Source organism: Mustela nigripes, chromosome 14 (genome assembly GCF_022355385.1).
Source record: "Mustela nigripes isolate SB6536 chromosome 14, MUSNIG.SB6536, whole genome shotgun sequence".
Taxonomy (NCBI): Eukaryota; Metazoa; Chordata; class Mammalia; order Carnivora; family Mustelidae; genus Mustela; species Mustela nigripes.
In genome coordinates, this window is record NC_081570.1 from 50,068,970 (window position 1) to 50,141,058 (window position 72,089).

The window sequence follows — 72,089 nt, forward strand, 5'->3', positions numbered from 1 at the left end:
CTTACCCATCCTCTCCCTGTAGACCATAGTTAGGGTTGGGATCATGTCTGGATGCCAACTCCTAAAGTAAATTATTCAAAGCAGAAGGTTATTTAATCTCAAATTAATTTATATTCCTTTTAACCCATTCTAGTGTTCCCATTTCAGTGGGAATATCCTTTGAACTCCTATTACGTTCCAGGGACAGTTCTAAGAACCGAGGCTACACCAATATCCAAGAGAAAGTTCTGCCCTCACCAAACTTACATTCTTGTAGGGGAAACAAAAGGAGAAAAAATAAATGCATGTCATTTCGGCTGGCATTAGGGCTGTAAAGAGAAATGGAGAGAGATAAGGACTCAGAGAGTGACCAGTGGAAGACCGACTGGGGTAGTACTTGAGGAGGACAGTCAGGGGGATTAATTGAGGTGAGACTCAAACCAATGAGGAAGCCAGCCTTGCAAAGACCTGGGGGAAAGCATTCCAGGCAAAGGAAAGAGCCAGCATGAAAATCTTGAGGTGGGATCCAATTTGGCATATTTGAAGCATGACAAGAAACCATTAAGAATCAGCAGAAAAGTGACATGTTCTCATTTACTTTTATTGCTTTGGCTGCCATGTGCAGAATATATTATTATGTATAAAAGGGCAAGAGCAGAAGGGGTACACAGTAGGTCAATACATAGTTGAGAATTAATAAACAATAAATTCGTGTCTTTGGATACCTTTCTAAAGACTTGCTGTAGTCAGAGCAATTTGTGTCATGTCTCCGGCAACTTCACTCCAGCACTTGGACTCAATCACAAATCACAGAAAGAAGACACATCATTTCCCCTGTTTCTAATGTCGTGATCATAAAGGGATTTCACTCATTCAAATAAATAATCAAATGTTGAAGTTTGACTGAAAACTTCAGAACCTTGCACTTTCATAATCACACCCTCTTAAATATCAAATGAGCTCATATGATTAAAAGGTCCAAACGCCACATACTTTCTAAAGTGTTCTGGTAAGACAACATTTTCCTTTGGCATAGGCAGCCCCAAAAGCTCTAACTTTAATCATTTGTCAAGTTTTAATCTCCTCATGGTTGGCATGTTCTGATAACATTGATGGGATAAAACAACATTCTGTTGTATGTGTAGTGATTGCTTGCAATTAACCTTAATTTGGGCTGAAAGTGGCAACATTTCTGCCTTACAGCAATAGCTCCAAATGTATTAGATTAGTATCTCCAAAGAACTTCGTATTAAAAATCAACAAAAATGCAATCTGCCACATTGCAGCCTTCTCTTACGTAAGGACAGTCTTTTTTTTTTTTTTTCTTAAAGATTTTACTTATTTGACAGAGAGATCACAAGCAGGCAGAGAGGCAGACAGAGAGAGACGGAGAAGCAGGCTGCCCGCTGAGCAGAGAGCCCGATGCGGGGCTCAATCCCAGGACCCTGAGATCACGACCCAAGCCGAAGGCAGTGGCCCAACCCACTGAGCCACCCAGGCGCCCCACATAAGGACAGTCTTAAACGCAGTGAAGGTACCAGTAAGACTACTCTTTTAAGGGGCACCTGGATGGCTCAGTTGGTTGAGCGTCTGCCTTGAACTCAGGTCACGATTTCAGGGTTCTGGGATCGAGCCCCCGAGTTGGGCTCCCTGCTCAGTGGAGAGTCTGTTTCTCCCTCTCTGTCTCCCTCTGCCCATCTCCTACCCCTGTTCATGTACCCTCACAAATAAATAAATAAAATCTTTTAAAAGAGACTACTTTCTTGAGAAAGGAGACATTTTTAGCCCTTATTACTCAGAGTGGAATATGTAACAATAGTGATAATAGAAATAAGAAAAACATAGGTAAACAGTGTCCCAAACATACCTTACCTTCCTCCAGAAAAGGAACTTTCGAGTCCCCCGTCATTTCACTCTTAAGTACAGCCACACTACATAGCCCAAGAATGAGGAAGCCCTAACGAATTCCAGATGGACCCCCCCAATCCACAATGCCTAATGCATTCATTCCTTTAAAGCATATTCAATAAATAATGACTGTTACCTATGTCATTTTAATCTCTCAACATCATCTAATTGATATTATGATCCCTACTTATATGAAGACAGAAGGGCTTAGAACCATTATGTGCTCAGTCATGAAACAAATGACCAAGACAGGACACAGACTCAGGCCTGATTCCACAGTCCTGCTTTGATGCTTTTCCCAGCAAACTGTACTGATTGGATGTCAGACCTGTGATATCATGTGTTGGATCTACCTTCTTCTTTTAAATGTATTATCTACTCCTTAAAGTCTGAATCATATCAGAGGTTAGGGTAAGTGTATCTGCAGGAAGGAGGGGGAAGAAGAGAACAAGATTTTTGGGGTTCTTTGTTCTAATTTACACAAACTACCACTTACTGTGTCAAATATATGCATGCAAATAATGCACATTTATTGCAGAAAAGTTAGAAAATTCAGATAAACAAACAAAAAATCCACCCTGACCACATAAAAAACACCTGTAATCCCACCATCTATACATTTCTGTCATCATCTGACCTCAGCAGGACTAAGCAGAGCATGCCAGTATGATCCAACCTAGCACCTCTCTCCTTGTTATACAAACATTATCAGACTTTTAGTTCAGAAAGTGCTGCAAATGTCAGATAAGGCAGCAGTAGGAAAATCTTTGGGTTTTGGAAAATCATTCCTTCATCATAGTCTCATTTCGGTATTCATAGAGTATGTTGGCATCTGCATGATGCGAAGTTGGGAAGTTTAAATAATTTTTTTTTTTAATGGTAAACTATCATTTAAGTAAAAAGGCTCAGTGCAGGCTGGTAGTTTCCATACTGAAAACATTAAACAACATATTAAGAAAAATCTCTTATTACGGTCATTAGTGTCTCAGAGACTTGGACAGTTGTAACTATCACATCGTAGGCAGGATAGCAGGTATAGACCTGGGTTTCAATCCTGGGTTCAAAGTTTATTTCGTGACCTTGAGAAAGTCATTCTGCTTTTATGGGACTCAATTTACTTATCTGGAAAGTGGGGATGATGATATTAACTTTTTTCTAAAGAGTTAACAGAAATGTTGTGAGAACTTAACCATTTAAAATATAAAATGAGCTTAGCATAACATCTTGCACATGGAGAGTGGTAAAAGGACCTTTTATCAAGCTAAAATCTTCTTGAAATTTTAAGATTTTAAGCTTTAATATTTTTATATCTCTCATAAAAATATCTATTTTCTAAGAAGGTAAATGGCATTTGGTCTCCATCAGACAATGACTAGCCTTAAGAGCATTGCTACATTTACTAAGAATTAAGATAGTGGGCTCTAGAAAGATAATGGGGGAGCACCTGACAGGCTCAGTTGATAAAGCAACCAGCTCTTGATCTCAAGGTTGAGTTTGAGTCCACGCTGGATACAGAGATTACTTTAAAAAGAGAAAGAGAATGGCATCCGGGTGGCTCAGCTGGTTAAGTGTCCAACTCTTGATTTCAGCTCAGGTCATGATCTTGGGGTTGTGGGATCGAGCCCCACATCGAGCTCTGTGCTCAGCAGAGTCTGCCTGGGATTCTGTTTCCTTCTGCCCCTCCCTCTTCTCACACATTCTCTCTCAAATAATAAACCTTTAAAAAAGGAAGGGTGGGGCGCCCAGGTGGCTCAGTTGGTTGAGCGGCTGCCTTCGGCTCAGGTCATGATTCCGGGGTCCTGGGATCGAGGCCCACATCGGGCTCCCTGCTCAGCAGAGAGCCTGCTTCTCTTTCTCCCCCTCTCCCTGCCACTCTGCTTACTTGTGCTCTCTCTCTAGCTCTCTGTCAAATAAACAAATAAAATATTTAAATTTAAAAAAAAAAAGGAAGGGGGGTTGGGTAATAGGAATAAGTGTTACCAGGCTCATCAACTCAGCTACAAATGAATTAATCCAGGACTCATTTGGGTATTCTGTGCTGTTCAGTATTCTTTTTTTATTGCTAATCATCCTAATTAGTAGCTTTTCTCATTTTCTGAATCTACCTATCTTCCTTTTCCTGTCAGTAGGGAGAATAAAGACCACTGAGATTGAGCTTCCTACTTCCTTAAAAAAATAATAATAATGTCAAAAAGTGAGTGTCCACACTCAGCTTGTAACAGAGCAAATGGATAAATGGAGTAATCATGCTACAGCCTATTATTATAGGCTGTATAATAGCCTCGATGTTGTACTTATGGTTAGAAATGTATATGACTGGAACACCAGGGATTTTCCAGATTCTTCACTTAAGGTGCCAGTCAACTGTGGCCACAATGTTTCTGAGTTACTCTCTGTACTAAGCAGTCACCTGCATAGGTTCCTTTTTGTGTGGATGGTAACCATGCAAATCTTGGATCCCTGGCGATATTTAGAGTCACATGATAGTGTGGCCCCAATTTCTCAATTTCAGCCATTATGCAGTTATTCAAGGGATACAACACTGAGTATACTAAGTCGAGTTTGGGTTTAATAGGAAAGTTGATAAAGTTAGTATCAACCAGTATGTAGTCTGGTGGGTCCAGCTACATATTATATTGGAAGAATAAGCAGGAAGGATGTTGGGAGACCTCTCTTTCCTTGTGCACTAGGATCTTTCTTTTCTTTCTTTTTTAATCTATTCCTCTCTTTAAGTCTCCCAACTCTGAGATTAAGTATTCACTTCATGGTCACAACCTTTGCCGTCTGTTTCCCCATGTTCACATTGCACCTGTTTCTTCCGGGGTCACCTCCTACTTACTCCTTCTTAAAAAGCCTCTATCTTGAAGCTTTCTGGAGGGCATTAGATAATTCAACTATTCAGTATCCTGTATCAAACTAATTGATTTACCATCATTCCCCAATACTTCTCCATTACCTTGGTTAACTAGGACTGTATATAGGTATCAAGAACTTTAATATATGATTTTTTTTTTACTAAGAATGGCAATTCTAGAGAAAAAGAATCATAAATGTGTGTTGCTGATTTATTGGAATAACTTAAATACCAAAGAATACATAAAGGAATTGCATAAATAATGATACAGATATGGACTATTCTGCAGCCTTTAAAAATAATGTTATAAGCTATTAAAAATGTTGTAAAAGAATATTTACTGAAATAGAAAAATCTTTACGTGAAGAAGCAGGCTACAAAAGAGCATGGATAATATATCATTTTCATGAAGAAACTAAACTAATGCATGGAAAAACTATGAGGACATATATAAAAACAAGATCATCATAGTTATCTTTGAACTGTGGAATGAGTTTTTTTCTTTGTACTCCTTTGGTGTTTTCCCAAAATTTTCTGTGTTATACTTGTATTAATTTTGCAAATAGAAAAAAGCAAAATGGATGCTGACTTAATGGGAGAAAGGAAGAGGGAAGGTGCCAGAACCCTGGGGAATATCTACATTTAAGGTATTTGAATGAAGAAGGGGAACTGACATCTTAGACTTGTACATTTTAAGAACTGGTTTTTCTTTCTGCTAGTTCTTGCTGTCTGCCAGTATTATATACTTAACCTACCGTTAAGTATCAAGCTTAAAATAATGGGAAAAGTCACACTTTTTTTTTTTTTAATAAAACAAAACATACCCACAAACTAGTATTTCTTATAGTTCTAGGAATCCCATGAACAGATACTGGGCATACACAAAACACAATCTCTGAAGTCCTAAAGAGGTCTTTTATTTTAATACAGTGTAGGTAAGAAATCCTCCTGGGTAGAGAGGTACTTTTGGAAATTGTATTAATTCTTTCAGGTTAAAGTAGTATCATTTGTAAATATTTCTATTTAAATACTGTTTCCGTAGCATTGAAAGAACCCATTCCATCCCATCGTAGAGGGTTTTGGAGTAACCCAAGGAATGATCGAGCTAATCCATCTCACAATTTTGGCTCCTGCTCTAAAAGCAGAGTTATCGTATAAAACGTCTCATACAGCAAAATATGACTCATACTCACAGAAACTACTAACAAACAGCCAAAATAAAATAGCTCTCCATGAAAGTCAAATGAAACAAAATAAAAATAAAAACTGCATTTACATACACTAAATGCACTTACATAAAAAATAAATAGAGTAAGATACAGATATTCCATTTGTTAAAGAATGACATGTATCAGGCAACAGAGAATTAAGCAAAGTGGAAAACCTGATGTGTTTTTGTTATGTAAATTTAGGAAATTATAGAGAAAATAGAATCTATGAGTTTAAGAATGTATTGTGAAGAGACTTTATTTCTAGATTCTCTCTACAACCCTTTCAGAGAACAGCTAAGATGAATAAATACTTTGAGAAGCACCTGCTTTGAAACAAGACTTTCCCACTGGCCACGTTAATAAATGAACAATCATGCAGGAGTCAAGATGACTTTTTAAGACTGGATTGCAGGTATTTCTTATATAATTGAACTTCCATGGCTGTAGAAATGTACCGACTTTGAAATCTGGGCTTTGGGGATCCAGAGGTTAAAATCCAAAGCACTGTTTGCAACCAAAAGGAACTAGGAAATACTCAAAAAATGGACATCGACTAGCTAGCTTAACTGCAGCCAGAAATACTATCACCGTGAAAAGTCAGCCCCCAGGGACCATTAGCTCCTGACGGGCAGGCCTGTATATTTGTGTTTCGATCACTGCTGTGCCCCAGCATCTAGAATAGTGCCTCCCACATAGTAGACACTCAGCATTTTAATCAACAAATGAATCAAAGAGATCATTCCTGGTGTACATCAGGAGTCAATCCAAATTCATTTCATGTATCAATACCGCATAATCTCCCACCAACTGCGGAAGCTGCTACTGAATGACTAACCTGTTAGGAAACTAACTGTACTATAACCGTATATGTCTGAGTAAAATGAGTGATAAAAAATGATGGTTTTTACTCCTGAGGAGCCAGGACCCAAGTAATTGTGAAATCGTTATGCCTGTTACTGAAGAAAACATGACAGTGTTATGAGGACATAATGTTTCTGGTATTTCCGTCTTCTTACAGCCCTCCCCAAGTTACTGGGACTGCTTCCTTCAGACACTGGGGCATCATGTAAGGCACTTGTGCCAGTATCTGCCTGGCAGCGCTCACAGATGGAAGATATTCATCCTATGTTTGGTGTCCCCACCTTGTCCATCCAGCTTCCAATACAATGGCGCTGAGCTAGAAGAATCAGCAGTTGCCCTTCCAAGAGCTAGTGCATCACTCCCACAGCAAAAAGGAGCCAGTTCACACTTGGGAGGCCTGCATCAGTGCCAGAGTATCCATGTTGCCTCAGGGTTTCAGACTCCCCAGTGATCTTTCGCACCACAGATACCAAGGCAGATTTGGATCTAAAAGCTGCAGAAAAACAGGTGGGTTCTCACACCCCACAGCGGCCCCGAGCAACATAGTAAATGGTGTTTGTTCACACTGTGGGTGAACTGCTTTGAAGGGTCAAAATGCAGAAGACAGCTACATTCAACATTTAGGGTTTTCTTGATAATAAAGCACTAAAAAAATGTGAATAAGTCATACTTTTATTTTTCAGAGCAAAATTGACAAGGGGCAACTTGCCTTTGGAAAAGGCATTAAAGAGTATTGGGGTAATAAGCTATCTATCTCATAGAGACAGTAGCCTAAGACTCAATTATCACACAGCTCTCAAAGAAAGTCCAATTAAATAAAATGTTTCTAAGTAAAACAACCAAAAAATATATATATCAACAACAAAAAGTTATATAGAATCCATAAAGTGGTATTTGAAGAAGAAAAAGGAAAATCTGGAAATCCACATACTGAGGGTGCTCTACTGACATCAAAGAAGCCGAAATCCCTAAAACAGAAAAAAGAAATACGTTAAAACACAATATTTTAAGAGTCAAATGAGGTTATTGTAGATGAACACTTTAACACTTCATTTACTCATAGGACATTTTTTTCTTTCTCTTTGAGTACTTCTATATATACTATAGGAAATCATGTGAATGCCAGTGCAGAGATGTGCCTTCTCAATGAGCCCCTCAAGTTTTAAATATCAAATCTGAGTCTGGAATCCCAATTAAAAGTTTATATAATAGACTACAGAGAAAGAAACTGCTTTCCAAATTGCATTTGCTTAATTTTTCCACTTATGGTTTAAAAACAATCTGTATACTTTTGAAAGAGACACAACAATTTACAGCATGAAAATAGGACTATGTGAAACTGTACACACTTTCTCATAAAGTTGGACTATCAACTTCCAAAATGAAGATGCTTATGACAGAGTTGGTGGGGGGATGAGGTGGGGTGGGTGGTGCACAACCACGAGGGGAAGGCACCAAAAAACCTGGAAACCACCGGGAAGGCACCAAAAACTCAGCTTTGTACTGAGTAGTTATATCTTAATCTCAACTTACGCAGGTCTCAATTTATTCCCTGGTAAGAAGAGGCAGATGGATCTCCAAGCTTCATTTAAATCCAAAGACTCTGAGAGTTTATAAGAAAAGATCTGAAAAACTTTTTGGACAATCAGTTGAATAAATTCCTCAGATTCTGACAGGGTCTGTCACTGTTCAACTCTCACAAAAATAACTATAAGGTAGATACCATATTTTTACTGTGAGAAAAGAAAAACAATCTACCTTTGTGGCAAAACTATACTTCATACCCTATTGATACACTACAACATAGAAAATAAATGTCTGTTCCTTTCTTGGTCTCTCGAAGCACCTTCTGAGACAGAATCACCTGAAAACCCTTAGGACTAGGACTATGGCCAAAACATCTAGCCTATCTTGAGGTGCCTGAATGGCTCAGTTGGTTGGGGGTCCGGCTCTTGGTCTCAGCTCAGATCATTATCTCATGAGTCGTGGGATTTAGCCCCTTGGCAGGCTTCATGCTTGGTGGGGAGTCTATTTGAGGATTCTGTCCCTCTGCTACTCATCCCACTTGTACTGGTCTCCATTCTCAATCTCTCTCTCTCTAAATAAATCTTTAAAAAAAAAAAAAAAAAAAAGCCTAGCTGTCTTTCTCTCTGCCTTCTCTGAGAGCTGCGAAATATCACCTAACAAGTACCCTGTACCCTACATGTCATACAGGAATTCTCAACTGCAGAGGAGATTGTGCTAGGGAATCATTTTCCTGATAAGTCTATCAAAATCCTGAGAAAAATCTAGCATTATTGGAAGATTATTAGAATAGACAATGCACAGCCCTGGAAATAAAAAACCTTATAGTAGCAGAGTCCTAGAGAACCAGAGAGTTGAACCAGGAAGACTGATGATATTTCTGACTCACCCAAGTGTATTACCTATTTAAAGCTGTGACCACTTAATAATTCTCATAGGCACGGCCAAACTTTAGGTTAGCGTAAATACTTAAGAGCAGTTCAGGGCTGGGACACCTGCGTTGCTCAGTCAGTTAAGTGATTGCGTTTGGCTCAGGTCATGATCCCAGAGTCCTGGGATCGAGTTCCGAATTGGGCTCCCTACTCAGTGGGGGGGCCTGTTTCTCCCTCTGCCTGCTCTGCCTGCCACTCTCTCTGACCAGAAAAAGAAAAAAAAAAGATTAGTTCAATGTTAAGACTCAATCAACCTTCAGGTTTAGGGAAAAAGAGAAGGAAGAGGTTTAAGGATCATACTGACCCCAGAAAAACAGGAGAGCAGCAAAGACATGTTGTACTGAACTCTCTCTATAACACATACCTCCCTCATAACCATCATGTAATATTATGAAATATCTTTTTGCATTGGATGCTATCTTTTTGTTATGAACTCTGTCTTCTAACCACAATCTCTGCAAAGAAAGACTGAATCAGGACCTACAGGAGCAATGAGGGTACCTAAAAATGCTTCACAGAAGACTAGAGATGTTTCAGGCAAATGGAGACCTATGTTTCTAGATAAGCAAAATGAGAGGTTTATGACATTAGATAACTTCCTTAAATTTCCTGTGGCTCTCACATTTTCATAATTTTATACAGATAATACACCATAATAAAGATTATTCATGCATATGACTTACTGTTTCTTTTTTAAAATATTTAGGGGTATAGCTGTGTTTTTCTAAATGTCTCATTAGTAATACTCAGTCTTATAAGTCTGGTTCCATAATAATCTATAATGTAGCTACTTCCATCTGAAGGTCCAACGATCTAGAAGAAAAAATTTTCAAAATTACCATTTTACAAAAGACATTTTCACAATACTGTATGTTCACTCTGCTAGGCTGCTACTAAATTACTTCAACAGCACCAAAATACAAGTTAAACAAACTCAAGTAAAAAAAGCATCTTAGGGGGCCCTGGGTGGCTCAGTGGGTTAAGCCGCTGCCTTCAGCTCAGGTCATGATCCCAGGGTCCTGGGATCGAGTCCCGCATCAGGCTCTCTGCTCAGCGGGGAGCCTGCTTCCTCCTCTCTCTCTCTGCCTGCCTCTCTGCCTACTTGTGATCTCTCTCTGTCAAATAAATAAATAAATTCTTTAAAAAAAAAAAAAAGCATCTTAGGGGCTCATGCAGCTGAGAAGGATATTGGGAAGGATCACTGCATCAAAAGAGCCACAGGAACCAAAGCCTCAAGGACTGAAATTCCATGCCCCCTGAGGCCCTTGGTCTGGCCTCTGGGCCTTTTAGCTCTTCTGCCTTCATTCTGCAGATAGGCACTCCCACTTGCTTGCCAACAGCTCCAGAGTCACATCTGCAAAGCTCAGCAGCTCATCGTAGAAAGAAAGTATAATCTTTTTCCTCAGTGTTTGTATACCAATTCCGGGGAAGGACTGATTTGGGTTTTATGCCTACTGCTGGACAAATTACTAGAGCCAAGGGAACAGGATTAATGTGATTGGCTATGCCAGTCCCTGTGGGAGGTGAGGCAGTGTGACTGACCCTCCTTCCAGAATCACATGGAATGGAAGAGATAGAAAAAAACAAAACAGGCTCATTACAGCCATCGTGTCCCCTTAATCACACTTTGAAAATCCAGTTAACATGATCTCCACAAATTAAGATAGCAATCTTCAAACTGTAGCCTAACAGGCACACAAAGATTTACTAAGGTGTATGTAAGCCCAGACAGTTTTAAGGAAATCAGCTTTGAGATCCTTAATTCCCATCAATACTCTTTGTAAAAGCGATACCCCTGATACCAAGCAATGGTGGAAGCATCATGCTAGTTCCCCTTCCCGCTTCCCTCTCCCTGTGGTCCTTTCTCCAGGAGAAACTTGATGACAGTAAACCACACCTGCCATCAAACCAGGTATTATGATGGCACATTGCCTCTAATGTGCCAAGTCAAGAGATTATCAGGAAATCTCCCTTAAGTCATTTTTTAAGACTTAATTTATTTATTTGAGAGTGAGAGAAAGCATAAGCAGGGGGTGTAGCAGAGGGAGAGGGAGAAGAAGCAGGCTCCCCACTGAGCAGGGAGCCCAACACGGGACTTGATCCCAGGACCCTAGGATCATGACCTGAGCTGAAGGCAGCAGTTTAACGGACTGAGCCACCCAGGCACCTCAGGAAATCTCCTTTAATCAAGACTCCAAAAAATATGCTCGCTCTGCCTTATCTTGTTCAAAGATGCATTCCCAGTTACATTTAACCTTTTTTTTGCTTAAAAATAATTTGCTAAATAATTTTTATAATCTGTAATATGTTTATGCTGTTTTGATCAATTGTGTATCAACAATTATAATGACAATCCAGTAATTACAGAAAATTTTATCTTTTAATGTTAGTGAATCATGAAAATCATGGTAATGAAACTAATCTGTAGAAGATTTTTCAAGCATAAAAATATATTACATTAGGATAAAATTCTGTGGGAGAATGGAACTAGAAATACAAATTCACGGAGAAAAAGAAACTATGTAAAAATCACAATGGTTAGTGAAGGCTTCATTCATGTCTTTTTTAAATGAATGATATTTAAATTTCTATGGTATTTATATCCTGTTGGATACATTTTTAAATTGATATAACAGTTTTATTTAAATATGTCAATATTTGCAAACCGGAAATTATATCCTTTGCAACTATTTAAACTTATGATGGAAAACTTAAATGTCAACTTAAAAACGTGTGGAGGGTAGGGATTTTTTAAAAAATTCTTTCAGGGGCTATATAACCAGAGTTTGAAGAACACTGTTGTAGCACATGCTTTGCTTAAAAAATAAGTTTGGGGGGTGCCTGGGTGGCTCAGTCCTTAAGCATCTGCCTTCGGCTCAGGTCATGATCTCAGGGTCCTTGGATCAAGCCCCACAGCAGGTTCCCTGCTCAGCAGGAATCCTGCTTCTCCCTCTCCTTCTCCCCCTGCTTGTGTTCCCCCACTTGCTCTCTCTCTCTCTCTGTCAAAAGAATAAATAAAATTTTTTAAAATAAATAAATTAAATAAAAATAAGCTTGGTATTTTAAACTATTTGACAAATAGACTGGACTACAACACTCCAGGAACTGTTCTAGGCATTACACATGTAACAGTGAATGAGATACAATCTCTGCCCGCAAAGAGCTTATACTAGTGAACTATAAATATTAATAGTCAAATAACACAAAGCACTTTTGTGCTAAATACCATGCTGGGTACTGTTGTGCACTTTGACTTATTTGCCGAAGATGAAACTAATTTGGTTTATGGTTAAATTGGTTTATGAATGTTATTTAAGAATTTAAAAAAACCTTGGGGCACCTGGGAGGTCAGTGGGTTAAATGTCCGACTCTTGATTATGGCTCTGGTCCTGGTCTCAGGGTTGTGGGATCAATCCCCACATCAGGCTCCATGCTCAGCTGGAGTCGGCTTGAAATTCTCTCCCTCCCTCTCCTTCTGCTCCCCACTCCCTGCTCTTTCACTCTCAAATAAATCTTATTTTTTTTAAGTGAAGGAAAAAAAAAAAGAAATTTAATAAAACTTTTTCAGTGGTCAAGGTCCCAAAGGAAACTACTCTCGGCATTAAGCCGAAAAGGAGAACAATGAGTGACTACAAGTCACACTATGTTTTGAGACTGTACGAGGGGAACAAAGAAAAAATAAAGCCCATGGGGTGCCTGGGTGGCTCAGTGGATTAAGTGTCTGCCTTTGGCTCAGGTCATGATCCCAGGACGCCTCCTGCATTGGGCTCCCTGCTCAGCAGGGAGTCAGCTTCTCTCTCTCTCTCTCTGTTCCTTCCCCAGCTCATGCTCTCTCTCTCTCATTCTTTCTCTGAAAAAAATAAATCTTCAAAAAACAAAAAAGAAAAAAAAAAGTAAAAGTAAAGCCCAGCCTGTAGAAACAAATCAAATCATATGGCAAAAAGAAACACTGCCTAATTAGGAATATGTGCATAGTTTGGAACCAGGCCTTTTGTCCCATTCTTTTTTTCTTCCTTCGCCATCTCCCCTAACAACCACTCTTAGTCTTGTTGAAAAAAAATATTCAAGGTTGGAAATAAGAAAAATACATGATTATGTGACCTTTTCATGTCATGCATTTCTAATAAACCTACCTGAGGCTCACTTGCCTCTCTTGGGAAATGTAAAACTAACTAAAAACCAATTAGGACCCACATGTTTTACAATCTTGTAAAGTTATTCGTTAACATGTAGAAAAAAAAAACAAGGTGTTGTTTTTGTGTTTTTGTTTTGTTTCCTCTGTTCTGTAGAGAAGATAGCCCCAAAGGATACAGTTGCATTACCTGGGAATACATGATCCAACTCTGTATCTAACTTAGCCATTTTCATACCGCTCCCCTCCCCTCAAACTCTGTGACTGTGGCTCCTCAACAACCAGTTCTAGCAAGGGAATTCCACTCCTCCTTCCAGAGACTGGTTCTGCCTGGGCACGGAATCTAATTCTGGCCAACGACCAATGATGCAAGTTCACTGTTAGCATATTTGCCCTTAAGAAGGTATGTGTATGTCGGGCGGTGGAGAGGGTCAGGGAATGGATTCTTTCTGCCTCTGGAAGTCACTATATAATGAAGTGACCCAAACCAAAGGACCTGAAAATGGCAAAGAGAAAGAAGGAAAGAGATAGGGAGAAATAGGAGGGAAGCAAGGGAAGAGATTGGGAGGGATGCTCCACTATGTCTTTTAGCTCTAAATTAACAAATCTTAAAATTACCTTATCTCTAGATTCTTGGTATGATAATAGTAAACTACCATATTATTAAAGCAAATTTAGGGGCACCTGGGTGGCTCAGTCATTAAGTGCTGTCTTTGGCTCGGGTCATGATCCCAGGGTCCTGGGATCAAGCCCCACATCAGGTTCCCTGGTCAGTGGGAAGCCTGCTTCTTCCTCTCCCACTCTCCCTGCTTGTGTTCCCTCTCTCACTGTCTTTCTGTCAAATAAATATACAAAAATCTTTAAAAAAAAAAAAAAAAGCAAATGTAAATTGAGGTTTCTGTTACCTATGGCCAAAAACACCTCATTATGCATTAGTTTTCAGTGTCCCCTCCACACACTGCCAGATCACTAAAGCACAGCTCTTGTTGATATTCTCTGCTAAAACAATTTAAACAGCTGCCTCCAAAACAACCAAATTCAGTCACTGTGGGAAAGCTCTAGAGGAAAGGAAAACTGGAAGAGAAAGCTGTCAGTAACTAGCTAGAGGAGGGAGCCTCTCTGGATCTCAGGTTTTGTATCCCATATAAAGAGGAATAGAATAAGCTGATCTATACAGTACTTTTAAAGTTCTGTATCTTGTATGACTATGACATTTTTTTTTTTAAGATTTTATTTATTGGGCGCCTGGGTGGCTCAGTGGGTTAAGCCACTGCCTTCGGCTCAGGTCATGATCTCAGGGTCCTGGGATCGAGTCCCACATCAGGCTCTCTGCTCGGCAGGGAGCCTGTTTCCTCCTCTCTCTCTCTCTGCCTGCCTCCTGCCTACTTGTGATCTCTCTCTGTCAAATAAATAAATAAAATCTTAAAAAAAAAAAAGATTTTATTTATTTATTTGACAGAGAGAAAAAAAGAAGAAGAAGAAGAAATTGTTCATCCTACTTAATGTTTAAGAAAACTATCTGTTGTAAAATGTTCAATTATTCAAATCCATATTCCCTGACCAAAATTTTTTTAAAAATTCATTTTTAAGGATCTCATATAGACTTATGTACATGTACCCATTATAAATTCCTTTATTATATGTATATTATTCAATTATTAATTGTGAAAGTCTAAGTCTTTAAAAATATCCCATGCTGAGAAATTTTTTACTCAGTTAAATATGCCTATATCCATTTGTTCATTGACAACAAGAGTATGGAACCTAAAATTACAAGTTGGTTTCTCTGTGGAAGAAATAGCCTAAAGCCAAATACTACAGCATGAAGTATTTCCATCTGATAAGCTGGGGCAGATTTCCAAAATCTGTGGATCCATTTCATGGACCAAGAGGTTGCTACAGTCTTCATCTTCCAAAGGGGAAATAGAAAGGCCACTACACTGTAGGAAGCTGTTTTATACAATCGGCATCAAGGTCTTTGTGTGAGAAGTCTTAAAAACCACAAGAAAGCAACATCATATCCCTCTATATTAGTTTCCTATTGGCTACTATAGCAAGTTACCAAAAAACGTAGTGGATTAAAACAGTAGAAATTTACTCTCTTACAGACCTAAGGCCAGAAGTCTAAAATCAAGGTTATCTGCAACAGCCCCATATCCTACAGAGACTCTCAGAGGAGACAGACTCTGTTCTAAAACTCTTCTAGCCTTTGACAGCAATAAGTAGTCTTTGGCATTCTGTAGCTTATGGTCATATAACTCCAATCTCTGTCTTTGTCTTCACAATGCCTTCTTTGCTGTGTCAATCTTTTCCTCTTCTGTCTCCTATAAGGACATTTATTATTAGATTTAGGGCCCACCTGGATAATCCAGGTTGGTCTCTTCATATCAGGATCCCTAACTTAATCACATCTGCAAAGACCCCATTTTCAAATAAGGTAATATACCCAGGTTCCTGGGATTTAATATGGGTATCTTTTGTACTACCACACTTTCTCTCCTAAGGAAATGGTGGTGGTCTGGAGGCACTGGGTGGAATTTAAATTCTTCTTTTATTTGTTTCTGATTCTCTTTACCATGAAATTTTATTTGCAGCTTAAATGTAAAAAAATCTTGAACTGTTTACTTTAAGAGGTAAGTTCCTCTATGGCTGCAAAGTCTATAGCTTAAAGTTCCTCTATGGCTGCTAAAGTCTATACACTTAATTTGGTATATGAGCTGGATACTTATTTATTTTTTAAAAAACATGTTCTTTGAATATCTATTTATATGTAGATAGATAGATAGATAGACCTTTTTTTTTGACAGAGAAAGAGATCACAAGTAGGCAGAGAGATAGGAGGAAGCAGACTCCCTGCTGAGCAGAGAGCCTGATGCGGAACTCGATCCCAGGACCCCAAGATCATGACCTGAGCTGAAGGCAGAGGCTTAACTCACTGAGCCACCCAGGAGCTCCTGAATATATATTTTTAATTTATCCAAATATTATTGTTGTGGACCTTGTTCAGTTTTAAACTATTCTCACAGCATGCTATAATTTTAAGACATTTCCATGTAGTATATGTTCATCTAGGTAAGTGCTTCTAATTGCAGCCGAGTGTTAGAGGATGCATCCATTCTCCTATTAGTGTATAAATCTAAGGTTGATTCCAACTTCCTGTTACACAAACAGGCTGTAATGGACAAAATCTTTGCACATAACCCCTTGTGGACAGCAGTATAATTTTTTTCAGAGTAAATGCCCAGAAGTATTTACTAGTTATTTGGGTGATTCTATGAATCACCTATTAGTTTACTATACTCATTTAACTGTTAGGATCTATCTTTTCTGGTTGATTAGCATAAATTATTTGTATATTCCACATATCAATTCTTGTTGCTAGTAAACTTTTATTCAGTCTGTTCAGTGATACGTTGGTCTATGCGTATAGTATCTTTTTTAAAATAGAATTTTTTAATTTTAAGGTAATCAAATTCACTATTTTTTTTCTTTATTATTTACATCTTATGGATCTTGTTTAAAAAGACTTAACCAATCTAAGGTCTCTTCCATTAGCTGTATATGAAAGTTTATCTTGCAGGCCTGGGTGGCTCAGTCAGTTAAGCATCTGCTTTCACCTCAGGTGATGATCCCGGGTTCCTAGGATCAAGCCCCACATGGGTCTCCCTGCTCAGTGGGAAGCCTGCTTCTCCTCTCCCTCTGTCACTCTCTTGTTCAAATAAATATATAAAATATTTTTTAAAAAAAGAAGTTGGGGCGCCTGGGTGGCTCAGTGCGTTAAAGCCTCTGCCTTCAGCTCTGTTTATCATCTCAGGGTCCTGGGATCGAGTCCAGCATCGGGCTCTCTGCTCAGCAGGGAGCCTGCTTCCTCCTCTCTCTCTTTCTGCCTATTTGTAAAATAAATAAAATACTAAAAAAAAAAGTTTCTGTTCTCCTAAGTATATACCCAAAAGAACTGAACAGGGGTTTTATTTATTTTTTTTTTAAGATTTTATTTATTCGTTTGACAGAAAGAGAGATCACAAGCAGGCACAGAGAGAAAGGAAGGAAGAGAGCTCTCCACTAAGCAGAGAGCCCCATGCGGGGCTCGATCCCAGGACCCCGAGATCATGACCTGAGCCGAAGGCAGAGGTTTTAACCCACTGAGCCACCCAGGTGCCCCTGAACAGGGGTTGTAAATAGATATGTATACACAAATATTCATAGCAGAATGATTCACAATAGCCTGAACATGGAAACAATCCAAGTGTCCATCAACAGATGGACAGATAAACAAAATGTGGTATATACATACAACAGAATACTTACTCTTCAGCCATAAAAGGGAACAAAGTTCTAATACATGCCACAGTATCAATGAACCTTGAACACATTATTTAAAATAAAATAAGCCTGACATAAAAGGACAAATATACAATTCTATTTATATGAAATACCTAGAATAGGCAAATCCAGAGACAGAAAATAGATCAGAGGATACCAGGGACTGGGAGGTGTGGGAAATAGGGAGTTATTGCTTAGTGTGTACAGAGTTTCTGTTTGCAGTGATGAAAAATTTTTGGAAATAGATCGTGGTGACAGTTGTGCAACATTTTGAATGTCATTAATGCTACTGAACTGTATATTTAAAAAAGGATAAAATAACAAATTTTATATTTTACATATATATATACATTTTTTACCACACCAGAAGAGAGCTTACTTTATGTAAACTTTATTAATATTGTAGGTTTTTTTGCAATTTTATAAACCTTTGATTTTGTTGGTGGAAAATGTATTTTTGCTTGAACATATTTCTGTAACATTTAATAAATTAATTAAAGAAAAAAATGTGGTTACTAGTACTTTTTTTATTTTTTTAAGATTTTTTAAAAAAAATTTCTTTATTTGACAGAGATCACAAGTAGGCAGAGATGCAGGCAGAGAGGAGGAAGCAGGCTCCCTGCTGAGCAGAGAGCCCAATGCAGGGCTGGATCCAAGGACCATGGAATCATGAGCTGAGCCGAAGGCAGAGGCTTTAACCCACTGAGCCACCCAGACGCCCCTAGTAAGTACTTTAATACCTAACCTTTAACAATAGCTATCTATGCTCCCTCATTAATGTCTTTGCATTGTCACTGAAGTCATACTGGCTTAGGTAACTCATATTATCTTACAAATTTAAAATGTTATGAATGAATTAAGGAGGAAAAGAAAAACTAAGAATACCTTATATACCTCTATCAATGCACCCTTTTATGCAATCTAATCTACTTTTGAGTTTCTCCATATGAAGAATCCAAATACTAACACTGGCAAGATTAAATCATCTCCTAAAGACCTATTAACCTGGTGAAAAAAGTAAAGTGACTCAACTGTTTGCAATTAGAGGACAATGATGCAACCTGTGTCCATTCCAGTTCTCCCAAAAATATATATACTTTTAAAAGTCAAACTACATTTTTGTGTTCATAGTTGACTTCTCTGTGTGGTTAATTTTAATCTGAGGCCATTAAAACCCTCTTATTAGTCACATTTAAATTAAACACCAAAATTCCTATAAGGTGCCAGAAGTTATATATGCAGACCCCTGACTTCATTTGATTCAAAACCTGGTTAGTATTAATCCTAAATAACCAATATAAACATCATTCCTTAATAAATGAATAAGATTTGCAGCCATCAAAAGAAATGAAATCTGCCACTTGCCAGGATGTGGATGAACTAGAGGGTATTATGCTTAGCAAAGTAAGTCAATCAGAGAAAGACAATTATCATATAATCTCCCTGATATGAGGAAGTTGAGAGGCAACGTGGGAGGTTTGGGGGGTAGGAAAAGAATAAATGAAACAAGGTGGGATTAGGAGGAAGACAAACCATAAGAGACTCTTAATCTCACAAAACAAACTGAGGGCTGCTGAGGGGAGGAGGGTAGGGCGAGGGTGGTGGGGTTATGGACATTGGGGTAGGTATGTGCTATGAAGTGTGTAAACCTGGCAATTCACAGACCTGTACCCCTGGGGCTAATAATGCATTATATGTTAATTTAAAAATTAAAAAAAAATTTTTTTAAAGAAATGAATAAGATTCATACACGGTATCTCCTGAAGAAAACCCAGCTTTGGGATTAGTCTCAAAACCAGTTTAAGATACTCTCTGTTTTTTGAACATTCCTTTAATTCACTGAATAAATATCTGCCCACAATAAAAGTGAACTAAGCGAGGGGCCCCTGGGTGGCTGAGTTGGTTAAGCAAACTGCCTTCAGCTCAGGTCATGATCCCGGAGTACCAGGATTGAGTCCTGCTGCGGACTCCCAGCTCCACGGGGAGTCTGCTTCTCCTCTCTCATGCTCTCTTTCACTGTTTCCCTCTCAAATAAATAAAATCTTAAAAAAAAAAAAAAAAGGAAAATAAAAGTGAACTAAGTGAAATCTACCTAATTAAGATCACATAACAGAGCAAAGGCTACACAAATTATCAGTCTCTTTAGTTATCCAGTTTATTTCCCCAACTAATCACACCAGGATTAAATAAGTAATACAGAGAGGGCTATTTGAAAGATTTGATATCTAAAATGTCTACTGGTTTTTATATACTGCTATCATACATCTTGTGAACTATCAAGGACTTAGATCAATTCTTCTAGTAACTGATTGAGGGTGATTACAGATTTAGTCCTTCCTTTGATCAATAGTATATGTATGTCACAGAGCAAGGGAATAGGCTATATTTTGGGATAAAACAAACTAGCTTACACAGAAGTGAACCTACAACTTGATCCTTGCTCATGCTCTAGACTGAAAAGCCTAGGCTTCTAAAATTTTTAGTAAAATTCAAAGAATTTAAACAAGATAAAAATCAAGATAACATTTTTATTTTTATTTTTATTTTAAGCCAGCAGTTCCCAAGGGAACATTTTATTTCTGATAATAAATGGAATCTTATTATCACAACACTTTGGGGATAGACTATACGTTCCTCTAGGGCAGAACTTCAACTTATTATACCTAATAGGTCTCCCTAAACCCATTTTCACTGATGGCATAAAACCTACTTTTTTTTTTTTTTTTTTTTTTTTTGACAGAGAGAACACAAGTAGGCAGAGAGACAGGCAGAGAGAGAGGGGGAAGCAGGCTCCCTGCTGAGCAGAGAGCCTGACTCGGGGCTAGATCCCAGGACCCTGAGATCATGACCTGAGCTAAAGGCTGAGGCTTAACCCACTGAGCTACCCAGATGCCCCTAAAACCTACTATTTATAGTTTATCATATCTTTTATTTTATTCATTACTTCTCAAGTGACACTAGGAAATGTAGAACTTCAAGGTCCTAAAGAAAAAGCAAGCACTTTTAAAAACTACCTTTTTTTATTATTGGCACAAGGCTACACTTTTCACAAGATATATTGCATTCAGTTCAAATCAGCCCAAATTATCGATGGTATACACTATGTTTAGCATACTACCAGTGCTACAGTAAATTTTTTTTCTACTGAAATTTATGTGTGAAAAGTCAGACCTGGTGTCTAAAAGTTAAAAAAAAACACAGAAGCACTATATAATTCAGTGCTAAAAAAAATTATCTATAATATCAAACTAGAGATATTTTATAAATTTTACAAATTTATAAAATTCATTAATGTCTTAGAATTATGCTGCTTCTATGAATTTCTACTTATACTGTTATTAGTCCCTTAAGGAGAGCTACTCTGTAATGTTAATAGGAATAAAAATGAAAGCAATTTCTTCCATGATGCATAGAATATTTTTAAATTGTCGCAAAGTACCCTGACATACTTCCAACAACTTTCTACATTCCAATTCATATTTCCATTTTCCCTCCACCCATCTTTATCTTTTTGATTTGTGGCCATCTTATCCCCACACAACGGAGGAAACTTTCTTTTTGTTTGGCAGATACCGTATCAGTGGTTTTGGTATAGTTAAAAAAAATCCAGTGCACCTGGATGGCTTAGTCATTAAGCATCTGCCTTTGGCTCCGGTCATGCCTTCAGGGTGCTGGGATCGAAGTGGATATCAAGCCCCACATCAGGCTCCCTGCTCGGCAGGAAGCCTGCTTCTCCCTTTCCCACTCCCCCTGCTTGTGTTCCCTCTCTCTCTGTCAAATAAATAAAATCTTTGAAAAAAAAAAAAGTCCAGATTGTGAGTGAGAAGTTTAAATGAAATAAAAATATTCTCCTATTTTTCTGATAAAAGAAATTAAATTTCTAATCAATCCATCATAACACACACACACATATATAAGCACAAAGAATGAATGTTTTAAAATCTTCAGAACTGCCTTATGAATAACTACAAATACAGTGATTATACACAACAGTTACCTATAACTGAAAGACTGTATGCTACATATGTATCACTGATTTAGATTTTTGCTGAATGCACAAAAGGGCTGAACTAATTCTATGTATTATTTTATACTATTAATTCACACTGCCATTTCTATACTTTTTAAGAACATAAAAAAAAGAAGAAACTTCAAAAGTTTATTAACAAATAGATACTCATTAAAGTATTTTCAGTAAATATAGTGACATGTAAAGTTTACTTTAGTAATACGTGCATTATGTTTTATATTACTTTGATTCAAAGATGAAATAACTAGACCTAATTTTTAAAGAGGATTTTCCTGGATTTTTATTATAAATACTGTGAAGCAAAGTATGTTTTTATAGGTTTTGAGTTCATGCACGATATGTTTCTGGGATCAGAGCCCAAAAGAAAAACATTGCTATTCACTGGAGAACAATATTTAATAGCAAAAAGAAAAAGAAAAAACAGGATGGAGAGAATGAGAAAGAAGAATAAATAAAAAGATGGACAAATGTAAAAGGTTTATGATAAGTTGGAAAAAATGTACTTGGGACAAAAACATTGACACAGTTTATGTTTTATTAAAAACATTTCATTTGCTGAAAAAATAATTCTTAAAAACTAAAGTAGTCAACATCACAAGTTAAGTAGATTAAATGATGTGTAAAGCAAGATTACACCTCTTATTTGACTACATTTGAAAAATTTGTTTTCCCTAATCTAAAAGCAGTCTAAACCTAACGTGGCCATACCTTTTGAAATGTCTTAATTAGGAAAATTAACTGCAGAAATTCAAATACTCTAATTCTGTCTCAGTATTTCTTAATGCAATAGGTTCAGTTCGAGATCTTTAAGAAAAGAATGATTTGTTCTCGAAAGTTCAGGCATTCGTGTACCAGAAAGCAGTCGCTGAATCAAATAAGCACTATAATTTGATAGAAGTAAACCTTAATATAAAGTGATGACATCATTAAAGAAAGAACCTACTGTGAAAATATTAGGTAAATGGGTTTCAAAGGCATTAAATTTTGGATATCTTAAAGAATCCCAATAATACATGAAATTCCTTGGATCCTCATTTATAGTGAGAAATCCATTTCCAAGCATATGTGCACAAGTACCTTAGCCTCTTCATGCCTGCTTGCCTGTCCTCCAGTCAGAGAAGGCAGGATATTTGGTTAGGCATATGTTTATGAATAAAGACAGGAAAATTCCAACTTTAAAACCAAATATTTTCCTTGTTTAATTCTGGTATCTTATTGGTCCATATGCTGCCTCCTCCTCACAGTATGGTACCCTCCTCACAGTATGCTACCCGAATCTCCTGGATTTTGACTTTCTTTTAAAACATAAGGATTAACATCAAGCAGACAGAATTGAGGAGAGGAAATATTGTATGAGAAAGAAGACCAAAACTGATGATGATCTATATACATACTGACACTCTTGCTGGAGACATGAGGTGCTCCATAAATGCTTACTGAAATGCTGCTTTGTGACATTTGTTGTGGTAAATTCATTCCCCTCTCTAATTTAAGAATCTTCAAAAGTTAACCACCATCGGTTCAGTGCGTCAAACATCTGGTGGCACTTTTAAATGCTAAAGGACAGCACTTCAACACACTACACCTGCCTCCATACCACTGCAGCAGGAGAAGATGAGGTTACCACAGAGAAGCAGAGAGAGGTATCAGGAGAGTTCCTGAATACATTATTTGGTTATATGGATTTGGTCGTACCCAAGGCTAGCCCTACTCCTAGATTTTCTACAGAATGCCCAGACAGTCCTTTATTCTTTCTGTCTTAAGATACCTGGATTTCAGTTTCTATAATTTACAACCAAGAAACACTGATATAGAGTGCCTGTCCATTAAAAAAAAAAAAAAAAAGAAAATATTGTTTGTGTCTCCACATATTCATATGTAAATATCAGATCCCCATCAATATCCTATTATAGTAATTGACAAATGTGGCTGTGACTATCAGGAAAAGAAATAATATATTGAGAAATAATCTTAATCCCTATTCAAGATTCATAATACAAATTACAAAGATTCTCAGAAGTTATCCAGTAAAGAAATCTCAGTTGAATTCACATTTACAAATTGTATTTGAGCATAGAATCCTTTTTTTTAAAATGACAAGACAGTAGTCTTTTAGAACTACTAACTAGTAGAACACAGGTTGGGAAATGTTACTTGGAAACACAGCTATGATCCCCTAGATGCAGAATCTAAAGAAAAACTGGAAAAGCTTTCCTAACTGCTTTCTAAAATACTTATTTTTAAAATTTTTTTTACTTTCATTTTTTTTTTAAATCAAAAAAAGAATTTTTTTTCAGTGAGGCCAAAACACTGGGCAGACAGTGGACTAGTGTCTCAAACACTGTCTTCAAAGTGTTGAAAACCGTTCTAGGTTTTTATCAGGAAAATGTGGGCCAAAGTTTGGTGGATACATGCAGCAGGGGCAGCAAAGGTCAGGTTGATCACTGTCTTGAGGGTCAGTCACATGGGGTCTTGCTGGCTCGGGCAGTCCTTATTGCTTGAGGAGGTAGTTTCAGTTCCCATGAGGGATACTCCACCCACAGGGTCTTTTATGTGATTAAAAGATAAAATGTGGGGACGCCTGGGTGGCTCAGTTGGTTGAGCAGCTGCCTTCGGCTCAGGTCGTGATCCCAGCGTCCTGGGATCGAGTCCCGCATCAGGCTCCAGTGAGCAAGGAGCCTGCTTCTCCCTCTGCCTCTGCCTGCCATTGTCTGCCTGTGCTCGCTCTCTCCCCCTCTCTCTCTGATAAATAAAATCTTTAAAAAAAAAAAAAAAGATAAAATGTGCTTTCTAATATATTTAAAATATACCAGGAAAAGATCAGAGAACTCATATTTGAATGGAAAAGTATTTCATCTTCTGGACCGAAACTAACTTACCTGCATTGAAATAAGAATGAAATCAATTAGGCTCCCAATTCCACAAAACCCTACTGTGCAAAACTTTAACAAACCTGGAAAAAAAAGATAAAGTCACTTAAAATTTGGAAGTCTTATAAATATTAACTTTACTATTTCCTAGTAAACCATTAGGTATACTATACCACAAACTCTTTATATATCAAGAATATAAAATTAACACTTTAAAAACTCAAATCTTCACCTGAAAATGAGAAAGGTTTAAAAAAACCCTCTATAGGGGTGCCTGGGTAGTTCAGTGGGTTAAAGCCTCTGCCTGCAGCTCAGGTCATGATCTCAGGGTCCTGGAATCAAGTCCCGCATCAGGCTCTCTGCTGAGCAGAGAGCCTGCTTCCTCCTCTCTCTGCCTGCCTCTCTGCCTACTTGTGATATCTGTCAAATAAATAAAATCTTAAAAAAAAAAAAACCTCTATATAGAAAGCCACAAAAAATTAATTCACTTAACAAATAAGTATTATGAACTGAAATAAAAACTCAATATAATCTTACAAAATTTCTTATAAGTCCTAAAGAAATAAATCTTTAAATTGCATTACTCCAGAGCCATAGCATGTATCTTAGTCCTTATTTATTTATTTAGGCTTAACATATTATGTGACTGAAATTTTAATACACATTTACATTAGAAAGTTCAAACAAATAAAGATGGTCAAGTCAGAAAAAATAACCAAGATAAAACTTTGATCTTATAAACTGCAAAATTTTATTAGCAACCCAATTATCTTTATCCTATACTTAATTATCTTAAACTTATCCTATATTTTTTAGGAAAAAAGCATCTCATGTTCATTAATTCTATAATCAAAATCAACAATTCTATGCACTGTATACACCTCTGCCTTCCATCATAACCTTGGAACTAGGGTACTGAACAGATCATTACAGAACATAGAATCTAGGACATACACAATGATATAACACAAAACCATGATGATGGAATAAAGAGACAGGTTGGGGGTGGGGGTGGGATGAGTAATCTCTCTTCTATATTTAAACTTAATTGCTTTTCAGACATATAAAAATGGTAGGAAACAAGACTCTTCGTGAAAGGGTAGTTCTAAGTATCAACTATAAACAGATGCCAGCTAAAATCACAAGAGTGGATGAGATCACCTCCTGCACGCAATTTGGAAGTATACAAATAAGACTGAAACATATAATTACATGAGACTTATTATTAGACATATCGCAGAATAATGTAAGTACAAAGATAACACATGATCAAAATTCCTTTAAAACTATAATATAGAGATTATATAAAATTCTGCTTTCACTTTTCTTCAAAACACTTGTTATGTTACCTAATATTTTGTATTTGTTCTGTCTCATGGAAGTCCCACTAGGGGAGGATCTTTCATCTGGTTCATTTATTCCTGTGTCCTTAGTACCTACAACACCACGTGCCACAAAGTAGATGCTTGATATTTGTAAAATGAATTGATAAGTTGTCTCAGCTTTTGTTTCCTAAAGACCTCTAACTTTTTAGCCATTATCTTATATAACAACTCCTTTAATCATTTTTTTCAATAGTTGCTTTTTATTATAGTAGCCCAGGGAACTTGAACTCAACTGGTATATTCTATCCTTCACTCATTCATTCAATTTCTGAAATGTATCCCTTTTCACACAGCAATTTAATGTAAATTTGGAAATGTCACAAAGATTGCCTTTTTCAATTTTCTTATAACAATATTAATTTTAAGAATGGTTCTGCAGCACATGGGTGGCTCAGTCAGTCAAGCTCAGGTCATGATCTCAGCCCAATCCAGCTAAGTGCTGGGCACTAAGCCTGCGCAAGATTCTCTCTCTGCTCCTTCCTCAATGCCCCCTCTCTATCAAAAAAAAAAAAAAAAAAGTTTTTCAAAAAAAGTTTTTTTTAATTACTTGCTACCCTATTAAGAAAACATAACCATGTCAGAGCCTTTGCTCTTGTCATGAACCTTTCCAACAATATTCTGTAGATCTTCTCATTTCTCGGGCTACTTCTTCAGAGAAGTCTAACCTGCCTATCTAAAGCAGCACACCACTTCCCCCAAAGCCCCTTGCCCTATCACATCACCCCTATTTATTGCCTTTTTGGTGCTGATTAAAAATATGTAACAGCCTCATTTGCTGCTTTGTTCATTCATTCTCTGTTTTCCTCTGCCATGCAAATTCCTCAAGACAGGGTCCTTATCTTACTCAAGTCAATTCCATGAATAGTACCAGACAGATGTCTGGTAAATATTTTGATAAATATTTCTTGTATGACTATCAAGAAAGTAGCAACAATTTCAATGTTTAACAGAGAGGAATTATCTCAGAAAAATCAAGGTATACCTAATAAGAGAGAATACTATGCAGCTGTTTAAAACAATGACATAGAAGTATATTTGTTGGCAAAGTAATGTGATAACACTCAAAAAGAAAATGATAATGAGTCATGACAATCTGTATATTCTGCTGCTGAACACCCCCCCCCTTTTTTTAAGATTTTATTTATTTACTTGACAGAGAGAGAGATCACAAGTAGGCAGAGAGGCAGGCAGAGAGACAGAGGGGGAAGCAGGCTCCCTGCTGAGCAGAGAGCCCAGGCGGGACTCCATTCCAGGACCCTGAGACCATGACCTGAGCCAAAGGCAGAGGCTTAACCCACTGAGCCACCCCGGTGCCCCTGCTGAATCCCTTCTTAAGGGTGCTTCAGAAAAATGAACAGGAGAGGTTCCTGTTCAGATAAACATTAGATAAGGACATGATATGTGTGTTTGGAACTTTGGTGAGTGTCACCTACTCCTGAAGTCACACATTTAAAGAAACTATAGAACAGATCCAAGATGATATTTTAGCAATCTGCAAACTGAACTACAGTGACAGATAGCAGGTGAGTATTTGCTTGGGAAAGAGCAGGATAGGAGGGCCAAAAGGTAGGGATTACAAAGGGCAGGAGGAAGCTTTGGGGGGTGATAGATATGGTCATCATCTTGATTCTGGGGACTGTTTTGTAAGTGTATACATATGTCTAACTTATCAAACTGTACATTTAAAATATGCATTTTAATGTATATCATTTGTGCCTCAATAAAATGCTGCTATTTAAACTTCTTTTAGCTTTCTAAATATAAAAATATTTTATGAAAATAAAATAGGAAGGACACTAAGGGTTAAAGGAGATAGAGAAAAAGTAAAAACTCAGAATAGTACATGGCACATGGCAAATACTTAAAAATGTTAGCCCAGTCTTTACATCTCCTACCACTGTTTCTACTATTCCTACAATTACTATTCACTGAGAAATGTAGGCAGCATAAATTCACATTCTTTTTTTTTTTTTAAAGATTTTGTTTATCTATTTGACACAGAGAGAGAGAGATCACAAGTAGGCATAGAGGCAGGCAGAGAGAGGAGGGGAAGCAGGCCCCCTGCTGAGCAGAGAGCCTGATACGGAGCTTGATCCCAGGATCCTGGGATCATGACCTGAGCAGAAGGCAGAGGCTTAACCCACTGAACCACCCGGGTGCCCATAAATTCACATTCTTTATAGTAGAATCATCTAACCTAGTCTCATACCTTACAAATTCCTTCTGGCTGGGTTATTCCCAAACTACTCCAAGATCCCTTCTAATGCACTGTGTTCTCCTATTCTCCTCGGCCATCTCTACATTTACATGGGCTACGCTATTCTCTGCCTTGACTCCTCCTCTGCCCACTTCCACCCCCCTGTTCCCGATCATCTAGCTAACCCCTAAGAGTCATTTAAAACTTTTAAAAAGCCTTCTCTAATATCTCCAGGATGAATTTAAAAATATTCCCAGATGCTCCCCAGACCTGCCCTTAACTTTCAGCACTGCCCATGTATCATGGTATGACTTGCTATGCATTTTTATTTGCCTTCCCCTTCTCTTCTGTGAGCAACTGGAAGTCAGTGCTGTGTCATTCCCATAACTAGTCAATCTGACTACTGAAGAAACAAACTATATCAAGAGTAAATTATCTTATCTGCAAAAAATGATCAACTTGAACAACACAAAGTAGCATACATTCTAAACAGCATTTATTAAAACCAATACAAACCATTATTTTTATAGATTTCATTATTTTGAGCATAATACCAGTTTTTTTTAAAGTGAGGTTATTTGTGAACTACCAAAAGTAGACTGACTTTTTTTTTTCAAATCAAAAAGTGTCTCTTTGTACAGACATGATTTACTAACTCCTTACTGTGAAAAGGAGTATCGGTTTTCGATTTTAAAAACTGTTTTAAAATTCCAAATAAAAGCGTTTCTAATAAAGAAGGATCCATTTTTATCCTGAACCATTACTATTATAGATTCCTTCAAACAGATTATGCTGCCAGATGACATTAATAAAGTTCATGTTTTGAGTGTACTTTATACTTTAGTAACCTAAACTTTACATTTTAAAAACATGAATTCAATCAAAGGATTTACTTGGATATAAAACAAAAAGAACAGAGATTAATTTGGGGTATTTTAAAAAACTCTGGTATTTTTTCTTTTATTACAGGTTGAGTCTTGCAAATACTGCTGTCTGCATGACTGTATTAGAGAACGTAGATTATCGCATACTGAAGTTGCTATTTGCCAAACCACAGGTGTTCTATAATGATTTGGTAATTGGCTATCACTATTCTTTTTGTGTCTGTATCTATAAAAGAGAGTTTTCAAATCTTAGAACAGTTTAACCTATAAATCCCTTTATTTGTCCCATGATCTGTGGATATTATATACCAGTCTAAACTGGTAAATTCAAGCTCAAAAAAAAGAAGAAGAAGAAGAAGAAGAAGAAGAATATAACCAAAGATTTTTAAGATTTGGACTTAAAAACACTTTGTTATCCTCATAATAAGAAAGTATTTACATTTTAAAAGGAATACCACCATGAAAAGAGTATCTCTCTCCTGATCCAAAAGAGCTATTAGCTTTGGGAATCCATAATCCTTTAATGCTACAGATGGACAAAGCAAAATATGCTAGCTATTGCATATAAAAAAAAAAAAACAGAGATGTTAACACAGTTAAGAATACAAAGAGAGAATACTATTAGAAAAATAAGGTTTCATTGTAAAAAAAGTTTCTAATTCATGTAGCACTTGCATCCTGAGGAATAAATCAATTAAAGGAAATAAAGTTATATATAAAGTTACAGTCATGGGTTAAAAAGGAATTTGAAATAACTGAAAAGAAAATTCTGGGGGAGCCTGGGTGGTTTAGTCAGTTAAGCATCCAACTCTTGATTCCACAGCTCAGGTCTTCATCTCAGGGCCATGAATTCAAGCCCCTAATTAAAAATTTTAAAATGTTTTAAAAATTTTTAAAAAAGGGGCGCCTGGGTGGCTCAGTGGGTTAAGCCGCTGCCTTCGGCTCAGGTCATGATCTCAGGGTCCTGGGATCGAGTCCCACATCAGGCTCTTTGCTCGGCAGGGAGCCTGCTTCCTCCTCTTTCTCTCTGCCTGCCTCTCTGCCTACTTGTGATCTCTCTCTCTGTCAAATAAATAAATAAATTAATTAATTAATTAAATTAAAAAATTAAAAAAAAAAAACTTTCTTAAAGGAATTTTTAGATCTTATCAAGTTTTATTCATTCTCACCCCCAACACATTTCCCTTATTTAATCCTGAAGTAAAATTTATATAATGAAATATCACATTCAACACTAAACTACTTAGAAAAATCAAGTTTCGTATTGCATGATTGATATTATTTATTCTGTTCTTACAAAATTCCAATGATCATAAATAGTTTTAAGGAGGTATCTTTTTTTAAAGATTTTATTTACTTATTTGACAGAGACACAGCGAGAGAGGGAACATATGCAAGAGGAGTGGGAAAGGGAGAAGCAGGCTTCCCACTGAGGAGGGAGCCTGATGTGGGGCTCAATACCAGGACCCTAGGACCATGACCTGAGCCAAAGGCAGCGGCTTAACCCACTGAGCCACCCAGGCGCCTCTTTTTTTTTTTTTTAATTTATTTATTTGATAGATAGAAATCACAAGTAGGCAGAGAGGCAGGGAGAGAGAGGGGGAGGCAAGCTCCCTGCTGAGCAGAGAGCCCGATGTGGGGCTGGGGCTCGATCCCAGGACCCTGAGATCATGACCTGAGCTGAATGCAGAGGCTTTAACCCACTGAGCCACCCAGGCGCCCCTACCCCAGGCGCCTCTTAAGGAAGTATTTTAACAAGCTACCACTGCTTTTCATAACCATGAAGATTAAATAAGATTATAAGAAAAATAGGGATGTCTGGGTGGCTCCACCAGTCAAGCATCTACCTTCAGCTGGGGTCATAATCCCAGGGTCCTGGGATCCAGCTCCACAATGGTCTCCCTGCTCAGCAGGGAGTCTGCTTCTCCCTCTGCCTCCCCACTCTGCTCATACTCTCTCTTGCTTCCTCTCGAAATAAAATTTTTTTAAAAAAATATAGAATGTTAGGGTCCATCTGTAACTATTTTCATGCCAGTCAACATTATAGTAAGGTTAGTAGTACAATGATAGTAATCATTTTAATCAAAAAATACCAAAATCTTTAACCTTGAATTCTTAGTAAAAATTAAAATTTCATTTAAAAACATTTAATATTTTAAATTTTTAAAAAATTGTAACTTTAAAAAAATTGTAACTTTATATATTAGATTAGTTAATAAGATATATCAAAACCCTTAACAATTCTACTTAAATGCAAGTAAGATACAATCAAAATATTTGAACGCTTAAAAGAAATGAGGATTTTTAGTTAAAGATAATGACTCTGACATACCTACTTAGCTCCTCTCACTCCAAGACCCCACTAAAAAATGGTAAGGAATTTTTAAGGCCCACAAACCCAAAAGAACAAAGAGAATAAAAGGTAAGACAGTAGCAACAAAAATTCAGAAGCCGGAAAGCAGACAAATGAGAAAGTGACAGACTTAATGATCTTCAGAAAGTTTTATCTTAGGCCAGCAGTCAAAATATGTGTTGAACTAATGAACACCCAAAGGTTGTTGTGATAATACAGTAAGTTATTGGGATGCCTGGGTGACTCGACATTAAGCGTCTGCCTTCAGTTCAGGTCACAATTCCAATGTCCTGGGATCAAGTCCTGCTTTGGGCTCCCCGCTCAGCAGAAAGCCTGCTTCCCCCTCTCCCACTCCCCCTGCTTGTGCTCTCTCTCTCTCTGACAAACAAAATCTTTTTTTAAAAATGCAGTAAGTTATTTAAATCTTTTTTTAAAAATACAGTAAATTATTTAATGATTAAAAAAAAAACAAACAAAAATCCTTTACGCTGTACCATAATGTTGAATGTTAAAAACTGCACTTGCAAGTTTATGGAATCTCACTCAGCCTCCCATGGAAAGGTCCTCTTTGACTGAGGCTCATAATAGATTGGAATAGCAGTGGCCAGAGAAAAACAGCTCCTGGCAGGAAACTAACATTCACTAACCAGATCCACTTCACAGTGGATAATTTTCCACTTCGCAAAATACAGAGCTTTTTTACTGAGAGTTTTACTTTGCAGGAAGAAAAATTCACAATATACATGTCGACATATTATGATGTGCTGCAGTAAGACAAACACATTAACTTACACATACGACGTGACAGCTCATCTGACCCACATCCCAGGAAGCCAAAAAGTCACTCATTAAGCCAAATATATAAAATAGATTTACTATTTAAAATCATCACAGAATAAACTGTTCTAAAGAACAGTGTTTCCCCTTCCTTCCTAACCTCTTAAAAACTCTCTAAAAGTTAGAAAATTTCATACACACACACACACACACACACACACACACACACGTCTGTCTTCATAAAGAGAACACAGAAGAAAATATGAGAATAAAGGCAAAAGGCTTCAGGTGTATTCTCACCATCACCATATTATTTTAGTTTCTCATTATGAATCTGATTTCTCTGTCTAACCAGCCAGCCAGCCATCATCTAAAAAGAGAGTTAGACTGAAGGACTGCCATTTTACCAACTCTGAGGCCTTCTGTGCAGATCACAAGGCTTTCCACCATAGGGAATGGTACAGCTACTCTAACATATGGCAGGAAAATGAGTTGGACTGTCACTTAGGCCAGGACAATGGCATCAATCTCCTTCCTCCTTTCTCTGTCACCAGTACTTCTCTGTTCTAAGCCATTTCCCTCAATTCCTCCAATAGAATCTTCCTGAAAAATGAGTCTGACTATAACTCTTCTCTGCTTAAAAACTTTAATGGCTTCTGATGTTTAAATTGTAAAGTCCAAACTCCATAAAAAGACACTCAAAGCCCTTTATAATCTGACCACAGACTATCTCTGCAGTCACTTCTCATCTCTTGCCATTATTCTTCCTATGCCAAAAGCTAAACTATCTACCATTCTCTCAGCAGGCACACATACTATCACACCCGGTGCCTTTGCACATACTGTTCTGTGTAATGCCCTCAATCTCTGTAATCTGCTCATCCTTCAATACCTAGTCCAAATGTCACTTCATCAAAGAAGTCCTCTTTCACACCCCAAGGCTGACTAAATCAGTCCCTCTTCTCTCTCTCATAGCACTTTGTCATGGTTCTATAAATGCTGTATCATAAATGGACCCACCAACATATTTATTTCCTTTTTAACCAATATGAAATATGATCTTCATCATTATTCCCAAAGCACTTACGTACTTAACAGGTAGTAAATGTAGAATAAATGTCTATTAACTGAACAAATTTGTGAGTTCCAGGTAAGGCTGTCAGAAACATACTTCCTACTAATACCACAATAAAGATTCTTCTTTGATCTCTGGTGGGTAGCAACATGGAAAGAATTAAGATTAGCCTTGCTAACTGGAAAAAAAGCATCAGAAACTTTATATTTTGCTCAGTAAAGGGCTAATGTAGGAGCAGAGTACTGTAGTAAATAAAGCATGATCCCTTGAGCCAGAAAATTTGGGTTCAAATTCAGGTCACTAGCAGAGTGTCCTTGGGTAAATCTCTTAATCTCATGACAATTTCCCTATCCATAAAACAAAGATGATAACAACAAATATGTCACAGAATAAAACAAGGCCTCTGGAGTGAGTAAATCCCTTAACCTCTCTGGTGACAATTTCCCTACCTGGTAAAAAAGATTTAAAGAGGATGATAAAGTCAGAGAGCTGTAAGGCTTAACTAAGGGCAGGCATATAAAAGTATTGTTTAAACAAAAGCTATCATCAAATCCAAATCAAATGTAAAAATCATCAATGTAAAAATTCACAAGCATTAGTAACTATGGTAAATGGGAAGATTACACTAGAAGGAATGTGTGTGACAGGTCAGGATGGGGGGTGGCAGCAGAGGGAAGGAAGCTAAGGTTAAAAAAAGTCAGGCTCCACACCAGCTCTTGCCGGTCGCCATAGTTCCAACCCAAGCTTCTCCTGAAAGAAAGCTTCTCTTCCCAAGGGAATATGGCAGAGGTTCAGACAGAAGGGCAAATATTTTTAGAAAGAAGAGATGCACATTTATTCGTAAAATATTTATTAAATGTCCACCATGTTGCCCAGTACTAACAATGACAACTCAAGCCTACTATCCTAAGGAAGTGCCTATACTATTTTGTAAGTATTTTCATAAAGATGAAAATACAGGAAAAGTCAATATTTATTACCCACGCTGAACTGTAGAACTAACAGCTAGCTCTATATTCACAGAAGATTAACTATTCACCTCCAGTTAATGTCGAACTTGTAACTATTAATAGTATGCACAGATTTAATCTATAAGAATCAGTATATTTAAGGGTGCCTGGGTGGTTTAATCGGTTGGGCATCCAACTCTTGATTTTGGCTTAGGTCATGATGTCAGGGTCCTGGTGAGCCCCATGTCAGGCTCTGTGCTCGGCACAGAGTCTGCTTGACCCTCTCACTCTGGTCCTCCCCCTGCTTGTGCTCTCTCCCTCTCTCCTTAATAAATAAATAAAATCTTTAAAAGAATAATAAAATGGAAAGAACAGGTATATTTACCTGAAATACAAGTTTCACAAGGATTTTTTCTTGATGAAACATACTCACCCAAGGCAGGGTATCCAAGGTAAAATCGATCTGCTCCCAACCATCCAAGGAAAAGAGACAGCGCAACTGCCACCTTGTATGAATAGCCATTTCTGTACAAAATTAGAACCTGAGTGTTATATACATGTATTTCCAACATGCAAACATTTTAGGAAACAAAACTGTTAATTATGACTTATTTATTCATTTGTTCACTGATCCATTCATTGATTTTCATGCCAGGCACTATTCTAGGTTTTTGGGATATATATATGAACAGAAGAAATAAGGATCCCTGTCCCTAAAGAGCCTTCAGTCAATAGGCAACAAGCAATAAAAATAAACATTTTAAAATTAAATCATATATTATGTTAAAAAGTCATAAAAGGGGGTTCCTGGGGGGGCTCAGTCAGTTAAGCAGCTGCCTTTGGCTTAGGTCATGATCTCAGGGTCCTGGGATCAAGTCCCTAGGATTGAGCCCTGCCCTGGCTCCATACTTAGCAGGGCATTTGCTTCTCCCTCTCCATATACCTCTCAGCCACCCCTTCACCCCCTCCTTGTGCTCTCTCTCTTTCTCAAATAAATAAAATCTCACATACACACACACACACACACACACAAGAAAAGTCATAAACGCTATTAACAAAAGAAGTGGAGCAGGTCATTTAGGGAATTCAGAATGTCAGGGGTACAGACGAGGGGGATATAAGATATAAATAGGGTAATAAGAGTAGGCATCATTGAGAAGGTGATAGATAAGCAAAGACCTGAGGGAGGTGAGTTAGTTAGCATGCTATACCTCTAAGGGAGGAGCATCCTAGGCAAAGGTACCTGCTGAGGGGAGCACAGCATACTTGACATGTCTGAGGTCTGTAAAGGAGGCCAGTATAGCAGGAGTAGAATTAGAGAACAGAAGAATAAATAGTAGGAGCTGAGGTCAGAGAGAGGACAAGGTGCAAAGCGGGCAAATCATGTATGGCCCTGAACATCGCTGTAACGACTGGTTTGTACTCTAAAGGATATGAGAAACTACTGCAGGATTTTAAGCAGACGTGTGATATGATCTGATTCAGATTTTAAAGTAATTAGCTGCTGGGCTGAAAACAGACTGTAGGGGAGTACTTGTGAGCTACTGTTGCAATAATATTGAATAACAAACCACTCTAAACCTCAGTGGCTTAAAACAATAAGCAATCATCCTCACACTGCAATGAGCTATGGTTCAGCTTATCCAGGGTGGGTTCAGCCAGGAAATGCTGCTTCAGACTAAAGTTTGGGTCAGTCTGGATCCAGGCTACTTATTTCCTTAAAATCAGTTCCTCTTAGTTTTCCTAGGGTCCAGGCTGCAGGTGTAGCTTTTACCCAGCACAAGTTCTTTTCAGAACTTAACCACCATGATTTAAGAGGAAAGATAAACCTCGCAATCACATTTAAGCCCCTGCTTGTTTCATACCTGCTAGCATTACATAAGCCAAATCCAATCACATGGCCAAGCCCCAAACCAACAGAGTAGAAAGTACACACCACCCAGTTAACAGTGATCGAGAGGGATGAATTTGTTGAACAAATGTGAGCTACCACAAGGACAAAGGAGTCTAAAGGCTCTTGCCGTAATCCAGATGAAAATTAATAGTGGCTTGATCTGGAGTCTTAGCAAAAAAAAAAATACCACTGAGAAGTGATCAGATTCCGGATATGTTCTAAAGTATAACAACTGGATTTCCTGATGTATCCAATTTAGGGAATGAAAAAAGAAAGGAATGAGAATAAAGCTAAGATTTTTGTCCCATGTAACCAGAGGGATGAAGCTAGCATTAACCGAGTTGGGGAAGGCTGAAGGTAGACTAGACCTTCAAAAGATGTTCAGGATTTAATTGTTAGACATGTGAGTTTGAGATATTTATCAGATATCCAAGTGGAGTTGTTCAAAAGACAGCTGGATTTATAAGTCTAGAGTTAGGGAGAGAAGTCTGGGCTGGAGATATATATTAGGGAGTTACAAGCATATAGGAAGCATTTTAAACCAGGACATTTCTACGTGAGTATAAACCAAAAAAAAAAAAAAAGAGAGAGAGAGAGAGAGAGAGAAATTCACTGAGCCTTGAGATACTCCAATATTAAGAGATCAAGAAGAGAATAAACTAGAAAGAGACTGGGCAAGAGTTAACAGTGAGGAAGAAGTATAACTAGAAGAGTGTGGTACACTGGAAGTCAAGGGAAGACAGTACAGTGTATTAAGGAGAACAAAGTGATCAGTTGTGCCAAATGTGACTGACAGATCACACACGTAATGGCTGAGAATCTTCCACTACATTTAATCAAAAAGAGTTCAGTAGTGACCTCAGTGAAGGCAATTTTGGTGATGTGGTATAGGAAAATAACCAAACAAAGCCTGGAATGAAAAAAGAACCCTGAAAAACAGGAGTATTAGACAACTCTCTGAAGTTTTACTACAAAAGGAAGTAAAGAAACAGAGAGGGAGCTGGAGTTACCACTTTAAAATCAAATCTGATTATGTCGGTCTTACAATCCTGTTTTTTTGCATTTCACTCACAATTAGGACATTTGGAGAGCTTGGTGGGAGACGGCAGATGGACCAGAGATCCTGTTTATGCATCTAATACTGAAAGGATGTCATTTTATGCTGAGGGCAGTGGTGTCCCATCTACCCTGGAATGGGGTACCAGACTAGAAATAGAGAAATAAATTAATAGGCTTTGTAGAATCTCAAGCTATAACCTATTGGGCAGTAGCAGTAGGAGAGAAATGTAAACAAAATTGGGAAATACGAAGAAGGCAGAAGTAACCACATTAAAAGTGGGGGATGAGGGAAAAGAAGAAGTCAAGAAGGCTCCAAAGTTTCAGCTTAAGAAATTGACTAGGACAGGGGTGCCTGGGTGGCTCAGTGGGTTAAATCCTCTGCCTTCGGCTCGGGTCATGATCCCGGGGTCCTAGGATCAAGCCCTGCATCAGGCTCTCTGCTCAGCGGAGAGCCTGCTTCGTCCTCTCTCTCTCTGCCTGCCTCTCTACCTACTTGTGATCTCTGTCTGCCAAATAAATAAATAAAATCTTTAAAAAAAAAAAAAAAAAAAGAAAGAAACAGACAAGGACAGGTGCCATTCATTAAGACAAAGGAGGAGATGGTTTGAAGGAGATGAGAGATTGACTTTGGGACCTTAATATACATTAAGATGGTGAGAAAAGCTAAAGGAGTGAATGAATTAAAAAGGGATTAGGACAAGAATATAATCTTGGGAATATCAAGATTTAAGGAAAAACAAAAGAGGAATCAAAGAAAATAGAAGAGTGTTTTATACTTGAAGTCAAGGAAAGAATTTTAAGAGAAGGGAATGCCAAATTGTGTAGAAGAAAAATTAAGATGTGGACTATAAAGATCCATTTGACAGAGAACAAAGATTTCTAGTAAATTTCAGCATAGCCAAAAGCTGGACTCTATCAGACAGAAAAATTCATAAAAGGTAAGTATTATAGGAACAAGTCTTTCAAAAAGCGTGGCTGGAAAGGGGAATGAAATTAGAAACACAATTATCTATATATTAGATCACCCTAAAGAATATCCTGAAAACGGGTGGCGTAGCAGAGACTGTCTCATTGCTCACTGAACCACTGCTCTTTTTCTCACAGATGTCCTGTGAAATTACATACTCTAGCCCATATTGCAGTTATGTGTAGCCATAACTGAGTTTTGCCCAACGTAAGGAGGACAGAAGCGATGCATGCCATTTCTAGATCTGGTCCATAAAACACACCTACCCGGGGATCCTTTTCCTCTTTCCCATCTGCTGGCTGAATGGAAAGGACTCTGAGGACGAGAGGAAGCAAAGCCACAGGATGAAAGGAGCAAGGCTCCCGCATGACTGCATGGAGCAACAATCACTCCCCTTAGCTCACCCAGCCCTCCAAGCCAACACCAACCAGACTATGATGTGAGGAGGAAATAACTTGTACTGTGTTAAGCCACTGACATTCTAAAGACATCTGTTACAGCAGTTAGTCTGCTCCAACTAAAATAGCTGGCCAGTATAAATAGGTGTGTGGCTTGGTGATCAATCAGACATGATTACCAGACTTCAGTTGCTGGAGAATACATTATAGAATGACTGTATCTGCAATATTAAGATGGGAGTTTTCATCAAGTATCAATATTATATACAGTTTGAAAAAGAATATGCTAATAGGAGAAGGAAAATATGTGAACTGGGAAAGGAACATTCAATGAATAAGAATTTGTCAGTGACTATTCAGTAGCTGACCAGCAACTGGCTCTTTGGTAGGCATGTACTGAATATTCTGATATAAGAAAATGATTTATGCGGTGATCTTAATTTTGTGACTTATCATTAAAATTACCCATTAATTTAGCTCCCCTTGTTCTGATCCAATGGTCATTAAGCAAATTCTATTTTGGAACTGTACGTTTTACTATAGGAGGGGTATAAATTGGCCAGTATACTTGCAAGTGTCAGGTTTCCCTGATAATTATGTTTCTTCTCATAACTGACATCAGTGTCTTGTGAACATGATTAGTATAGCTCAGTGACACTGAGCCTAATCTACCCAGAGACACCAAAAGAAAAATCAGAATTAATTTGGAAATTGAGTAACAGACCACTATGGTGTTACCATTACACGTAATATAAACCTGTAAGTCCAACCTGAGTGGTTAGCTATTCTCAACAGATGACTGATCTTCTAAGTTGTTGTATTGTAACCTATGATGTCCTAGATCAACACTTAATAAATTGGTTATCATTTGGAATTTTTATGGTAGAAATAGTAATCCAGGGATGCCTGAGTGGCTTGGTCAATTAAGCGTCTGCCTTCGGCTCAGGTCATGATCCCAGGGTCCTGAGATGGAGTCCCACATTGGGTTCCTGGCTCAGCGGGGAGCCTGCTTCTCCCTCTGCCTGTTGCTCTGCCTGCTTGTGCACAGTCAATCTCTCTCTCTCTCTCTGACAAATAAATAAATAAAATCTTTACAAAAAAAGAAATATGAACCAATAAATTCAAAACTTGGCTAAACAATATATAAGTAATAGGGAGGTAACTCCTTTTAGCAATTTTTACTTTACTAATGAGAAATCTTGGAATCCAAAAAGCTTAAGTGATTGGGTTAGGATTACACAGCAAGATAAAACCTAAAGCTCCTCATTAACTCAGTGAAGGAGGGTCAAAAGAAAAATAAGACTCCACTAGTAATTTCTAGGAATTCTAATAGAACTGGAAGAAATAGCCAAATAGGAAGGAAGGGCCTAACAGTGGTTATTTCTTAATGCATCTGCAACAGATGCAATCAAATAAAATGTAACAATGTCAGTTAAAAGATAAAAGTATAGTGCCACCAATTAATAAGAATGCATAAAACTAAATCATGTTTTTAATACAAGGCAGAAATATAAGAATAAGATGTTAGCTTTACTCCAGCAAAAATAAAACTCAAAACTTAAAAATCCTTTAAACAACACTTTTTTTTTTTTTAAGATTTTATTTATTTATTTGACAGACAGAGATCACAAGTAGGCAGATAGGCAGGCAGAGAGAGAGAGGAGGAAGCAGGGTCCCTGTCAAGCAGAGAGCCCGATGCGGGGCTCGATCCCAGGACCCTGAGACCATGACCTGAGCCGAAAGCAGGCGCCCACTGAGCCACCCAGGCGCCCCTAAACAACCCTCTTAACAAAATAAAGCCACTTGTCTTAATGTCCCAAAGAAATTTTTGAATTCTGTTTAACCATTCATCACCCGTATCAATTAAAAAGAATGAAACCAAATTTCAAAATGCCCTTAATATGCAAATGATTAATAATTAACATTCTTTTTATTTTTTTAAAGATTTATTTATTTGAGAGAGAGAGAGGGAGACAGAGAATCTCAAGCAGACTCCACACTGAGCACAGAGATGGACCTCACCACCCTAAGATCATAACCTAAGCCAAAACCAACAGTCAGGGGCTTAACCAATTGAGCCACCTAGCTACCCCAACATTCTTTTAATACTAGAAGTACATGATCCCTTTTTTGTACTGTAGAAATCCCCCAAGTTTTAAAAACAGAAGTTTTCATAACTCATTTAGTGGCACAAACTGACTGAATTAACATGGCATAAGGCTACTCACAGTCTTTATTTATCCCACAGAGTGAACTACTATGCTTTACTTGGTGGTAAACTGCATTTACATTAACAATATGCACACTTAAAATAGAGGTTTTCTGAGAAAGGCAAAAAAGATAAATTATATCAGTGCAGGATTTTCCCTATAAATTAACTTTTTATCTCTTTACTCCATGCAGTCAATATACAACATAGGCAAGTAACCTGAAAATTTAGCTTCAGTAATGGACTTACACATTTCGGCAAGATACAGGCTTCAGAAAACCAACTTCATTTCCAGTAAAATGTGTTTCATTGCCACCAAAATCCTTACAAGTTATGTTGGGTGCTGGAAAACAAGGAACTAAAGGGGGGGGGGGTTAAAAAAAGCAAGAAACTACTGGTTTTTTCTACAGAAAAGGTATGTAATCATGTTTAAGACTAGTAGAAAGCAGAAAAAAAACACAAAATTTTAACACACTACCTCCCAATATAACATCTGACATGAGACTTTAGATAAGAATATCTAAATAGGGGCGCCTGGGTGGCTCAGTGGGTTAAAGCCTCTGCCTTCGGCTCAGGTCAGGATCCCAGGGTCCTAGGATCGAGTCCCACACCGGGCTCTCTGCTCTGCTTAGAGCCTGCTTCCTCCTCTCTCTCTCTCTCTCTGCCTGCCTCTCTGCCTACTTGTGATCTCTGTCTTTCAAATAAATAAATAAAATCTTTAAAAAAAAAAAAAGAGTATCTAAATAAAGGATAATACAATATAGTGGTCTCAACACAAAAATGTAAGAATTATCACATTGGGTTTGATGCATGACCCTTCTAGTTCAATCTCCCTCCTCTGACTGTAGTGACAAGGGAAGAACTGCCCAGTATTACTGCCCTTTACTTCATCTCTAGGGTGAAGACAACTTCTCAAATTTTTCTTGCTAACTCATAGGGTAATTTATTAAATTCAACATGATCTGATTTTGTATTTTCAGTTTATATTAATTCTTGCAGAAGAAAGTTACTATAAACTAAGATTCTTTTCATCTACCCTAAATATATATTTTTTAATTGTTTGTTTTTTGGGGTGCCTGGGTGGCTCAGTCATTAAGCTGTCTTCAGCTCAGGTCATGATCCCAGGGTTCTGGAATCAAGCCCCCCCCCCCTGCTCAGCAGGAAGCCTACTTCTCCCCCTCCCCCTGCCTGTGTTCCCTCTCTCACTTTGTCTCTCTCTGTCAAATAAATAGATAAAATCTTTAAAAAATTATGTTTGTTCATTTTATTTGTTTATTAAGTAATCTCTATGCCCAACATGGGGCTTGACTATACCACCCCAAGATTAAGAGTCACATGCTCTACTGACTGAGCCAGAGAGGCGCCCCCCCACCCAGATTACTTATTCGAAATGTATTTATTTCTCTATTCCCTCTCAGAATTGATGTAGCATAACATTTTAGCATTTAGCATTTTCAATCTTTACTCCTACTCCAGATGATATAATAAGAGGAATACAGAGCTTACTGTGTGCTAGGCAGGAGCTATCCTGAAGCCTTTATAGCTTCAATGTATAAAAAACAAGAACTTTGGAATGAGAATGACCTATTTGCATTGCCTCTTTCAGGACCTTGGATTTCTTGTAGATAAAAGCAGCACTTCTACTTTCTAGTACTTCTCCTACTTCTTCTACTTCCTAGTACCATTGTGGAGATTAAATATGATACAAGGCCCAGCATACAGCAGTTATTCAGTAAATGTTATTGCCATTTCCTCCTTCACCATTTCTGATTAAAAGGTACTAATGCTTTTAGGCTAGTTTCAGACTGCTTATCTCTATGTTTAGTATCAATAATTACAGGATTGGTGTTTTTGTTTTGTTTTAAGATTTAATTTATTTGACAGAGAGATCACAAGTAGGCAGTATGTTTAAATGTTCAAAAGTATGTTTAAATGTTCAAAAAAAAAGGGGGGTGTGGGGGATGGCGGGGTGGCTCAGTCAGTTAAGCTTCTGCCAAAGTGTCTGCCTTCATTAGGCTCAGGTCATGATCCCAGGGTCCTGAGATCACATCCAGCTCCTTGCTCAGTGGGGAGCCTGCTTCTCCCTTTGCCTGCTGTTCTCTCTGCTTGTGCTCTCTCTCTGACAAAAAATAAAATCTTTTAAAATTTTTTAAAAAATAAAAAAAGCAAAATTCAGAAATTTTTTTTTAAATATTTTATTTTATTTATTTATTTGACAGAGAGAGATCACAAGTAGGCAGAGAGGCAGGCAGAGAGAGAAGGAAGCGGGCTCCCTGCTGAGCAGAGAGCCTGATGCGGGACTCCATCCCAGGACTCCATCCCAGGACTCCGAGATCATGACCTGAGCCGAAGGCAGCGGCTTAACCCACTGAGCCACCCAGGCGCCTGCAAAATTCAGAAAATTTACATCAATTTTAGGATAAGTAAACATAATATCTGAGGATCTGGAAATCAATTCCTTTAAAAACACCTGTTATGGGCTGAATTATGTTCCCTCCAAAAGTCCTTCAATACCTCAGAGTATAACCATATTTGGAAGTGAGGTCTTTGCAGATTTAACCAAGTTAAAATGAGGTCATTAGGGTGGGCCCTATTCCAATAAGACTGTTGTCCTTATGAATAGGGGAAATCACATGCATATATAACAGGGAGAAGATGACTTGAAGACAGACAGAATGCTAAGTGAGGACAGAGGCAGACACCAGACTGATGCAGTTACAAGCCAGGGATGCCAAGGATTGCGGCCCACCAGCAGCAGGTCAGAAGAGGGGAGGATATATTCCACCCAGAGTCTGAGAGGGAGGATGGCCCTGCCAACACCTTGATCTCAGATTTCTAGCCTCCAGAACTGAGACCATCAATGTCTGTTGTGACACATCTTATAATGGCCCTAGGGAACTACTTCAATAATGATACCTGTTTACCTCTTGAAAAGCTCTGTCTACCTCCAGGAGTATGTATACAAGAGTTTAGGCATCAGGCACATAAACCAAAGAGGTGTCTGGTTTAAAAAGTTAGTTTTTTACCTTGATGAGGACTATTCTATCTCCACAAAGAAGTGACCAGTAGGAAATATAAACATGAGTTTTTCCTCAACATGGATCTTTAATTTTTTTAAATTATCAAAGTAGTAAGTTCTGGATTGGCAAACTGTGCCATAAAACAAAACTTTATTGCAAAATTTTAGATAATCTTCCTCTAAAGGTACTACCTTGCACTTACTTGCTCAGTTTGAAGCTGTCTCTTTCTTGTCTTATAGCCTTGTGAGATCTTCCTGCAGACTATCTAAAATCAGATCTTAAAGAGACAGTTGCAATGCAAAAAGCTATAATTATGATTCTAGTTTGGGTTACTGTCCAATACATCTTGCTAATAAAAATGCTTTGTTTTTTGAGAGGAGTTTCTTGTACATTCAAAAACTCAAACATTGATAGGTGAGTTGTAAAAAGGCCTTATAAAAATATTAAATATTAAGAAATCATACCTTTCTATTTTCAATTAGACACTATTCTTTGAATCATAAATTTTGAAAATTACAGTTTTCAATGACATATTTTATCATTTCTTTTTAATTTTTTTTAAGATTTTATTTATTTGACAGACAGAGATCACAAGTAGGCAGAGAGGCAGGCAGAGAGAGAGGAAGGGAAGCAGGCTCCCCGCTGAACAGAGAGCCCGATGTGGGGCTCGATTCCAGGACCCTGGGATCATGACCTGAGCCAAAGGCTGAGACTTTAACCCACTGAGCCATCCAGGAGCCCCGATATTTTATCATTTCTTAATAGGAAATTATTTATATTTGACATGAGACATATGAGAATAAAATGCTCAATGCTCCAGATTCAGAACCTCAGGAAAGCTACAAAGAGTGGAAAGAGGTGCCAGAATGAAGAGGAAACCATATTGCTATAAGGATTCTAAAGTTTGAGAGAAGTATGAGCTAATTATTTCAAGGGATGAAAATTAAGTACTTTAGTGAGGAAGGATAAGCTGCTGCTCTAAGTACACACAGAGATTACATGAGAAAATAATAACAGAAACATCAATACTGATTTAATCAGACTTCTTTGAATTGACAGTGAACTCCAAAGAGTAAGACTTCAGAACTGGACAAATCTGAATTTAAATCTAAACTCTGTCAACTTAACAAGTCTGTTCCATTGGGCAAGTTACAAAACCTCTCTGAATTTTGTTTTTATCATCTATGAAATGTGGATATTACTCTTGCAATGGTATAGGTATGTAGTAAAAGCATATGGTATGTAAAGCATAGTATTTGGTTAGACAAAGTATTCAACAAGTATTAGGTTCTCTACTCTGGCAAATTAGAGAACTTCAATACTGAGAAAACTAAGAATGAACCTGACATGAGAAATGAATTATAACACTGGGAGTGGCTATAATACTAAGGGAAGATTTTGTGTAATGAAATTAATCAATCAAAAGAAGCCCACAATTCTAGAGTTTGTTTTTACATCCTTTATAATTTCTTTTGACCCCTGCTTTTTTTTTTTTTTTTTTTTATAAAGTAGTCTCTACCCAACATGGGGCTTGAACTCATGATCCCGAGATTAAGAGCTGTGTTTTCTATTGACTGGGCCAGCCAGGTGTCTTACTGACCCTTATTTTTAAAAAATCCTATTAAGTAAACAAAACTAGTGATATGTTCCTTTTTTTCTAGAGTCTAAGAAAGGATGACTTGACAAAAGCCTACAAGCAAGTAGGAAATCTTAAGCTAACACTCATTATTTCTTAATCAATACTCTTCCCATTATACCATAATTCCATGTTTACATTGATTTCAGGAACAAGCAAAAATAAATCAATGATAATACTAAAAAAGCCAGTTTCCAATAAATGTTTTTTTTTTTTTTAAAGATTTTATTTATTTATTTGACAGAGAGAAATCACAAGTAGATGGAGAGGCAGGCAGAGAGAGAGAGAGAGGGAAGCAGGCTCCCCGCTGAGCAGAGAGCCCGATGCGGGACTCGATCCCAGGACCCCAAGATCATGACCCGAGCCGAAGGCAGCGGCTCAACCCACTGAGCCACCCAGGCGCCCCAATAAATGTTAACTAGTAGACAAAATTAAGCAACTTGCTACAACCTGAAAACTACTCATTTCTCAGATTTCCTACAAAAACAACCAAAAAAAAAGTTTTGCCCTGGGGGCACCTGGGTGGTTCAGTCATTAAGCATCTGCCTTTAGCTCAGGTGATGGTCTCAGGGTCCTGGGATCAAGCCCCGCATCAGGCTCCCTGCTTGGCAGGAAGCCTGCTTCTCCCTCTTCTACTCCCCTGCTTGTTCCTTCTCTCTAATAAATAAAACCTTAAAAATAAAAAAGTTTTGCTCTGGCCAATGTCTTTGATTTAGATGGCATCTGTTTAAACCAGTAAGTACATAGTATTTCTCGATTATAAAAAGTAGCATTATTTTTTAAACGGAAAAAAGCTATCAGAAATAATGACGCTTCATAACGATCAAAGGACTAACCTAAGGAGTAAGACATTTGGGATCCTATTCCAGTTAACATCATGGCTCTGGACTATAGTCTTGATCTGTCAGATTTAAGGGTCAAAGCCTGATCTTAGGATCCTGTACTGCAAAAAAATTCTATAAAAGCATTACTTAGTCATTTGATAAAATTAGAATATGGATGGTAAAGTACATATATTAGTATTAAATTCACTAAAAAGTTTGTAGCAACCACATTATCTCTGTTGTTAGGGAAAACACACAAACATGGGGCAAAATCCATATAAATTGAGAGAGAGAGAGGATGTGTGAGCACTAATGATAAAGCAAGAATAATGTGTTTACAACTGGTGAATCTGGGCAAAAGATGTATGGGTGTTCTCTGTACTATCTTTTTTTTTTTTTTTTTTGAAAGACTTTATTTACTTGTCAGAAAAAGACCGAGATAGAGCAAAATTAGCAGGAGTAGCAGGCAGACAGAGAAGCAGGCTCCCTGCTAAGCAAGGAGGCTGATGCAGGACTCAATCCCAGGACTCTGGGATCATGACCTGAGCCAAAGGTTGATGCTTAACCAACTGAGTCATCCAGGCATTCCCCTTTGTACTACTCTTATTCTTCCAACTTTTTTGTAAGCTTGAAAATATCTCCCAGTAGGGGCGCCTAGGTTAAATAAACATCTGACTCTTGATTTCAGCTCAGGTTATGATCTCAGGGTCATGAGATGGAATCTCACTGTCAGGATGCAGGCTAGGCATGGAGTCTGCCGGAGGTTCTCTTTCTCCCTCTGCATACATTTCTCCCTCACCTTGGGCTTGTGCATGTGTTCATACTCTCTCTTAAAGTAAATAAAAATACTTTAAAAAGAAAAAAGACATTATTTCCAAAATAAAAATCTAAAAATAACACACTCTTTGCATAACTAACTTATGTTGTTAGAAGTTAGGCTAATGGTTATCCATTACGGCAGAATACTGAGTATAAGAGAGCATGATGGGGCTTTCAGTATGTTAATAAAGTTATTTCTTGATTTGGAAACATTCACAAATGTGTTTAGCTTGAGAAAAGTCATTTGAGTTACACTTAAGTGTACTTTCCTATAAATGTATTTCGGGGTACCTGGGTGGCTCAGTGGGTTGAGCCTCTGCCTTCGGCTCAGGTCGTGAGTCCTGGGATCAGGCCCTGCATCGGGCTCTCTGCTCAGCGAGGAGCCTGCTTCCCCCTCTCTCTCTGCCTGCCTCTCTGCCTACCTGTCATCTCTGTCTATCAAATAAATAAATAAATATTTTAAAAAATAGATATATGTATTTCAATAAAAACTTAACAAAATAAAAACGACCTGCCAAAGGACCAGAGCAAAATTTTCTAGAGATGTAGTCTAAATAGTTTTGTATTTCACTGATTGAAAAATCGAAAACACTTGCCTATGTATGTCTGTACAATCTAGACAGAAGACTCTTTGAGGGTAGAGATTATGTCTTCTTTCATTTATCATCTATACCACCTAGTAGAAGCTTACCATGTAATTTCTCAATAAATACAGTAAGTAAATAATTTCTTAATAAATAATAAATACCTTATACTTTTTTTAAGGTATTAGTCATGATCCAGTTATTTTACTCAACTTAATTAACAAATTATTCATTATAAATCATATCTCAGTAAATAAATATGCTTGTTAGTTGGCATTGGGCTAAATGGAATCTATTTTTCTTTTTAATTATAAGAGTTTATTTGAGCAAAAATCAATTTGAATTGGGCTGTGCCAAACTGGAAGTGGTTAGAGTACTCTGCCCCACCTGTAAGAGTTAGAAGACTCCTATAGAGAAGTGGAAGCAAAGCAAGGAAGCTATTTTTGATTGGTTATACCTTAAGAATTTGCCTTATTTGGGAAGGTCTCACTGACTACTTGTGATGGGCTGTCCTTATGTTTTTATTTTTATTTATTTATTTATTTTAAAGATTTATTTATTTATTTATTTGACAGAGCACAAATAGGCAGAGAAGCAGAGAGAGAGGAGGAGGCAGGCTCCCCACTGAGCAGAGAGCACCATGTGGGGCTCGATCCCAGGCCAGCAATCATGACCCAAGCCAAAGGCAGAGGCTTCAACCCACTGAACGACCCAGGCGCCCCAAGTTTTTATTTTTTATATTGAAATATATAGCTGACACAATGTTACACTAATTTCAGGTGTACAACATACTGATTAGATAAGTCTACACATTGTGCTATGCTTACAAATGTAGATACCATCTGTTCTGTTACAATACCAGTGATTTCCCTATGCTGTACCTGACATCCCTGTGACTTAACTCATTCTACAACTGGAAGTCTATATCTCTAATTGGGAACCATTTTAAGATCACATTAATTTAATGTTACAGTTGAATTACTTAGCCTTTGGTCCCAGTTCTTCTATCCTGAAATTACCGTATTGTAAAACATTATTCTTATTCATCCCTACCAAAAAGTACTATTAAAGAAAATTAAACTGAGTTTGAGGATTCTGTAATAGTCCTTCGTATACACAGTGAGAAAATAGAGGAAGAACAATCTTGGCTGGAGGCTGAGAAAGATCATTTAACTCACACTTTTCACAACTCTTTTTTTTTTGGGGGGGGGGGGATTTTATTTATTTATTTATTTAACAGACAGAGATCACAAGTAGGCAGAGAGGCAGGCAGAGAAAGAGGGGGAAGCAGGCTTCCTCCCTGCCAAGCAGAGAGCCCAATGCGGGGCTTGATCCCAGGACCTTGGGATCATGACCTGAGCTGAAGGCAGAGGCTTAACCCACTGAGCCACCCAGGCGCCCCACTTTTCACAACTCTTAATATTTTTCTCCTCTTAATCAGTTCCATGTTAGGACACAAAAAACATGTTTTACAGGTCACTTAGATGTTCTCTCTGATCAGGACTCAGAAGTGATTCACCATGACTAGTCTACTAGCCCTTGTATGTTTTAAAAAGGCAAAAAAGAAAAACTTCCCAGAGCCAGACACAGTCTCATGAGCATTGGGCTGGGACGGCAGAATCTATCCCAGCTCTCAGCTAGATACCAGTGTCAAGTACAAATTGTACATCCATATGCAGCTACCCTGTGACTCATCTTTGTCTCAGAAACTTTATTTTCTTCTTAAAATCATGACAATGATTTAAAGTAATTTATTTATTAATCTACATTTTACATACATTCCCACATTCAATACAGCACTTGACTTCTTCTCTCCAAATGAATAATCATATCATTTCCTTTTATAGGAAACCTTCCTTTTATTGTCCTGTAGCTCTTCACTTACATCAACTATGAGTATTTACCTGATAAGCCATGATAGTACCGTAATACTTCCAAGTCCTTTTACTTCTTACTAGTCTGATCAATTGATTTTGTATGTTTATAAACTTACTTATTAATAACTGCACGAGTGGATTCAAACTTATTTTACACAAGAGACTCCTAAATGAAGGGCAAAGCTCTTTGGGGCAGAAAACTATTCTTTTTATTGCATAATTCTCTTCAAAATCCTCATACCTACAAAGAACCCTACAGGCTAGAAAATGCTTTTTGAGATAGGTAGCTCCCTGCTTCTTAATTTAGTTAGATACCTGAGACAAACAGTATTCACAGATTTCTAATATCTTTCATATGAATGGTTGAGTATCTGATAATTGAGTCTTCATTATATATGTTAACTGTAATCTGTGTCCCAAAAGCACAACATAAAAGACTGAACTGTAAAACAGACAAATCAGAGTATACTTATAAATTAACTCAAAAAACAAAGTTCCTTTAATACATCTAAATTAAACAAATGTATACATATTAAGCAATATCTGCTATACAAATCATATATATATACCTATATGTAAAACCTATTACTGTTTATATGGTAAAACCTTACTATTTCTGAATAGTAGCTAAATGCCAATTATATAAGTTTAACACAACTTATTTTCAATTATCTTTGTTGACTATAACTGGGTTAGTAGTGTGCCAAAATATAAAGGTATAAACAGATAAAAGATTTGCTTTTTAAAATATATACGAATTCATAATCCAGCAATTATTTGAATATGTTGAAAAACATGAAAGTTTTTTGCTATAAGAAAAACAATTACTTCAATCTCATTTATATAACAAATCTGTTTGAGAGATTTCATTTAAAAAGAAAATATCAGTTACTGTTTTATTTTCTGCCTAATTCATAAAACAATCAGTATATATTCAATAGGTGCTCTTTTCTAGGGCGCCTGGGTGGCTCTGTGGGTCAAAGCCTCTGCCTTTGGCTCAGGTCATGATCCCAAGGTCCTGGGATCGAGCCCTGGCATCGGGCTCTCTGCTCATCAGGAAGCCTGCTTCTCTCTCTCTCTCATCTGCCTCTCTGCCTACTTGTGATCTCTGTCTGTCAAATAATAATAAATAAAATCTTAAAAAAAAAAAAAAAATAGGTGCTGGGGCACCTGGGTGGCTCTGTGGGTTAAAGCCTCTGCCTTTGGCTCAGGTCATGATCCCAGGGTCCTCTCTGCTCAACGGGGAGCCTGCTTCCCCCTCTCTCTCTGCCTGCCTCTCTGCCTACTTGTGATCTCTGTCAAATAAATAAATAAAATCTTAAAAAAAAAAAAATAGGTGCTCTTTTCTCAAAATAATACCATGTAACTGCCATCATTATGTACCATGCCAAACAAGAAGGCTAAATAGTTCCAACATACATCTGTCTGCCTCCCTTCCAATACATACCCCTATAGAAGAAAAGACCCATCAGAACAATTCATTAGTTTTTATCTGGCTTTCTACATAATTTAGAAAAACAGAAGTGCCCCAAAATCATTAGACTGAGAGAGGTATCTATTATCAAAACATCTCTATAATAGTTTAAAAAAAAAAAGAAGAAGAAAATACTGATGCATATTTAAAATCCTAACTATTGTTTTCATACTTAGGATGTACCTAAGTTTATTTTACGACTGTATATGGGTGATATAACTTTGCATTGGACCTCACAGCGCTAACAGTCCCATTTTAAATTCTTTTTGAGTAATTAAAAATAAGTTAAGAAGCATCTCTGCATAAGCTACATAAACTGATTTCAAAGGTTTAAAAAAAATGAAAATACAAAACTCCCCAATTCACAAAACTAAGAATAACACTCTTCTTAAATATTAACAACCCTTAGCAAGTTGTCCAATTTAAGTCGTTCTAGAAACTGAGTATGTTTTAACTCAAGAAAAAGCACACATTTATTATTTTTAGTGATCATACACTGATTTATGAAGTAATGTTTCAAAAATTGTTTTTAAAAACATGTTTCTGGAAATCTTACCATGAGCTGTGTAGTTTGTACAGTTAACTGGTTCTTGTGTAGCATCATTTATTTTTGGATCTTTACAAATATATCTGAGAAAAGTTAAGGAAATATGAACCACATTCCAACACAAAACATTATCATCTTGTCTTTAATATCTTGTATTACATACTCATGTTTACATTCACATGTTAAAAAAAAGCTGTTGGTTGTTCCAAAGCAAGAAGCACAACCACAAATATACTTTCAGCATCACTAAATACTACTTGAACAGTAATTTATTACAGGAAAAGTATATTAACTTAATACATATTAAAAGCTCTAGCCAAGGATGCCATCCTTAAAGAACATCAGTCAGGGTTTAAGCATAGAGCATAAAGGAAAATTGGAAATTAAAATCTTTACCAAATTATTTTAAGAAAGCTTCAGGTTAAAAAAAAAAATCAATTTCCAAGCATTTGATTGAACTAATTTATGGGGCCCCATAGTATCGTCACATACCTAACTTCATATAGTACAAATAAATAACCCTGTGAAGTAAATACTATTATTCCCATATTACAGAAGCAAAAACTGAGGCTCAAAGTTTGAGAGACCTATCCAAAGTCATGTAACCAGTGATAGGGAGTAAAATCAGGTTTCCTGATTCCAAGCCTACAGTGCCTTCCAATAGACTGAGAAGATAGCCCTTTTAGGTGAATCTTCAATCTCCCCAACAGGATCTTAAGTTTTGGTAACAGGTATAATAACTGTCCTCTAATTTCAAAACACTTGCAGTTGGCTTTTGTTTCCTAAATATTTTATTGACACTAAAATGGGATAAATAAGGTGTTCGCCTTATTTATCTGATACCTGTTTAAGGTTTTTTAAGCAGGCCAGGAGGAGCAGACATTCTCCAGTCTTCATCACCAAATGCTCAGCCACATCTCTCTGGGGCTCAAACTGTACAATTCTTCATACAATCCAATTATTTCTTAGAATCGCTCTGACATTTTTACCAAAAAAGACTCAACTTACTAGTCAGTGATTCTCAAATTCCAAGCATAATGGTATTCAGCAAATTGCAGCTATTCTGTAAGCCATCTAATAATGGCTGCCTCTCCCCAACTCACATAAAAATACTACAGGATAGAATTTTCTTAATTTTAAAATTTTGTCTCCTAGTCTTTCTCCTATCTCTGGCTTCTGTTACTAATTTTTCTGCTCTGCAATTTGTATAAAATGATCTAATTTTGTACAAAAGTAGCTATTTTAATTTGACTGTAACTCCCATTTCATAAGGGCTCCTCCCTTCAGCAGAGCTATTACAATGAACTGTTCCACTTAACCCCTTCAGCCTCAGTTTCCTCATCTGTAAATAAATAACATAGATAGTCCTTATTACGTGCCAGGCATTGTTCTATATGATTCACTTGCACTAATTTCTCACAACAAACCTTTCAGCTGGTAACACTGTTCTCTTCATTCTTACTCAAGAGAAAACAGAGTTCAGATAATTGGCCCATAGTTACAACACGGAGAAGGAGTTTGCCCCCTGACAGTCTGGCATCTTACAGAGTTTGAGGATGATGTAAGGTAATACGCACAGAGTTAATGATAACTGGGCAATATACAAGGGATACATCGTTATTAACTACTTATTTGTCTCCGCCCCCAAGGCCTCAAACTTCTACAGTGGAACCTATCAATCTTCCTATTAGTAGGGCCTAGAACAGGGCCTGGCATACTTCAGGATCTGGGTGTTTGTTGAATAAGCCCACCAGTAATTAATTAATTAATAATAAAAATAGGTGAATCAGAAGACGAGGCACTAACCATCAGTAAAATTCCAAGGAAAATCACACAGGGTGACCGCTGTTCTTCCCACCCTCACATCTCTTTTCACCCCCAGAGTCCGTCCGTCCTTAAAAGCCACAAGTCACCGATCCCTTAAGCCAACCCTGACCCGCGCTGAGGGCCGCGACCCACTTGCGACCCCTAATCTACCTCGCCCCCAAGGCGGGGGGGGGGGGGCTCCTCACAGAGGATACTGTCCCAATTTGAGGTCCTCGCATTTAAGTGTCTCCTCGCCACCGGCGGCGGCGATCGCAGCAGCTCCCCAAGGTCCCGTGGTGACTGACACGAACCACAGGACACCCAGGACCTGGGCGGCCAGGGTCTCCGGAGTAGCCGGCCCAGACGGCCTGGTGGCCGCCATGCTGGGAACCGGCGCGTTCTCCACAACTTCCGGTTCCGCCTTTGCGTAGGCGGGGACGGGAGCAGGGCGGAAGGATCGAACCTCTTAAAGGGACCGTGCCTCGTCTGGAGGCCCGTTTCTTCCCCTACGGGGCCTCGGTTTTACCTGCGGGTTTTGTGATTTGTCTTCCTCAAGAAGGCTCGCTTTGAGGATCATTGGCCCTGCACCCACTGCTTCCTCCCGAGCTAACCCTGTGTGACTTTTCCTCCTACAAATGTGCGGCGGCACCCGGCGATTTGTTAAGAGCTTTACAAACACTGTCTCGGATAGTCCTGTTAGGATTTGAGATTACTGATAATGAGCCTGGCTCAACGTCGCTAAAAAACAGACCGACCTTAGTTACTGAATTGGAATCAAGTTGATAATTTGCCCGATTTCAGAATCTGTGCTCTTACTATTATGATAGAATGACCTATCTGTTCGCTTAGACAAGAACTTATGGAAGGCTCTTATACAGAACTTAAGAAGTCTATCACAAAAATAGGCATTACACTTTTAATTTTAATACTGGATATTTATGTGAACGAGAGGGCCTATAAGAAAAGGAGAGTAAAGAATTTACGACTACACAAGTGAAAAGTTGGATTTTTTTTTCTCTCCATCTCTTCTTTTTGAATTTCTGTATGTTCTAAAAATTCTGTAGTGGGGATATCTTTTATTCTGGGCAGCACATTTACTTTCTTTAGTGAAAGTTTAAGCCATTTTCTCTAACGTAAAAACATTCGGATTTGGTGCGGCCTCATTCACAGAAGCACTAATTTTGAAGAATTGCGTTACGCGGTGTTTGTCAAATTTTAGGGACAATCAGAGTTATCTGGAAGCTTTTTTCAGACACCAAGAATGGGACCCACCCTCATTTCAGATTATGAAAATTTAGGGTGGGGCAGGAAAATTTACACATGTCACCAGCTTCCAAATGATGCTGAGATTGCTAGTCCAGACCCCACACTTTGAGAAGCACAGGATAAGGTATTATGTGAAGTATCATTTTGGAATGGGAAGACATGAAATTTTTTGCAATAATAAATTTTGGTAGTGTAACTACAGTTAAATTTTTTCTTAAACCAATTTTTCGGCATTACTGTGCTTTTTTTTTTTGAAGATTTTATTTAAAGTAATTTCTATACCTGAGGTGGGGTTTGAACCTACAGCCAGGAGATCAAGAGTCACAGATGCCCCTACTATGGTACTTGCAAATTAAAATATTTATGTTTTTTAAAAAGTGCTTAATTAAAGATTTAAATGATAGGAAATTTGAAATTTACTAGTTCAATTTTTAAACTTCCTGTTTTGACTTCTCTTTTCTCTCTTTCCTCCCTTTATCCTTCCCTTTTTCTTTCTCGCTCTTTCCCTCCATAGAAATATTTATCAAGCATTTACTGTGTACCCAACATCTAGTGAGACCTTACAGACTCAAAAAAAGAAGAGATGAGAACCCAGTAATTAAACATTTTATGGTTACTAGGGGAAAAGATAAACAGTTAAAGTACTCTTTGATAATTGTTAAAATAAAAGCTTGTACTAGTTACTGTAGTAGGACTAGGGTTTTGATTAAGATATTCCCCCAAAACACAGTGCTTGGTACACAATGTTTTTGTTTTTGTTTTTAAGATTTTATTTATTTGATAGACAGAGATTATAAGTAGTCAGAGAGGCAGGCAGGGAGAGAGGAAGCAGGCTCCCTGCTGAGCAGAGAGCCCTGTGTGGGGCTGGATCCCAGGATCCTGAGACCATGACCTTAGCAGAAGGCAGAGGCTTTAACCCACTGAGCCAGCCAGGCGCCCCAAATGTTTTGTAACTAGTATAAGAACAATTAAAAATCCAGGCCAGTGGGGCACCTGGGTGGCTCAGATGGTTAAATGTCTGCTCAGGTCATGATCTCCAGCTCAGCAGGCAATCTGTTTCTCCCTCTCCCTTAGCCTCTTGTGCGCGCTCTCTCTCTCTCTCTCAAATGAACAAATAAAATCTTTTAAAAAATAAAATAAAATAATTAATTAAAAATCCAAGTCAAACTGGTGGAACAGAGTTGTATCTTCATAGGATACATGACCATCTAAAAACATAGAGCTTAGAAAACTATTAACTTTAAGTTAAAATAATACCGATGATATATATGATATACAACTCAACCACCATCTCTCAGCCTCATCCTGAGATGAAATTTAGCAAAGGGGTTGGGGTCAAGAATTGGCTAAAATCCTGGGATAAGTTTCAGAATATCAGCTACTATATTATCTGGTAATAAGACATTGGCTTTGCATTTTGATTACCATTTTGATCCACTTTCAAAATGTTCTAGTTTGATTTTCAAAATACAATCTAAAGATAATCAAAATGTGAAAGGAAGACTTTCTAGACTGAGTTTATTGAAAGTACAACTAAATTAGCTATTTTCCTGATGACTGCAGGAATATTGCTGATCTTTGTATTTGTATCATTTTTCGTCTCGATTTGAACAATTAACTGTCTGAAAATGCTTATGCTTTGCTGATTAATCCCATGACAAAATCAATTTTTATGATTCTAATGATTACCTTCATTTTCTCCTAGGATGTGTAAACTGAAAAGAACAAGAGTCTCACATACAAGTAAAAAAAAACAATAGAGAATTTTTAACTCTTGAACTGATGGTACACTTAAAAATGCACTTTCTCAGGTCACTGCCCACATTCTCCACCAAAAATACAAATAAATACCCCCCCCATCACTTTTCCTTCTTACTACTGCCCCTTAATCTATTTTCTTTTGGCTCAGTAAAATACATTATTTCTTTGCACACGTAGTCTCTGATCACATGATTACTACATAGTCTTGTTTTAGTAAGTTCTTAAATATCAATCCTAAGTATGTTTTCAGTGACAAATTTCTTTGTCACATAAAAATTATATGGAATTCTATAGGAAGCAAAGGACATGAATAACACAATCTGATATGGAAATTGCTATATAGAAACATTAGGAAAGATTATCAGTGAAGACTGAAGCAAGATCCCTCTGAGATTTAAGGGCTCTGTACATTGGCTCTTTCCATTCCTATTTCTAGCATAGACCTTATTATGTTAACAGATCCCATTTCACCCATCACAAAACTTCCAGAGGAAACCATCCTGGGGGGGCCTGCCTGGCTCGGTGGGTAGAGCATGCAATGCTTGGTCTTGGGGGTTTGAATTTGAGCCTCACATTGAGTGTAGAGATTACTTAAAAAAATAAATAAAATTTTGGAAACAAAAAAGAAAAAATTAAAAAACCAACCTGACTCCCCTTTCCATGGTTAGAACAGAAACATTAAGAGGTTAAAGACTGTTACCCTTCAAAATTTTTTCTTTTTCATTTGACTGTGATGGGCAATTTTTTCCTAAGTTCATAATATCAAAGCTCTGGTAGATTTTTTTTTTCTTAAGATTTTATTTATTTGACAGATCATAAGTAGGCAGAGCAGCAGGCAGAGAGAGGGGCGGGGGAAACAGGCTCCCTGCTGAGCAGAGAGCCCAATGATGTGGGGCTTGATCCCAGAACCCTGGGATCGTGACCCGGGCCGAAGGCAGAGGCTTAACCCACTGAGCTACCCAGGTGCCCCCTGGTAGATTTTTATTTTAAGTTTTATTTATTTATTTTTAGTAATCTCTACACCCAATGTAGGGCTTGAATTTACAACACCCAGATCCAATCATATGCCCCTCCCATGGAGCCAGCCAGGGTCCCTGGTAGATATTTAGCATATCTGGAATACTGCCGAGTCCATGCTTTTGTCTCTCAAGTACTTCTGCTTGCGTCCTCTCTTTGGTTCACCAGTCTAACTCCCTACTATCCAATTAACTTTGACTCATCATTCAATAAAACCTACTCTATGCCAAGTACATTTCATCTTGAATGTTACGTTTAGGACCTAAAACTGACTCTGCGAGGGTCTGCTTCTCAAAAAAACAACATAGAATAAGTTGGCTTTTCTCAGTTTCACCACCAATATCCCTTCTAACAGGCTCAAAATTTAGAATCATCTCTACACTTTAGTTTTCTTCTTATTCTTCAGTAATCCCTTTATCTAATTAGTAAGCAACTGATATTTTTTTTTTAAAGATTTTATTTATTTATTTATTTATTTATTTTTTTATTAAAGATTTTATTTATTTATTTGACAGAGAGAGATCACAAGTAGGCAGAGAGGCAGGCAGAGAGAGAGGAAGGGAAGCAGGCCCCCCTGCCGAGCAGGGAGCCCGATGCGGGACTCGATCCCAGGACCCTGAGATCATGACCTGAGCCGAAGGCAGCGGCTTAACCCACTGAGCCACCCAGGCGCCCCTTATTTATTTATTTGACAGACAGAGATCACAGTAGGCAGAGAGGCAGGCAGAGAGAGAGGAGGAAGCAGGCTCACTGCTGAGCAGAGATCCGGATGCGGGGCTTGATCCCAGGACCCTGAGATCATGACCTGAGCCGAAGGCAGAGGCTTTAACCCACTGAGCCACCCAGGCGCCCCGCAACTGATATTTTTAATTGTTCATTTTTTCAATCCTATATTCTTACCCTATCTCAGGTATTTATCATTTTCCATTTACTTTGCTTTACTGGCTCCTTTCTCCTCCTCCTTCTTCTTTTTCTTTTTTAAAGATTTTATTTATGGGGCACCTGGGTGGCTCAGTGGGTTAAAGCCTCTGCCTTCAGCTCAGGTCATGATCCCAGGGTCCTGGAATCGAGCCCCGCATCGGGCTCTCTGCTCAGCGGGGAGCCTGCTTCCTCCTCTCTCTCTCTCTGCCTATCTGCCTACTTGTGGTCTCTATCTGTCAAATAAATAAATAAACAAAATCTAAAAAAAAAAAAAAAAAAAGATTTTATTTATTCACTTGATAGAGAGGCAGTGAGAGAGGGAACACAAGCAAGGGGAGTGGAAGAGGGAAAAGCAGGCTTCCCACTGAGCAGGGAGTCTGATAGGGGGCTTGATCCCAGGACCCCAGGATCATGACCTGAGCCAAAGGCAGACTCTTAATGACTTGAGTCACCCAGACGCCCCTCTTCCTTCTTTTTGATTCTAGGCCCTCTAAGTTTGTCAATCCATTTTTTAAATACTGCTTCTGATTAATCTTTCATCAAAAAAAAAGAAAAACCTATTATACCATATTCAAAATCTCATTCAAAATCCTACTTAATCTCTTTGGTGTTGTTGACCTTGAAAACAAAACAGTTACTTCACTAGCAAAATGGGTGGGGTTTTTTTGGTTTTGGTTTTGGTTTTTCAGAAATAGCAGAGGAATTGCAATTTGAGGCATGCAAGCTATGGCAAACCATTATCAAATCGGGAGAACAAAAGAGATGAATGCTACTTTATAGAGAAAAAGGAGGAAGCTGGGAGGGGATGCTTTGAACAAAGGTCCATTGGAGGCAAGTGAGAGTTTAGGGTGATGATGGTTTCTCATTAGCTGATCTATGGCAGTTTCTCGTTGTCTGGGCTATTGCCAGGCAAGGAGAAAATCTTCCTCCCCTTTGCTGGGGTAGTAAACGAGGCTTCTTTTGGGGGTCTTCATTATTCAGTTACAACGCATTTAGCCAAAGGAGTTGAAAACTTATGTCTATGCAAAAACCTGCACATAGATGTTATAGCAGCTTTATTCATAATTGCCAAAACTTGGAAGCAATTAAGATGTCCTTCAGTAGGTGAATGTATGAACTGTGGTATATCCAGACAATGGCATTTATGCAGTGCTTTAAAAAAGAGAGCTATAAAGCCATGAGAAAACATAGAGGAATCTTAAATGCATATTTCTAAAATAGTTTTTTTTTTAACAATGTATTTATTTATTTTCAGATAGAGCGCTAGCATAGGTGGGAGGGGCTAAAGAAACAGGGAGAATCCCAAGCAGACCCTGCACCTAGTGGAGCCTGACGCAGGGCTTGATCCCAGGACCCTGAGACCATAACACTGGCTAAAATCAAGAGTCAGGAGCCCAACCGACTGCACCATCTGGCTGCGCAACTGACTATGCCACCCAGGTACCCCTTCAATGCATATCTCTAAGTAAAAGAAGCCAGTGTAAAAATTCTATATACTGTATTATTCCAACTATCTGACATTTTGGAAAAGGCAAAACTACAGAGAGAATAAAAAGATTTGGGGCTCCTGGGTGGCTCAGTGGGTTAAGCCTCTACCTTCTGCTCAGGTTATGATCTCAGCTCCTGGGATGGAGCCTCTTATCGGGTTCTCTGCTCAGCAGGGGGCCTGCTTCTCTCTCCACCCCCTGCCTGCCTCTCTGCCTACTTGTGATCTCTCTCTCTGTGTCTAATAAATAAATAAAATCTTCAAAAAAAAAAAAAAAGATTCATGGCTGCCAGGAGTTAGGAGTGGAGTGGGGGATGAATAGGCAGAGGACAATGAGGATTTTTGAGGCAGAGAAAATATTCTGCATGATACTGTAACTGTGGATACATGTCACTATACGTTTGTTTAAGCCTCTAGAATGTACAACACCAAGAGCGGAACCTTAATGTAAGCAGTGGACTTTGGGTGATTATAATTGGTCAATTGAGTTTAATCAGTTGTAACAGACATACCATTCTGGTGGGGGATGTTGATACAGAAGGCCATGCATGTGTGGGAGTGAGAGGTATAAGGGAAATCTTGATACCTTCCTTTCAGTTTTGCTATGACCCTAAAAGTTCTAAAAAGAAAAAAGTTTTTAAAAGAATAAACATCAGAAATTAAATGTTATGATAGATACATTCTGTTCAAAAGTTTTTCAGTGGTTCTTTAATTTTTTATAGGTAAAGGATAAAGTTTCGTAACCTAAAGTTTCCAGAAATATTTTCTGGTCCTCCTCCATCTGCCCTGGTCTCACTTTATTTGCTACTCTTGGCTGTCTCCTGGTTGTCACCAGTATCTGTCAAGGTCATTCCCATCTATGCGTTGCTTTATTTATTGAGTACTTTCGGTGTGTCAGGTATATGCAATACATGCATTTCTTTCTTTCTTTCTCTTACTTTCTTTTTTCTTTCATTCATTCATTCATTCATTCATTCATTCATTCATTCTTTCTTTCTTTTTAAAGATTTTATTTATTTATTTGAGAGACAGAACCAGAAGTGGGGAAGGACAGAAGGCGAGAGAGTGAGAAGGAAACTCCCTACTGAGCAGGAAGCCCCACCCAAGGCTCCATCCCAGGACCCAGAGATCATGACCTAAGCCGAAGGTGGACACTTAACTGACTGAGCCACACAGGTGCCCCAGTACATGGATTTCTTCATTTAACCTTCGAAACTACCATATGAAGTAAGCCCTGTTACCTCAATTTCACTAATGAGAATTAGAAGGGTTAAGTAACTTGCCAAAATCACATATTTTCAGAAATGGTGGAGTCAGGTTTCAAGTTCAGATCTTCTGATTTCACAGAGATGTTCTTAAAATTTTGGTTCATCTTCGTCATTCTATGAATAAGACGCTCTTGAGTGTTCTCAGGGGTTAAAATAAACAAAACCAACTCAGTGCCCAAAATGTTTATCATAGAGTACACTTGTTAAACAATATATTTAAATAAGTTTTTAAAAATGTTTTTAAATTCCAGGTAAAAGCCAAAGGAAATCTCATATTAAATCAACACAAAAATGTGGAGAAATTAGATGAAATGTGGTAGCGATGGTTTGCTGGGGTCACCAGGAAGTAGCCTTTTTAGAGGTGAGACTTGCGTCTAGCCCTGAGGGAAGGGTGGGGCTTTTTAGGACCTTCCAGGCTTGGGAAAGGGGAGAAATAACCCACAGAGAAGCCCTTGTGTGACTCCAAGGACCTGCACTAGGCTTGTTTGGAGATTATTAGGTTGAAGACTCTACAGGAGGAAGGAGAGTTTAAAGGATCTTGCATATTAAGCAAAGAAGCTTGAATTTTGTTAAACAATCAATTTAAAGTCACATTATTTTTTGGGTAAGAGGAAAAATATGTTCATAACCACCATCAAATATTAGACGAAGAAGAGACCCAATGCTTCCTAGGTGATGCTTCAAGCGAGGTCTCCACCTGTAAGATGTACCAGTGACTTCTCCATTTTACGTTTATCCCAAATACCTGTTAAAAACCTGTTTCAGTCCTAAGAGATGCTTTCGACAGCATTGTCTATTTTCTGCAAGTTCTGGGTTCATTCCATTTGGTAATCTAAGTTATTGTAGAAATGTATTTCCCTTAAGAGTTTCTTAGTTCCTGAGAAGCTGGACCGGGCCTAGCAAGAAATATTTCCTTTAAAACAAGCAAACTAACAACACTGTTAAGTGCCAAGTGCTTTTTATCTTACAACAAATGTTCTTATGTTGCAATTGTTTTGTATATATGCCTCATCTTCCTTGAGGATAGGTATTCCTTTTTTTTTTTTTTTTTAACATTTTATAGAGTCAATCACAGTGCCTAACAAATATTGCATCCGTTCAATGGCTACTGACCTGAAGACTGATTTTCTTGATGGCTAATGCATGGAACTTATTATACAAAGTAAAAGGCCTATCATCAAAATTCTCAAGTTAGTTACAGAAAAGAGAATGGAATAATTAAAGAGAGTGGAATTATAGATTGACATCTTTCTCAATGTCAATGTTGTGATACCAAGAATAAAAATGTTACAATATATAGTGAAGAGTCAGAAGATCCCGAGTAGGTCCCCAACTTTGGACAAATTCCTTCACCAATGAGGAGTGCAGTTTCTTCACAGAGAAAATGAGGTACGGAAAATGAGGTAGGAAAGATGTTAGGGTTCCAAGCCCACGGTAAGAAAGATTTCTTGAGATGTATTTGGTGCAAAAAGGTGGTTTTATTAAAGCATGGTGACGGGACCTTTGAGCAGAAAAATCTTCCCTGGGGTTATGAGGAGTGGCTGGCCTCATTATACACATTCAAGTTGGGAGGGAGTGAGAGATAGCTTAAGCCTCCAGGGTCTGGAGGGAACTAGCTACTGTTAGGAAAGGTCATTTACTGTACTTTAGTAAACCCTCTGTCAGGGGTCATAGGCTTGGAGGATGATTGCCAATGTGTATCTTGCTGGGCAGACATAAAGGAAGATTCCAAAGGAAAAAAAATTTTAAAGATTATGTTTATTTATTTGACAGAGAGAGCTAGAGAGGGAACACAAGCAGGGGGAGTGGGAGAAGAAGCACACTTCCCCTGGAGCAGGGAGCCTGATGCGGGGCTGGATCCCAGGACTTTGGGATTATGACCTGAGCCACCCAGGCACCCCAGAAATTTTTCTGTTAAAGTAGACTTACAGGATTGTAGGGGCCAGCTAAGATTGCTGCTTGCCCTTAGGAGAGTATTAATATCCAGGCATCTGAGTTCCTAGAGGAAAGCCACTGCCTGTTTCAAGGACTTGTCAGTGGGCTATAGGTGGCAGGAAAATTTAATATTTCTCCTCTGCCCTTATTTCCCGCATCAGTGTATATAAGCGAGTGCCCGGCATATTGCAGACAAATATTGCCAGATTCCTTTATTTCCCCCAACTAAATTTCCCCAGCTATACTTCTTACGAGTTTTATGTTGGGTTAGCAGAAAGGAAAGGCACAATGGGGACTAATTAGATCTGATCATGTTTTCATCAACATCCTTTCATTAGCTTGCCTTTGAGACTCCCCTCTCTGCCCAGCCCTCTTAATAACACCTGTCCGGCAGGACCTCCCCACCCCTTTAGCACGGGCTGCCCCCACCACCAGGCGTTACAACTGCCCACTGGGCCCCTAGACTCCACCTTTAACCCTCCCGCGCCCAGACGAATTTCACCTGCCGAAAATAGGAAACTCCGCCGCCCCCGCACTCCTCCTCCCCAGAGTCGGCCTCCCGCGGCCCAGGCTCCCCCCGCCCCCTCACCCGCGCCACCCCGGCGCCCCGCCCCGGGCGGGGAGGGTCGATGCTAGGGAAGGGCCTGCCAGGTGAGGCGCGGTTACCCTGCCCCGTTCACTTCCGCCCAGGTGAGGGAGGGCCGGCGTCGTGCCCGCCCTCCCGCTCGCTCGCTCCCGACCCTCCGTCGGACCAGGTAAAGCGGGGGGTCCCAGCTACGCGGGCGCTCGCAGGGCGGCGTGGTAGTCCCTGCGTCCCGAGGTCGGCGGGGGGCAGCTCTCCTTCCTGCGTGGGAGCCCGCCTCCCCTGCCGCTGGCGCACTCTGCGCCCGCCCTCCGGGAGGAGGTGGACACGGGAGAGCCAGGGCGCTGCTGGGCGCCCCTCCAGGCCCACAGTGGGCGCGGGGCGCAGTCCTTCTGCGTCCGGCCTGGGTGACTCCACCGTGCCCCTCCCCCAACCCCCGCCCCCCACCCAGCTCCGTGCTGAGCTCGCCGCGGGCCGCCCGCCGCGGAGCCGCCCAGCCTCGCCAGGCCCTGCCGGCCCTCAAATCTCGGCCCACTTCTGTTCTGGGGTTGGCAGGGATCAAATTTTGCACCCGGATCGGTGCCTGCGCTTGGCCCCAGAGCTGGTCGGAGTCTTTTCCTCCACTGGTGACGGTGAGAGGAGTGAACAGGTGGTGGCCTGCCGCGGGGGCCCGGAGGAGGAGGGGGTTCCCAGATCTTATCTGAGAGGACCGCCTAGCTCCGGCCCCACCCGGGTGGTCACGTAGCCGAGTTCCCAGGCCCGCGGTCAGGCTTGGGCTCTGCTAGCCTCACTTTTCAGACGGGGGAAGATCAGACGGAAAGTACTGTGGCCTCCGGGCTGTGGGGACATTGCTGGATTCCTGCTTTCAGTCAAGCTGAGGAAAACATTTTCAAATCCTCCCCCTCCCCTCACCCCGAGAGCCCCGACCCTCGTGGCACACCTAGGAGGTGTGCCAAATTAATCTCCCCCAGGAGTGTTCATTTGGCACTTTGTCATATGTCCAGATGGCTCGTATCGTTTTGGATTCAAATTAGTTGTTTACTGGTTTTGACTCTGCGATTGAGAGCGTTCGCCTTTCAGGGCCCTATTTCTCTAAGTTGCTCAGGTGTGTCTGGTGAGTCTGGCCATTGATAGGTGCGCCACAAACAAGTGTTTCTTAATGAAGTAGCCTCTGGAGACCTAGAAGAAAAAGAAATCTCAGTTATGCCGACTATGGTTGATACCGCATTCTAGAGTGTCTAAGCTCCTATAGACTGCCAATTCGTTTGTACACATCTTTTTTTAGAAAAAAAGCTAGTGGGTGTAAAAACGCAAATTGCTTCAGTGTGCAATATCAGGAAAAAGGGAGGATTGTGACTTTGAACTAAAATGAACTTGATGTTTCTAGGCCCCTACGGCGTATATAAGGATTATTAAAAATTTAAAATAATTAAAAAGGTAATAAATATCAGCGCTGGAAGGTACTTTATAAGACAGAATTTGTAAACTCTGGTCTGGAGAGATTTGCTAATCGAGACCCTGTTAACAGTCACATGAGATGTGCTTGGCATTAGAATAATAGTTGTGTGTAAATGGAAAAGAAATTATATTAAGCTCTTATCTGTGTTTAGAGGCCTTAGTATGTATATTTATTTTATTATTTTTAAAGTAAACTCTACCCCCAAGATAGGGACTCAAACTCCCCTCCCAGAGAAATCAGGTGTTACTGTGCTCTACCCGCTGAGCCAAACAAGGCACTTCTGAAGGCCTTAGTAAGTTTAAGTACTGTATTAATATTAAACTATAAAGCTAACCTATATTCACTGGAGAAAACTGGAGAAAGTAGACAAACCCACCTACCACTGAAAGTAACCACTAATAAAATTCTGGTATATTGTCTTTCGGTTAGTATTCTTAAAAAGGGAAAGCTGTGTATTTTCCCATGGTGAATTCACTACTAGAACCTTGTGATTCGTAGAGATTCAACATTCAGTCATCCTTATAATTGCATTTTTACTTAAAAACATTTTGTAATGATCCTTAAGCTAAACAGCCAAGTAGTTTGAGTTTACGTGCTTTGTTTAACAAAAATACATTAGGTTGGGGAGACCAAAATGGGGTTTAATTTGTAAAGATTTTGCTCACCTGGGTAGTAAATTTTTGAGAGTACTAGTCCACCTTTATATTCGTGATTGCTTGACCATTGCTGTGGTTTTTTTCATACTCAGATGTTTTGCGCAGATTTGGATGCCTTTTTTTAAAACCCTCATTTGAAGTTCTGATGCAAATAGAAATCTAGAGCCTGTCAATACCCTTATTTCAGTCATGGGCTAGATCTCTGCTGAAGGTGAAGAGGCCACTTAACGTTTTGCGTTTGTACAACTGTGCGGCCTGTGGAGCCCGGAGACGGGTATTGGATCCACTTACCATAGGACTTGGCGAGTCACTTAACCCTGCTCCTCTGTTTTCCCATCTGTAAATGATCTACTTCTCTGAACTTCGGGGAGGTTGAAATTAAATCCTCGTTAAGAATGTGTCTTATAAACTGTGAGTCATGATTCTCCTGCTCTTTGCTCTTCCACTGTGATAACTTCTGTTAAAATTATGGAGTTGAGCTATTTTTATTGAGAAGAACCAAAGTTTTGTGAGTTATTTTGATAAGAGGCATTGAAACTATGTTAACTGGTAATCCAAAAGTCTTTGCTAAAAACACTGTACAGGGATCTTTCTGGCAAACCATGGGTTAATACTGTGCTGTCAGATTGGTTAACTCTTTGCACATGTGACTGTCCGACACTTCATGTAGGGCAGATTGGGCTGGACACATGCTGCAAATGTAAAAGACACATCAGATTTTGAAGATTTAGTGTAAAGCAAAAAGTAAAATACCTCATTTTAAAAAAATTATATACATCTTGAAATGATTGTATATATTGGGTGAAGTAAAATACACGACTAAAGTTAACTTTCCCTATTGCTATTAGCTTTTTTCATGCAGCTACTAGAAAAATTGGAGTTACTTCTGTGGCTCACATTTTTCTGTTGAACAGCACTGGGTTAGGATTCAGTATGAGAATTTTTATCCTTGAGAGGGCTTAGTGGACTGAAGCACTTAAATTCCTACTTAGAAACAGGTTTTTCAAATTCCCAGGTTATCAGCCTTCCTACTCTCCCTTCCCCCCCATATTTGTTGCATTACTGAACATTTTTGTTGTTCAGTCTTCTGAGAAATAATCATTATGGAGTACATAGCAAAATCTCAGCTAAAAAAAATTTTTTTTTTAAATTTATTTGACAGAGAACACAAGTAGGCAGAAAGGCTGGCAGAAAAAGAGGAAGGAAAGCAGGCTTCCCGCTGAGCAGAGAGCGGGCTGTGGGGCTCGATCCCAGGACCCTGGGATCATGACCTGAGCCGAAAGCAGAGTTTTAACCCACTGAGACACCCAGGCACCCCCCAAAAATTATTAGTTTTTTGAAGCTCCTGAAGTACCTTAAATAATTTTGATTGAAAGGAGAGGTGGTGGTGGTTGTTTATTGACAGAGAGAGATACCAAGAGACAGGGAACACAAGCAGGGGGAGTGGGAGAGGGAGAAGCAGGCTTCCCACCAAGCACGCAGCCTGATGCGATTTGGAGCTCAACTCCAGGACCCTGGGATCCTGACCTAATGGAAGGGAGATCCCCAGTGGAGCCACCCAGGCACCCCAGAAGAGGTTGTTAACAATAGTAGCTACTCTGTATTGAAGGTACACTGTGTGCCAGAATACATGTTTTCCAATACCTTATTTCGTCCTTTCAATGGTAAATATGTAATAATTTTCATTTACTCTATTTTACAAATGAGAAATCTGAGGTAAAGGGAAATTTAAACAATTGGTGCAAGAACACAGAGCTGGTCCCAGCTGTAGATCCCAGGTCTCCAGGATTTCAAAGTTCCTAGGCTATAGAATCTTCCTTGTTTTATGAATTGCTGATTGAATCAACTGGAAAACAGTAGATTAATGAAGTAGGTATTACGTTCTAATCCTGTTTTTGTGTTTGTGACCAATAGGAAACAATCTAAATGCTTATTCGCAGGAGGTTGGGGGAGAAAATCATGGATTCCTACAGTGGAATGTAGTTGTTGCAGTGAATGAAGAGAAGCTGCATATATCCTATATTCTCATGACTAATCATAAAACTTTAAGGATAAGGTAAAACAAATTGCTGAAGGATAAATATACAGTATGATCACTTATAGTTTAAAAACATGTTGAACAACAATATTATAAACAAAGGTAGTGTGTATTTTAAAGATTTTCAGATTTGGATTATCTGTATATTGGTAACATGGATTTATAGAGCTGCCTTCAGATTAAAAGAAGTTCCTAAGGGGCACCTGGTTGCCTCAGTTGGAGGAGCATGTGACTCTTGATCTTGGAGTTGTGAGTTCAAGCCTCATGTTAGGTGTAGAGATTGAGTAAATAAACTTACAAAGAAAAAAAAAGTAAACTCTCTGTGAGATGAGCATTCTCTCATGTTGGTCTTACTCTTAAAAACAGAACCAAAAGTCCTGCCCTTTGTTTTGGTGCTCTGCACATCTTGCCTGGTTAGTAGGTATCTGTCAGGGGCAGACCTGTTTTCATTTAGTTTTAACCCCTAATGGATGGGGGTGACTTTGACAATAGGGGTTGGGTAAGGCTCCTGCTTGAAACGGGCAGTCAGTCCTCTTGGAGTTACTTTCTGGAGTTCTAATGAAGCTCCAGGACAAGAGTGTGGTAGGAGAGGGAGGTGAATTAAGTGGATATTGAGGGTTAGGTTGACAAACACTCTCTCGCTGTTGAAAATGTGAAATAGCCGGCTCTCATTTTTAAAGTCATTAACAGTTGACTTTTCCTCCTTCCAAGGTGAAATTTCCTCCTTGTTTTTTTGAAATTGTAGCAAGTTCCCTGCATCTGCAAAATGGGGGTGATAATACTACCTTGTTAAGATAAATGAGATGTTTTACAGAATGTCCTTGCATTTGGTGCGTAGTGGACACCAAAAGGTGAATTATGTGATTTAGTAACAGATTAAATGGTCTGGGGGAGAAGGTCAGGAGGAAGGAGAGGAGGTGAACATTGATGGGAAGCCTAGTTTGGTGTATTTCACGATTTGCTAGGATTGTTTTTGAATACCAGAAGCATGGCAAAAATGCCATCACCATATTTCTGAAGAGAAGGGCATACAGCCTACCTTGTGGGGAGCATTGAACAGAATATTTGAGGTAGAAACTACTCATTTATGAATGCCTGGGCCCTTTCAGTGAGGGACTGGCTACACAGAGATCCCTAAGTGTGAAAATTGCCCAGATTTTTGTTTTTGTTTTTGTTTTTTTTCGTCCATAATTAGAGAAAACTGCCGCCAACAGAAATACAAAAGCATACCACGAAACAGTGTTCTCACTCAGTGGCCAAGGCACAGGCAGAATATTGATATGCATTGATTAACTTTGAATAGTTCAGTAAGGATTAGTATTTAGCCAACTGAATTATTCTGAAGAACTGACTCAATTTTCCGTTCTTTTTTTAAATTTTTTTTTTAAAGATTTTATTTATTTATTTGACAGAGATTACAAGTAGGCAGAGAGGCAGGCAGAATGAGAGGAGGAAGCAGGCCCCCTGCTAAGCTGGATCCCAGGGCTCAGAGATCATGACCTGAGCCGAAGACAGAGGCTTTAACCCACTGAGCCACCCAGGCACCCTAATTTTCAATTCTGATTCTGAGTTTAACACAGTATCTTTCATCTTCAATTTCAACATGTCCTGAATATCTAGCATTAAGTGCACTTAATTAAGCATTGGTTATGGCTTAAGCATATGGTTCCCAAAATGTCAGGGTTGTTCTGGAATTTATATATGTTCCCAGAATTCCAGGAATGTAGTGGTTTGGCAGCAGCCAAAAATATATTATCTTTTGTATCTAAGGGATTACAAAAGGCCTTGTCGTTTGATAAGGACACAAGACTGTGACAACGGTCTTGAATCTCTATTAGCATGGTGGCAGATGTGTTTACTTTGGCTAGGAGAGTTTGTTTCCCATTTAATTGCTACCTCACAAATGCTGAGCTTTGGGGACAAAGGCGTGATAATTAGATACTACCTGAGCTTTGCACTTCAAAGGAAGCAATAGAAACTGAAAGGTGTTGGGCATCTGTGTGGCTCAGTCTGTTAAGTGTCTGCCTTCAGCTCAGGTCATGATCCCAGAGTCCTGGGATTGAATCCCCGCATTGGGCTTCCTGCTCTGCAGGGAGTCTGCTTCTCCCTCTTCCCTTACCTCTCCTTCTGCCCCCCACCCTCTTGCTGGAGCTAACTCTCTCTTGCAAAAATAAATAAAATCTCTCTTAATAAAAACAAAAACAAAAACTTTTTAAGTTGTTTGTGGACTTATATTTTTGAATAACTTCTGAAATCCTGACTTCATTTATAGTTAATAGCTTTCATATTGTTCAAACTCCCTCATTCCCTCTGGATCTGGGGAATTCCCAGTGAGGAGTTTGTGATCTTCCAATTCATATCTGCAGTTAGAGGCTGAATACCTGTACTTTGCCAAACTGATTGCCAGTGATCTTTTTCTCCCAAATTTTCAAGATAGGAGTATAAGGTGTCTTATAAGGTCTCTATTCTGTGAGCTATTGGGAATCTGAAAAGTATGTTTTTCAGGGTTTTAGTTCACTTAAATTCTTGAACAGAGGAGGTTAATAAATCTATTCAGTAAGTTTCCTCCACCTAGAAATTTAAATCAAATTAAATTTCTATCTCTGCATCAGCTTTTTTTTTTTTTTTCATATATTCCATTAATTGGTAATGGCTAAAGGTCTGGGTATAAAGAAAAGCCACAATATTATTATAATTTCCTTCAGTCAAATCCTACAGTGAACCAGGCATGAAAAATTCATAGCTCAGACTCTCCTGATCAATGATGGAGTAGAAGCCACTGAGCATAATAACTACGCCTTCTCTGGAGGCTGTAGCACTGGGAGGACAGCGGCACACGGTGGCATTTTAATATCACCTATGACCGATTCTAGGTGGCCCATCTCTGACAAGTTAGACTCCGCTTTACCATGTTTAAACAAACTTGAGATTCCTTGCTGTAAGCTCTGTTTGTCAGTCTAGACAAATAGTTCAAGGTGGTTTGATTGAAGGTTTTTAGCCTGTGTGCTGCTTACTGGTTGTTGAGCTGTAGAATTACTATATTTCTCCCTTCTGTCCTCATATTTTTAAGGCTTTAGTCCTCTTCCCTAGATATTACCTAACACCATGGACTGCAGTAATTTTCCATGCCTGCATGGTGGACAAGGTTTAGCCTTTATTAAGTATGAGTCAGAAGGTTAAATTGCCAACTAGTTTCTTCTCTTAAACCTTACTGAGGGATACTGTACCACTGTGGTTTCCAAAATATACAGAAGGATCCATTGGGATGGTAGGAAGAGGACATAAAACCTTGCTTTTTAGTGTTTCTATCTTACTGTCATGACATTTAAAATTTTATGTATATAATTATAAAAAATAAGGTGAATGGTCACCATATTCTCACTGATGGGAATGTGTATTTAAAAATGTTTGAAGGCGGGACGCCTGGGTGGCTCAGTTGGTTGGGCCGCTGCCTTCGGCTCAGGTCATGATTCCAGGGTCCTGGGATCGAGTCCCACATCGGGCTCCTTGCTCGGCGGGGAGCCTGCTTCTCTCGCTGCCTCTGCCTGCCTCTCTGCCTGCTTGTGTGTACTCTTCCTCTCTATCTCTGGCAAATAAATAAAAAAAATCTTAAAAAAAAAAAAATGTTTGAAGGCTGCTAATCTATCCTATTACCAGAATTACCTTTTTAAATAGAAATCTGGACTCAGTACCTCCCAACTTAAAAGCCTTTAATTACTTCCTGTTGCTTACAGGATAAAGACCAGTCTACTTCGCATTATTTACAAGGACCCTCTCAAAGTCTGTTTAAGTCTGTGCTTCTTAAGCTGTCGGTGATAAGAGATCAGGGTTCCCCTGTACCCACAGTCTTCCAAGAACTGATACTTTTGTAATCAGTTATCAGAAAAAGGAATTGTTAGAAAAATGAAATTTAAAAAAGAAAAAGTAAGTCAAAGTTTTATTACTAAATTGGATAGATCAACATTACACTGCCACATTATGTGGTTTCTAAATGCTTATTCCCAATTTTGGGACTTCTCTCTTTGTGAGCCAAGCATCAATTTGCCGTCTACACTTGCAGAAAAACAACCGAACAAAACAAAAAAATCCCCACACACAAACACAAAAACAACCCTGGGTGGTTTTTTTTTTTTTTTTTTTTTGGTCCTATTTTTAGATACCTAGGTCATTTAAAACTAGTTAATAGTCTCATAGAAATTCATGAGCTTTTACACCTGTCTATAGTAGTTCTCAGAATGTGGTCTCTGGGCTAGCAGTGTCAGGATCACATGGGAACTTGTTAGAAATGCAGATTCTCTGGTTCACTTCAGACCTGCAGAATCAAAAACTCCGGCGGGGGA

The 72,089-nt window shown here is 38.6% G+C and overlaps 2 protein-coding genes and 1 pseudogene across 8 annotated transcripts in view; 1 reads left to right on the forward strand and 2 right to left on the reverse strand.

Moving 5' to 3' along the window:
• Positions 1–4,054: 4,054 nt before the first annotated feature.
• LOC132002060 (rRNA-processing protein FCF1 homolog) lies at positions 4,055–4,683 on the reverse strand (annotated as a pseudogene).
• Positions 4,684–7,467: 2,784 nt separating this feature from the next.
• TM2D1 (TM2 domain containing 1) lies at positions 7,468–53,779 on the reverse strand. The gene is made up of 7 exons (XM_059374936.1): positions 53,575–53,779; positions 51,563–51,636; positions 41,022–41,130; positions 34,679–34,770; positions 24,634–24,707; positions 9,953–10,082; positions 7,468–7,781 (listed from the first exon to the last, which is right to left on the reverse strand). The coding sequence occupies exons 1-6, from the start codon at positions 53,739–53,741 to the stop codon at positions 9,972–9,974; spliced, it is 627 nt and encodes a 208-aa protein (XP_059230919.1). The 5' UTR covers positions 53,742–53,779; the 3' UTR covers positions 7,468–7,781; positions 9,953–9,971.
• A 9,884-nt stretch (positions 53,780–63,663) lies between these two features.
• Positions 63,664–72,089, forward strand: part of PATJ (PATJ crumbs cell polarity complex component) — a 370,533-nt gene continuing 362,107 nt past the window's right edge. For 5 of the 7 annotated variants that reach the window (XM_059374941.1, XM_059374937.1, XM_059374938.1 and 2 more), the window contains exon 1: positions 63,664–63,768. The gene's annotated coding sequence lies outside the window, so the exon portion shown is untranslated. The remainder of the gene's footprint in view (positions 63,769–72,089) is intronic. The other 2 variants (XM_059374939.1, XM_059374940.1) reach the window with 1 other exon arrangement.

Coding starts and splice junctions, on each gene's coding strand:
- TM2D1 (XM_059374936.1), bottom strand. CDS start 53,741: ATGGCGGCCACCAGGCCGTCTGGGCCGGCTACTCCGGAGACCCTGGCC. Junction 51,637..53,574: donor GAGGACCTCAAATTGGGACA/GTATCCTCTGTG, acceptor AACTTTTCTCAG/ATATATTTGTAAAGATCCAA. Junction 10,083..24,633: donor TCATTCTTATTTCAATGCAG/GTAAGTTAGTTT, acceptor TTTTTCTTCTAG/ATCGTTGGACCTTCAGATGG.